The sequence below is a fragment of the Prionailurus viverrinus genome, chromosome D3, assembly GCF_022837055.1.
Source record: "Prionailurus viverrinus isolate Anna chromosome D3, UM_Priviv_1.0, whole genome shotgun sequence".
NCBI classification, from domain to species: Eukaryota; Metazoa; Chordata; class Mammalia; order Carnivora; family Felidae; genus Prionailurus; species Prionailurus viverrinus.
The window spans coordinates 641,751-712,025 of record NC_062572.1 but is presented as its reverse complement, the minus strand read 5'-3'; the positions used below and the strand labels follow the sequence as shown (position 1 = coordinate 712,025).

The window sequence follows — 70,275 nt, the reverse complement described above, 5'->3', positions numbered from 1 at the left end:
AAGACGCTGGGAAGTCACCTAATCACATGTTCTGGCCGATGAGCTAGGTTCCTGTACACCAGAAACCGAGTGCCCAGCGCTAGACAGGCACCCCCCGCCACAAAGAACCGTGGCCAGCCCAGCTTTCTCCCGGGAGCCCGGGACGCTGTGGAGAGCCCTTGGTGACATCACCAACTGCCAAGTGCAGCATCACCCAAAACCACGCCGTCTCTGGGCCAGAGAGTCACAGGAAGTTCTTTACGAGAATAGATCTTCTCGTTACCTGCAACCTGAGCATTCGAACTGGGGACATTTTAGCCCTCGTGGTCTGACAACCCCTATGCTGGAGGGGTGCCTGAGAGAATGCTGGGCGACCACGCCTGTGGGGAGTCCAAGCAGTAAGGTGTGTGTGTGGGTAGGTGTGTGTGTGGGTAGGTGTGTGTGTGGGTAGGTGTGTGTGTGTGTGTGTGTGTGTGTGTGTGTGTGTGTGTGTGTGTCCGTCCGGGACCCAGACAAACGGGCCGATGGCACACAGAAGCATGGTGTGGATGTGAGCCGCGGGCCGGCTCCTGCCTCTGTAGGCACCTCTCTGCCTGCAGCAGAGCTGCATGGGGGCAGCAGGGCCTGCCTGGCTGTGTGAGGATGAAACCTGGCCTACCTCATCCTCCAGCTCCAGCACCTTCTCCCGGTACTCCTCCAACTCCTGGCTGGTCAGTGAGATGATCTCCTGGAGCTCCTTCTCCAGCATCGTCTTGCTGTGGGCGACGGCCTGCAGCTCTGCCTCCAGAGCCTGGATTCTCTCCTAACAGCCAGGACAGGAAGGTGGATTTGCTCACGGGTTTCAACGTGGCGTGTGACAGGTGCCCCCCCTCGCTCCCCGCAGGAGAGGGACCTACGACCTGTGGCAGGGAAGCTGCACCAGGCAGAACGGAACTACCACCCGGTGCACTGCACACACTCGCCCTCGTCTCCACACGTGATGTGTGTTTCTTAGCCGTTATACTGAAGGACGGTCTACTGTCCATCTCGCTCCGGCCTCACCATACCGATAATCCACGGTGAGTAACCTGCCGAAGGTCCCGTCTGACAAGTATAAACACAGACGCTGCGCGTGGGGGACGGCAGGCTCCATGTGGCACTTTACGGCCTGCCCCCAACACGCGTAAGTCCCAAAATTAAAAATCAGGCAACGAAAGGTTTTCAACTTAAAGGAAAGTTGCAACTTAATACATTTCCCCCTCCCGTTTTAGAAAGTAAACAGGTAAAAGCGGCATGTGATATTCTCGGTTTGGTAAGAAAACAGCGTGCTGTGACACAGTGTCTCCCCGCTCAAATTCTTCCGTGGGGAGGAGACCGTAACAAACTTCATTTAAGAAGAAACAATCCCTAAGCAGATGTTGGATAGGAACAAACAGAGGCACGTCAACTAGTCAGGTAAAACTTCACACTGGCCGAAGCTGGCAGGGTGTGCGACACCCAAGACCGCGTCGGACTCACAGACACAGGGGACGCTCAGGGAACTCTGACAGCCTGCATCACAGGAATAAAAATGCCCCCCAAGGGGCGCCTACGTGGCTCAGTCGGTTAGGTGTCCGACTTCAGCTCAGGTCGTGATCTCACACTCTGTGAGTTTGAGCCCCACGTCGGGCTCTGTGCTGACAGCTCGGAGCCTGGAGCCTGTTTCGGATTCTGCGTCTCCCTCTCTCTCTGCCCCTCCCCCACTTGTGCTCTGTCTCTCTCTTAAAAATAAAATGTAAAAAAAACACAACAAATTGGGGCCCCTGGGTGGCTCAGTTGATTGGGCAGCTGACTTCGGCTCAGGTCATGATCTCGCGGTCCATGAGTTCGAGCCCCGCATCGGGCTCTGTGCTGAGCCTGGAGCCTATTTCAGATTCTGTGTCTCCCTCTCTCTGACCCTCCCCTGTTCATGCTCTGTCTCTCCCTGTCTCAAAAATAAATACAACGTTAAAAAAAAATTTTTTTTTTTTTAAATTAGAAAAAAATGCCCCACAAGCCCAGAGCCCCTGCCCTGCTGGCCCCATCCTCTGTCCTCCTCCAGGACAACCTCCATCCATTTACCCTAAAAAACCATCCGGAGCAAAAGGTTTTTGCCTTCCTTCCAGCAGAAAGAGCAGGCAGGTGCCCCTCCCCAGAGTCCCTCTTCTCCTGTCAGCAGAGCCACTCACAGCTGCCCGCAACCCGGACACCGGGGGCCGCCCCCTCACTAGCCCCTGGCCTGCGCCGTCGACACACGGCTCTCCCTCCCAAGGGAGCAACGTGCTTCAGTGGCCCCTCCTTCTGGCTGTTCCACAACCTTCGTCTGGACCTGTCATCTCTCAACTACTGCAGGACTCCACGCGGTCTCCCTGTTACAGCCTCGCCTGACCCCAGCTGTCCTCGACCACCGCCCGTCAATGCCCACCACAGAAGAGTGAGATCTCACCCTGCCTGAGTCGCCGGTCAGCCCTCCATCCCATGCCAGTCCCAGCTCAGAGCCAACGCCTGCCCACCTGCACACACCCACACCCCGGCAGCAGGACCCCTGCCCGACCCACTGCACCCCTTAGATGCACAGCACAGATCTTCCTGCACACCCTGCACAGGAACATTCCCCTGCAGAGATGCACCCCCATCTACTCTAATCCCTCCTGTTTATTCAAGACCAGTTCAAATATTACATCCTTCAAGAAGCTTCTCTGGACTCTCCAAATACTCCCTGACCCCCCTACACTGGCACTCAGGCTGCTCACAGCACTTTACCCGCCCAGGAAATTCCTCCACAGACGCTGAAGGGGTGCAGGAAAGGACAGGGGTGGGGAGACCGAGGGCCCGCACTGAGGGAGCAGGCAACGGCGTGCTCCTCGAAGGTCCGCCGGGGGCTGATCTGTGCAGTCACGCTGCTGGCATGCGACACTTCACAGAAATGCCGCCTACACGCTAGCTCCGCCCCGTCTCTCCAGACTCTTTCTCAAGGTGTTCCAACCAAACGTTTGTTAAGACATCAAGTCCCCAGAACCGAGTGCACGACCGGCTGACTGGCGGGAGCGGACGGGTTACCCACGTGCAGAGTGAGGTCGCTGCCGCTGCCAGCGCCCTGGGCTCTCAGCTGGCTCAGCTCCGCCTCTGCCGACTCCTTGGCCGCGAGGGCCTCCTGCAGGCGGCGGCTCAGGATGCCCACAGCGCTCTCATAAGCCTTGTGCTTGGTCTTCATCTCCTTCTGGGCGCTGCTCAGGTCTGAGCCCAGCCGCTTCATCCTCTGCTTCTGTTCCGTGATGGCCCTAGGGCGTGACGGGCGCACAGAGAAGGCAATCTGAACTCACTTCCCACGAGTCCTCCGAAGGACAGGCTCTAGCATCTCGCCCCCCCCCCAGCCCCGCCCCAGCCCCACCCCAGCTGGCTGCTGCACCTGCCAGGCCTGATCCTGTAGCGGGGGCCTGTGTTGGCTGCCCCCACAGAGACCACCAAAGTGCTCACGTCTGCCCTGCTCCCCTCCTGGAGGGGGTGCTCTTGTGAGGGCAGAGAACACTTCTGTCCTCCCAAACAAACTCTTCTCAAATAGCAGTAAACATCTTAACCTGCTTACAAGCAACCTCCAAGGGACGAAGGCAGAGCAGGGCAGGACACGGGATATGCCGCAGGGTTACAGGCCCCTGAAGGCTACCCGGCGTGCGTATACACGGCAAGAGGGATACACGCAAACGTTGGCCCTGCCTGGGGACCCGGCAGGGGGAAAGGCGTTGCCACACGCCGCTGGCATGTAATAGACACACAAGGGGAGTGCACGTTAACCGCGAAACTATGCAGCCACGGAACTGTGGTGCGATCTGCTCTCCAGCGGTAACTTTGGAGTCTGACTTCCTTGGCTGCCTGTGAGTAGGCCCCAGCAGAGCTCAAAGCTGCTCACGCCCACCCCTCCCGCCCGCACATGCCTCAAAGTCCACTCACTTGGTGGCTTCTTGTTGGAGCTCCTCAATTTGCTTCTTGAGCACATCGTTGGCCTCCGTAAGAGCTACCATCTGCTCTTTATCAAACTGCAAAGACTTCAGAAGAAGAGAGGAAAAGACGAAGTGAGGAGACCAAACCTTCCCTGGGCGGCCTGACTCCCGGGACCAGCCTCCTTGAGGGCAAATGGTGCCGTTTCAGGGCCACCCTCAGGTGGCCCTGACAGACAGGGCCTGACAGACAGGTTTGCCCTTCGTATAAACGACTGCTTTAGAAAGGTCCAGGGTGCTGGAGGGAGTGCCTGGGAAGGACCGAAGGCTGGGGTGGAACCCTCTGGGATGCAGCTCTCACCCACGGTCCTCAAGGACCACTGCTGCCCGAGCCCCCCAGGCTCCTCTAGGCCCCCCAGCACCCGCAGGACTGAACTACAGACGGATGATGGCCTCCAGCCTCACGGTGCCTCCCACCTCACTGGCTGCTCTTTCTCATTTCTTTCTGTGCGGTGAGAACCGCCTCCCAGGACAGCCTGGGTCCCCCACAGCCCCGAGCACCTCAAGGAACACGTGACCTGGGTGCTGCAGGTGTTACCCCCCAGGTCCCCGGCTCCTGGTGGCTCCTCTCGTGCCCCCTTCTCCCATCTGCACCTCCCAGGCCCAGCCTGCAGCCTCACCCAGTCTGCCCACCTGGGTCCCACCTGGCCATCCAGTGGGACCTGGGAGACATCCCACAGGACGGAGCCCTTGGTCTCCCCCGGCTGTTCTGTCACCCTCTCATCTCAGGAAACACTCATCTGCAGGACAGGAGTCTGGACCGGGGTCCTTTTGCCTCCACACTCACCTCCCGCGGACCACAGGGCCCCTCACATGTCACCAGCCCCCTCCCCCGAAAGCCTAGAGCTCACAGAGCTGCTGTGGCGTCACCAGCCAGCCCAGCGCCTCCTCCCACGTCGTGTCCCCCACACAGGGATCCCGGCTTCCTGCCCGCCTCAGACTCTCCCTCAGCTCTCCCAATGCCAGTTCCCAGAGGCCGGGCCTCGCCCGTCCCTTCTTCTGTCCATCTATCCCTCCAGGACAGGGGCTCCAGGCGGGACTGGTTCCAGGCTGTCCTGCCCTCTACCCGGACACAACACACCCCTGGGCACATCTGGCTGAATTTCCGGACCTGTAAGTGTGTCTCCATCTCGTCGCGCTCCCTCTGCACCACCTGCAGATGCCCCTCGAGGTCGGCCATCTGCTGACGGACGTGAGACACTTCCTTCTGCAGGCGCACATGCTCCACATCCACGGACTTCTTCTCCCCTTGAACTTTAATTAACTCTTGCCTCAGCTCCTTCAGCTCTGAGTCCAGCCTCTTCTTCGTGGCCTTGAGCTCACCAATGAGCTGGTCCTTGGAGGTGGCATCCCGCCGGTAGGCCTCCACCATCACCTGCCCGAGAAGACAGAAGCTGCAGCCGGGACAAGGCAGGGTCTTGGGGCTCACGCGGCTTCAACCAAAGTGCTCACCACTCGTCCACAGCATAACGCCTCTTGGACCACAGAGAACACATCCCACCAAGTCCAGGACACCATCAACTGAGGCACAGCATCGTGTCACGCGCCTAAACACATCTGGGTGATGTGCACAGCAGGTGTCGCCTGGCGGCTTCACCTTCCTCGGGCCCCAGGCTCCTGACGGGCCCTCCCCCCACCTGCATCTCGGCACAACATCCAGCACCACTTCTAACTGTCCCTCAGGTCACCCTTCCCCAAACCCTTGGTGTCAGCCACACTTCACACTCATCCTCCGACAGCCTCCATCAGCTTTGTGGACACAGAACATGCGTCCCCACCCTCTGCGCCAACCAGGGCTCCCTTCGGCGCCACATCAGGGCGGAACTTTCTCACAGACACGTTAACAGAAGAGTCCGTCTGTGCTGCAGCAAAGCACACGTCCTCTGACATGACGGCAGAGTGGGATCGTGTCACAGATGCCGACCCCACTCTGAAGCCACATCCCGACCTGAGACATTAAAATACAAGAGGTGAGGCTGTCGCTTGGAATCAGAGTCCTTAAACAGCATGGCAGGGGCCTAGGTGTCGCCTTCTTCTTGACCAGTCTTGTTCTACGCAAGTGATGGAACCACACGGGACCTTTCTCCACACTTACTGCACACGAAGAAAATCGACAACACGTTTTTACCTTTTGTTGAAGAAACTGCTCCTTGACTTTCTGCGTCTGCTTTCTCAGAGTGGCAGCTTCCTGCTGCAGGTGCCCCACCTACAAAGGACACGCGTGCCCACACGTTACACTGTGGGAGCTCCGTCCCCCGCGCTGGCTTGACTCTGGGTCCGTGTGTCAGGAGACCCACCTCCGAGGCTGGAGAGACAGCCTCCCGGGGGACGGGGAGGCCAGCCACCAACCCACCTCCCACCTCCCTGTTTTCAGGACAGTGTCTCTGTCCACAGGGTTGCCACCAGAGACCCCACAACAATACAGGCAAAGCTCAAATGGGATGCGGAGCGCCTCCGGGGTCCGCTGGCATCCCTCTTACCGAGCCAACAGTAAAACCACATTCAGACCCACCCAGAAGGTCCCTGACAAGTGAGCGGCCCAGGGTAGTGTTCGCAGGGGGAACACGGACCCCTTTCACTCTACTTCCCAGAGGAAAACCTCCACTAGTTTCCTCGCACCGGATGCCCGGGGGTGGTGGTCTGAAGGCAAACCGTTCCCGGACACTAGCTATTGCTTTACACCCCGCGGTCCTCCTGTTCCGCGTGCGACGTCTGCCTGGGTCGGGTCACGTCACAACGTCACGCTGTCAGCACAATGGCCCCCAAAGCGGCGAGCCGGCTCGTGTCCACACACGCCCCTCTGTCTCCCGCCCTCGCCCACTGACACACGACCGTCCCACCACGTGTCCAGCAGGCCCCACCGCAGGCATACAGCAGGGAAGATCCAAACGTTCCACATAACTTTTCCCGCGTCTGAGCTCTACGTCACCTGCAAACAGACGCTGGGGTTTCTTGGGAGCTTACTGTCCACACCCCACACGTGACTCGCTTTCCCAGCCCCGGGCATCTACGGTGCCCGTAGTCAACGGGATGGGAAGCACGTGACCTGCAGGCGTGGGTCCCTCCCCGGCAAGCGCTCTTCCGTGTTTCCACAACCGGGCGATCAAAGACGGGACGGGACAACTGCCCTGGTTCTCACACGTGTGGCCTCCGCTCCTAACGAAACGACAGCGAGCGCAGTACCTGGCTGGACTTGACGGCCAACTCCTGTCTCAGCTGCTCCAGAACCTGCGACGTCTCCTCGGCGCCCTCTGCCAGGCGCTGCGCTCCCCTGTCCAGCCCCTCCCCGCCGCTCCGGGCCGCCTGCAGGGCCACCTCCAAGACAATCTTCTCGTTCTGCAGGGAGCGGATCGCGTCGTCCCTGGAGGCGGCCTCCTCCTGCAGCTCCTCCAGCCGGGCCTGCAGCTCGTCGCAGCGCACCTGCACGTCCCCCAGGGCGCGCTCCCGGGCCTGCAGCGCCTCCTGCGCACAGGTCAGCTGCTTCAGCAGGTCGAGGTGCTCCTGCCGCAGGGCCTCAAGCTGCTGGTCTCGCTGCTGCAGCGCCAGCTTCACCTGGAAGACAGGAACCAGGGTCAGCGTCCTGCCCCGGAATGAGAACGCCACCCGGCCCCCTCCCCCCGCCGCCCAGCGCACGGACACAAAGTGCTGGTACGTGCGGGGGACACCCGGCCGGCACGGCGACGGCGGCCGCTCTGGTGTGACATCACAACGAGTCCAAAGGACACACCGCACAGACAGGCACCGCGAGGACGGCCGCACGAGGACGGCCGTGTGTGGCACCGGGGCGTCCCCACGAGGCCACGGAGGGCTTGCCTGCTCCAGCTGCTGCTCGAGGGATGCGGCCGCGGCCGCCACCTTCTGCAGCTGCTCCTTCTCGCCCTCGAACTCCTCCAGCCTCCGCTGCAGATCCTCCTCCACCATCGTCTTGGCCTCTTGAATCTGCGCAAAGGCAGCCTCCTGGTCCAACATGTCGGCCTGAGCACAGGAAACCGTGCTGTTTAAAGAGCAGGAAGACCCGCCACCCTGGGGAGAGGCCCTTGTCTGTCACCATCACGTCCCCAACCCGCAGGCAGAGGAGCCCGGGGCCAGAGGGGCCAAAGGCTGGTGACCTCCGGCCGTCCAGTCCACTCTGCTGACCCTTGGGACCGGCTGAGGGAGAAGCCAGCAGGCAACCCAGGTTTAAGAAATGGGACGAACCGGGGTGCCCGGCTGACTCTTGACCCCAGGGTTGTGTGTTTGAGCCCTGAGTTGGGTGTTGAGATGACTTAAAGCTTAAAAAAAAAAAAAAAGAAAAAGAAATGGGATAAAGTGCTGAACGACACCCCCATGGCTGCCTCTGCCGTGAAGACAGGCTGCAAGGTGTCCCTGCTTTGGGGATGTGCCACTGGGAACACTGTCACTGAGCTGGTAAAACCAGACCGAGGCTGGGGGACAAATACGGATGGAGTTCTTTACAATTTGCTTACGCAGATAAGATCCAACACCTACGTGTGTTTCCCGAGGAAAAATGTCAGCTTCTAACTTAAATGTTTCCAGGTCTTTGGCACCAGGCCCCTGCCATGACGCGATTCTCTTCTGTCACCCGCCTCACCCGTGAGGACACGGGGGCACGTGCGGAGAAGCAGGAGAGGGGCGAGCGCCAGTCACGGGACACTGACTTTCCGTATCCTCAGCACAGAACCGCCAGGCCACACGCTGCCCAGACCTTGTGTACCTTCCTTCCTTCTTCCCAACAAGCCTACTGAGCAGGTGTCACCGTCCTCGTCTCATAAATCGAGGTAACAAGGCTGGGAGAGGGTAAGAAATGGTACAGGGTCTCACAGCTAAGGAGAACAGGTCAGAGCTACTGCCCCCACTACCCTGGAAACAATCTGCAGGTCCAACCGGCCACATCCTAAGTCGCTCGTGTGCTTGCTGGGGGGCCAACAGAAACACAAGCTGAGTGCTCAGAGACAGGAAATGCTTACCACTGCGAGGCCGTCAGAGACACGGCATCTCAGAGACACACACACTACCCTCCTCCTGCCCACCTGCTAGCCAGCACCTTCCCAACCGCGGGGCCGAGTGCAGGGCTCCAGGCCCACACAGTGAGTGAAAGATAAGTCACCGCCGGCAACTCAGATCAGACAGACGGATGAGTTTCCAGTGACGTGAGGAACAGAACTGCCAAACCTGAATCACTGTCACTCGTCCAAAAGGTTAGTTTAATAGACATCTGAATGGATAGAGCATTAGTGTTTACGCACACACATCTGTAAGTTTTCTCAACCTTGACGAGTGCCGCAGCGTGGAAAGAGCAAGCCCCAGAGCTGCCTGGCCCTCACCTCGATGCCCTGGAGCTGGATGGCAATGCGCTCCTTCTCCTTGATGGATCTGTGCTGGGTTTCCGTCAGCTGGTGGGACAGGGACACGTTCTCAAGTTTCAGGTGCTCCAGCAGGCCTGCCTGGGTCATCTGTCCAACCTTCAGAGAAAAATTCCACAAGGTAGAAAGTGGCTAGATTCCAGACACAAGCACAGCCCGGCCCACCCCAGAGGCCATGAAAGTGAGGGTCCTGTCCTATCCAGTGACAACCGCAGGGGAAACTGCTCCCCAGGACCCTGCTACACAGGGCTCGCTGCCCACCCTCCCGTCACCCATCCTGACACTGGGGCTGTCTGTGTGTGCCGAAGAGGGGCAGGCTGGCAGCCCGGAGGCCAGTGGTCAATACCCCCAAGGCTACATACGCACTTGGTAGCAAAACCTACACAGAAGTTCCTGCTGAAGGTATTATCTGAGGACCCTCAAGGTGAGGGCTCTCACCTGGATGGCAGGGACAGCAGCGGCTGGAATTTGCCCCAAAAATGACCCGTCCAACTATGACCGGCCACATCTCACGCCTTGGTCTCTCAGTGCCTAACTGTCCGAGATACTCGCCAGGCTGACCCTGGCCATTCCCAGGAAGCAATCCAGCCTGGGGTCAGACTCTGGCTGTCACAGACTATTAGACCTCCTTTGACCCACCACCTCTTACAGAGAAGGTGCCCAGCTTTACAGAACAGCGCGCCAGCCCCAAGAGGGGGCTCGGTAAACAGAAGCCAGGGGACACGGCTCTGTGACTGGACCTTCCAGCACATTACTTCCAGATACAAGGTGAACACTCGTTGACACTGTGAGATGCCACATGTGACCACAAGTTGTGAATTCTGGGGTCTCAATGGAAGCTACCCAGAGCAGGAGAAGGTACCATTTGCTGGGACTGTGTTTTGTTTTGTTTTGTAAGTTTCCTTATTTCAAGGCATCCCTACACCACACGTGGGGCTCAACATATAAGTCCAAAATCAACAGTCGCGTGCACTTCCAGCCGAGCTGGTCAGGTGCCCCTGCTGGGACTTGTGTTTTAAGGCAACGACAGAATAAAAGCCACTCTGCTCTGTGCTGCCTCCTGAATGTGCCTGGCAATACTTCTGTGTTACCAGGGAAAGAGGGAGAAAACGTCCTCACCGAATCAGGAAGGCGGATCCCGGAATCTGGAGGTGCCTGAGAAAGTCAGGTACAGCTGACTCCTCTCCTCCCCGGAGCCCCTCCTCCACTCTGCCCTCCAACTTCATTTCTGACTCAGGGCAAGACACACAAATGTAGCTTCCTTAACTGTTTCGTGTCTCACGTAAAGGCACCATCACTGCAAGCTTGCGTTAACGTGCATGGTGATTTATTTCCAAGTATGTTGGAAGTAGAACAAATATGTACCTGCGGGGTCCTTTAGCTTGAAACATACGTAACAAATTTAAGAACATTTCAATCTCATATATTTGTAGACCATAGATTTTTTTTTTTAATGTTTATTCATTTTTGAAGGAGAGAGACAGAGTGGGGGGGGGGGGGGGCGGGCAGAGAGAGAGGGAGACACAGAATCCAAAGCAGGCTCCAGACTCCAAGCTGTCAGCACAAAGCCCAACGTGGGGCTCGAACCCACAAACCACGAGATCATGACCTAAGCCAAAGTTGGACGTTCAAATGACTGAGCCACCCAGGTGGCCCCTCGTAGATTTTTTAAGTTTATTTACTCATTTTGAGAAGGAGAGAGAGTGTGCAAGTTGGGGAGGGGCAGACAGAAAGAGAGAGAGAGACAGAAACAGAGACAGAGAGAGACAGAGAGACAGAGAGAGACAGAGAGACAGAGAGAGAGAGAATCCGAAGCAGGCTCTGCATGGTCAGGTCAGCGTGGAGGCTGATGCAGGGCTCAAACTAAAAGACCATGACATCATGACCAGAGCTGAAGTTGTACGCTCAACCACTGAGCCACCCAGGTGCCCCTAGATTTTGTTTTTTATGTTTATTTATTTATTTTGAGATAGCGAAGCAGGGGAGAGGCAGAGAGAGAGGAAGACACAGAATCCAAAGCAGGCTCCAGGCTCCGAGCTGTCAGCACAGAGCCTGACGCGGGGCTCAAACTCACAGACCGTGAGATCATGACCTGGGCCAAAGTCGGACGCTCAACCAACTGAACCACCCCAGCGCCCCTAGATTTTATTTTTTAAAAGAGCATTTAGTGGAGTTAGTATTTTATATCTTCTACCTGAGAATTAAAGTTTTAGTCTATAATATTTCATCCGAACAAAGAAAACCAAAGGGAGAGAGAGCAAAACCCATGTCTGCATTCAAGAAGAAGACAGAGGCTGACCAAAGCACCACTCAGCACCCTCCTAATCAACCTAATTAGTCCAAGGCCCCAAAACTTGGAGCAAAGTGCCTTTCAGCCACGTTCCTGTCATCCTGACCGCCTCTGGAGCACGATGAGCCCAGAGAAAGGGGCCTTGAGGGAAAGTCCAGAGACCAGCATTCCTCTGCAGCCTGGACGGACACCTGCCCTCCCCACCCCCCAGAATCCGAGGCTGACACGCCTGCACCCCAACAAAATGGAGGGCAGTGGGAGAGCTCACGCTGCGAAGACCTGGTGGTCAAGGAGCTGGAGCAGAGACCAGCTCCAACCAGGAAGGGGATGCACACTGTGCCCCTTGTGTGTCAGAAACCACGTCCCAGGAGGGCAGCGACCAGGGCCCAGAGCTGGTGCCAGAGTCCCCAGACCCGGGCAGACGTGGGTCTGAGAGCTGGGTTCAAACCACGACAGGCGCCCCCCGGGGGGGCTCGTCACAGAACGAAAAGTGATGCAGCAGAAGCTGTAAGACCCCTTGTGTCAGAAGGTCACGGACAGCAGCTGCTCCGCAGGCTGGAGAAGAAGCTAAATGAGCGGCGAGCAGACTTTCCCTAAAGGCAACCGTGAGGCCTGAAAACAGAAGGACTTAATTTAGGGAAAAGGCCAGGGTCCCACACGAGACACGTCCGGGGCCGTACCTGGATGTGGGCCATTTCGCCCTGCAGTCGGACCCGGGCCTCCTGCGCCAGGGCGAGCTGCTGCTGGTACCACTGCCGCACGTGCTGCAGAGACGCGATCTCGGCCTGGGACGCCTTCAACTTGCTGCTCAGCGTGGTCCGCTCCAGCTGCACCTGCTGCAGCTGGCTCTGCAGGCCCGTCATCTGCTGTCGCAGGTCGTGCACTGAAGGCAAGCACAGCAGCTCAGGGCACCCACTCCTCAGGAGCCCGCAGCTCCGCACCGACGCCCCACGCAGACTCGGTGTCTCCCCGCGGACGCCCCACACGGTGTCCGTCTCTCCCCACGGACACCCCACGCAGACTCAGTGTCTCTGCAGAGCTCACACTGCACTTGTGGATGCTGAACCGTGGCTCCCGGAGAAATACAGGAGTGAACGGATCAATATACAACCTTGTCTCGTGAGCTTGTGTACAAAGGCATTTTACTTAATCTGTACTTTTGGCCCATCAATACTGAGCTCACAGCCAACAGCACCGTAATTCATGCCCGAAGGAAGCTCACCGAACACACGGAACTTCCTCCGTGAGACACGTCACAGACGTCTCACACTTAAGAGCACAAGATAGTGCTTGGACTTCACTTTAAATACAAAACCTCCCTACAAAGCACAAAGACGCAGAGGCTCTGACACTAGACCGGACAAGGGCACCGGCTCACACAGGAGAGCAGAGCACCGCCTCATCCCCTCAGCGGGAAGCGTGAATGTCAAGCGGCACCAGTCGTGCTCAGCGCTGCACCTGCCTGCGAGGGACTGTCCTGCTTCAGGGTTAGCGACAGATCTGAGTGCGCCCGTGAACGCATAACTACAGACCTGTGGGTACCGAGGGCCAACTGCGTGCCCGCCAAGCCACTGTGGGCGCCCAGGCGGCACCTGGTATCGTGCTAATTGCACCAAAACCCGGTTCACTGACGTGGTCAACTCTTGCCACTGACGAGGGCAGAGTGGGAGGAAAGGGGGCAGGAAGTCACGGATGGCCTAAATCACAGGGCAAACCAAAGTGGCCAAATATTAAGAAAAACACCTCCCATTCTAAAGACAGTTCCCAAAAATTAAAAAACAAACAAAACACCACCTCAGTTTAAGAGGATCCACGACCTCTTGTCTGAAATTCTTGGGGCCTGATGTGTTTCAGAGTTCAGACTGCCAGCACCTCAGAAAGGCGACCCCAGCGAGAACCACAGGAGACATGCCGTCAGCTCCACGAGGGCGTCCACACCGCACTGCGGTCCTGTGTGAGTGCGGTCCGTGCTGCTGCCCGACGGGCTTTGGTCATCAGGCCTCGCAACCCAGACTTAACAATGACCTTGGTGCTCAGAACTTCCCGGATTTTATAATTTTCTTAAGGGCCTGCGTATCGGGAAATGCCCGAAGACTGAGAACAGTCTACGGCGTGTTTCTCAGCCGAGCAGTTTCTTCCTTCTGGTGCCAGAAAAGTCTCTGTCACAGCAGTCTGTCACTCTTTGTTTTTGTCATCACATCTGAAGCCCCGTCTCACGGCCTTGTGGCCCTCCAGAGCAGCCCCCCAAGCCACCCCTCTGTTCTGCGAGAGGAGCCCCGTCTGCCTGGCCCGCACCAGGGGCTGTGCGGTCTGGGCCACCCGTGGCTCTCCGCTGCCCCCTGCCCTGTCCCTCCTCCTCCCGTCAGCCAGCACGGAGGTGCTGCGAGCCCACGGGCGGTGCTGGGCACCCAGCGGGGTGTGAAGCACACGCCCCGGGATGAGAAGACGGCGCGAGGACAGGGCTGCAACAGGTTCTCTGTGCACAGCCTGCCGCCACGTCCCTCCGACACCAGCGTCCCACTTGTCTCTCCCTCCAGAGGGGACTCCCACAGGGATCCACCACCGCCAAAAGCTGCACTTAAAGTAGGAAATACAAAGGTTTACTCATCAACAGTGTCGGTTTTCAATCTTTTAAGCACAACCTGCCGTTCTGAGGAAAGAGCGAGCAGCGCCAGCCCCCGCACGACAGGCTTTGAAGGCAGAGCAAGGTAGTAACGTTACTACCAACTAGCAAGGGTCTGGAGTTCGTTTCCAAGACCTGAGTCCACTCCGCCCCCCACCTGCCGCGCTCACCTGTGTTGTCCTTGCTGAGGATGCTCCTCTGCATCTCTTCCACCTTGGCCACGAGTCGCTGGTACTGCTCCTCGGCCAGCTGCAGGTCGCTGTTGGACGATGCCAGGCTGGCGTTCTTGGCTTCCAGCATGTTCTGCAGGTCAGTCATTGCTCGCTCCAGGTCCCAGCAAGACTGCTTCAAGGTGTCCACCTCCGAACTGAGCGAGTCCTGCTTCTGCTGGCTGCTGTGGCTCTGCTCCACCTGCGCCTGCAGCCTCGTGCTCAGGGCGGCCAGCTGCGCCTGGAGCTCCGCCTTCTCTTTAAGTGCCTGGACAGACCCCCCAACCGGAAAGCGACTCTCAGACGAGTCACTGCCACCCGTGCATTAAGAGCGCCACCGAGAGGAGCCGGGGAGACTCAGAGGGAAGCACTGTGTCTCCCGGGCTCGCAGCTGCTCTCGCACCAACCGCTCTCCCGGGAGGAGGCAGGTCCTCCACACAGGCCCGAGGGGCAGGAGGGGTGACCAGAGCCGCTCACGCTCTGCGCAGCAGCGCCCGGGCTGTGCGAGCACCCGCTCACCCACGAGGACGTTGGAAAACACATTTGTTCAAAAAAGAAACGAGTGCAGCACTGCGCACACGCACACACCCCAAGAAAGAACACCAGGCGTGCTGAGGGAGCCCCACAACAAGTGCCGTCAGATTCAGATCTGGGACCGCGCCTCCTGGGAAAGGCCCCCTGCTACTGCGCACGACGGGCTCTGAGGGGCTCCAGCCGGAGCCCCTGGGCATGGGGCAGCCCGAGGCCCGGCCCGGCACTGGGTGGCGGCACCGCAGGGACACGGTCGGTAGGACCAAGGGGGAGTGAGCGGGAGGTGGGGCCTCCACGAGCAGAGGCCTTCGGGCAGCAGAGAACGTCTGAGAGACGGCGGGAAGGCACGTGCCCTGTCTGCCATCAGCATCTCCCGCCCACCCAAAAATCCATCTGTGTGGCGTGTGGACGGGAATCCCAAAGCGCAAAGACGGGCAGACAGATGCACATCAACACGCGTGAGGGGAAAACATGAGGAAGACGAACATCAAATTCAGCAAACGGGACGACAAATACCCCAAAAATCCAGTTAGGTGAGCAAACACAACGAGATTTTGCAGTAATAACAACTTGGATTTTAACAGGGAGGCCAGAAAGGATCACACCCGCCACAATCCACACAACTCAAGAGCAAGTCAGTATCCTAGGAGGAAAAGAAGGTAAAGTAAAATAAACACAAGCAAAGGTTCCTACATCACTCGTGGGCCGGAGGTGCAAATGAAGCAGAAATGCGCTGGATGAGGTTCTACAGGGACAGTGACAACCATGAGCCACCACAATTCACCTTGAAATCGCAGCAACCACCGCCAGGTTTACGTGCACAGAGGGGTCGGTCTGCGTCCCTGGACCACGTCATTCAACAAACCACACCAGGCTCGAGAGGAAGCTATTCCCGCCACGAGCCGCTGCCCCACACCCTGTGCTGGGACGCGCTCCTGAAGGACACCCATGCTGCTGCGACACTACCTCTGTGCCCGTGTATCCCCTGCTCCCCACACCAAATGGACACAGCTGAATTCAACTCAACAGATTGACCCCACTTGCCAAGGAAAACTGAAAATTAAGGGGCAGAAATGGTTTTCAGGAGTAGACTGAACAGATACGGCAAAGCTCACATCAGAAAAGGCAGAACCCGCAGCAGAAAGTGTTAAAGGGGCAAAGATGACACTTTTACCAGTGTCTTTTACGGTGAGACCCGCCAACGGGACCGTCGGGCCCGCATCCCAGAGTCAGGACCGACATACAGGGAGACACCGAGCCACGCAGGCGGACAAAGGGTGAGGACACAGAGGACTGAGCACCCAGCCCGCAGGCCGCGCACATGCGCCCCGAAGCCGTGGCGCCTTCCCGGCCTCCAGCGTCCGTTACCTGACTGGCCTCTAAAGACAACGCCTCCAGCTGACCCTCGAGTCTCATCTTGTCTTTCAGGGCCTGCAGCACCGCGTCGTGGGTCTCCGCAGCGGAGCTTTCCAGGGACACGCTGGGGGACAAAGGCACAGAGCATCAGGCGCCAGCTCTCCTCACGCATCCAGAGTCTCTGGGCTCCCCACACCGCCGCTCCAGTCCCCGCCACATTATAAATACAGTTAGAAGGTTTCAGTGGACCACTAACGCTCTTACAAACGCTCCCAAGAAACCCTCCGGGGAGCTGGTCAGCCCAGGGAAGTATCCGTGCAGCTTTAGACACGAGTCTACGTAAATACTGGAAACAGCATCCCTTAACACTGGACGCGGTTCCTGACCTGCTCCCACGTCTTACAGAACGACAGAGTTGTGTAGACAGAAACGTTACACACTCAGGACGTGACGAGGAGAAACCCAGCACCGCCGGTCGGCTCTGGCGGTGGAGGGAGCACCCACCTGCTGCAGATGCTGTCTGTCCGGCTCCGCGTCTCCCCGTTGACCTCCCGTCCCTGGTCCTGGTGCTCGGCCGCCGCAGCCTGGAGGACATCCGTGATGGAGGGGAACTGGCCCAGGGCAGCGGCGGCGATCTCCTGGCCGTTGACCACATAGGAAGCGTCGCGAGTGCCCACAGGGTCCACCAGAAGCCCGCGCGTCCCACGGGTAGACACGCTGCTGAGGGAGGAGCTGTCGCTCTCGTTCCCGTCAGCCTCAGACGTGTTGTCGCCTGTCAGGGACGCGTTCTCCAGGTGGTCCTCGGCCTCAGGACACGGGCTGACCTCGGACACTACTGACGTCACGCTGCTCCGGCTCTGCTTCAGGGCGCCCCCGGCAGCGTCTGCGGCCGGAGCGTTCCCACCACAGCTCCCGGCACTGGAGTCTTCAGTTTTGTAATCGGCCAGAGACCGGATTTTGCTCGGTTTGGAACTTCTTTTCCCCTTGGGATGCGCCAGGAGCCCCAGGCTGCCCACCTTCGGCCCTCGGGGGACACTGGTGCGCAGGAAGGAGTACTCCTTCGTCAGAGCCACCGGGCTGGCACGGGGCAGGGCCTCCGGGTTCAGCATGAGCTCCGGGTCGAGCGTGCTGGACAGTCGTGCTCTGGCCGCAGGCTGACTGCACTGGGGAGGAAACCAAAGTACAGAAATCACGTCTACGAGTGACAGCAGCGTTCAAACCTCGCGGCCCGAAAGGCTGCACCGGCCACCCTCCCTGTGCCAGCCCCGGGCACAGGCCCCACACGACCAGGACCGCGCAGCATCCCCACGTATCCGGCAGGCAGGGCCCTACAAAGCTGTCCCGTCAGCCCTGCGCACGCACTCTTCTCGACAGGCTCAACCACGTCCAGATCCAAAGCGGCCCTGCTGGGTCACAGCCACCTGAGATGTACGATCACTCAGGAGCTAAGGAGCCGTGCTCCCAGTTATGTACACCTGCTCACGCCGGACTGCTTGAGATTCCAAACCATTGCCATTTTAATGTAATTCTTAGATATTTTATCATGCTGTTGCCGTAAATATTCTCTTTTTCCACTAATTTTATAACTAGCCCTATTAGGCTAACTATTGATTTTTTATACTTGTATTTTAAACTGACGATCTTCTGAACCCTCATTATTTTAATAATTTAAAATACATTTTAAGGTTTATTTTATTTTTGAGAGGGGGGGAGAGAGGGAGAGAGGGAGAGAGGGAGAGGGAGGGAGGGAGGGAGAGGGAGAGAGAGAGAGAGAGAGAGAGAGAGAGAGAAAGCACGCACGCACAAGCAGGGGAGAGGCAGAGAGAGAGATGGGGAGGACAGAGGATCCGAAGGGGGCTTCACGCTGTCAGCACAGATCCCGACACGGGGCTCGAACTCACCAACTGTGAGATCATGACCTGAGCCGAAGTCAGATGCTCAACCTACTGAGCCACCCAGGTGCCCTTATTTTATAATATTTTAATATATTATAATTTTTTTCACTTGATTCTCTAGAGTTTTCCAAGGCATTATCAATACCTGCAAATAACATTTCTCCTCTTTTTCAATATTTATATCTCTTATTTCTTTTTCTTACATTATTACATCAGCTAGAACTTCCTAACGGCTTTAAATGAGACAATGGATGACAGAAGATAGTGTTCCTTGATGCTATTTCAAAATGACTTTCTCTTAGAGACATAGCCAATCCTAGGTTTACTCCACAAAGTCAGTGCTATCCCAACAGGGCAGGGGGTCAAGGAGGAGAAAGGGAACCATCTCAAAATGATCCTGGGATGTGACGAGAAGAATACCAACTAGTGAGCAAAAATAGCTAAAAAAAGACGGGGCGCCTGGCGGCTCAGTCGGTTAAGCATACAACCTCAGCTCAGGTCTTAATCTCACAGCTCATGGGCTTGAGCCCGTGTCGGGCTCTGTGCTGGCAATGTGGAGCCTGCTTGGGATTCTCTCTCACTCCTCTCTCTCTCTCTACCCCTCCCCCACCTATGCTTTCTCACTCTCTCAAAAATAAACTTTAAAAAAAAAAAAAAAAAGAACAAAGACTGACACAGACACGCAAACAACTAACACGTAAAAGATGCTCCCCGACAGGAGGTACTGTTGTTTTCACCTGTCGGAAGACAAAAGCTCAGTGTTTGTTGTTTTAACGTTGCCAAGGATGGCCAACACTCGCAGTCTCATCCCTGCTAATGGGGGTATAAACCAGTCCAGCCTATCCAGAGCACACTGAATATCCAACTAACAAATACATAAAGCCGTTTCCCAATAATGTGAAAGTCAACGATTTGCCCACAAGAATATACCAAGACGCAAAATGTTCACTGCGGCATTGTTTGCAATTTCAAAAATGTAGCAACAACCGGAATGCTGACCACGAGCTTGGTTAAGGAAATGCGGATAGACTACAGCATAGGGTGAGGCGGTCCCCACTCTGCACTCAGGACACAGGGAGGAAGGCAGCACGGAGAACTTCTCATCATCTACGCCATGTGAGGATGACGTCTGAACTACGTTCCTCACGTAAACGAAATATTCCTAAAGAAATACCCTGTTTCTCCTTCAGGGGTTTTTGTTCACTTGTTTTGCGTATTTTGACTTTTCACAAACACCTTTTCAGCAGCTACTGAGATGATCCTAGGCCCCTTCACGTGGACCTACCCCCATAACCCATGATGAGGTCTGGCAGATTCTCCCAGTCTGAACCAACCTCAAAACACCTCTCCTGCACTCATGGATACGCAGACAGGTGGTGCTGACTGGTCGTGAGCACGTCACACGCCGCACACACAGGCCTCTGCATGCACACAGGCAGCCGCGGACCCCAGTGCAGCCAGACATTCAGCTCCAAGCTTCGGTGACAGCCGTGCGGCGCCAGGCCGCGGGGACTGACTGAGACTCCGGTCCTCACACCGGACCGTGCCTCCCCAGGCTGCATTCTGCCCCAGCTGGCCCTGCCCCAGCATCTTGCAGCCACCCTGCCTTCCTCGCTTCTGAGCAAGCAGAGATCATAACTTGGTCAGACCAACATGTGACAGACACAATGCCTGTTTCCATCACTTTGAGAGCGGGTATGTTACTGAGGGCTAAGAAAGTATCCTTCCGTGTAAAGTTATTATTTATTTAAGTAATCTCTACACCCAACATGGGACTCAAACTCATGACCCTGAGATCAAGAATCACATGCTCTTCTGACTGAGCCAGCCAGAAGCCCCCAAAAGTATCCTTCCATTTAAAGCACCAGTTATGAGGCACCTGGGTGGCTCAGCCGGTTCAGCCATCTGATCCTTGGTTTCGGCTCAGGTCATGATCTCACAGTTTGTGGCTCAAACCACATGTTGGGCTCTGTGCTGACAGCTCAGAGCCTGGAGCCTGCTTGGGGGTCTCTCTCTCCCTCTCTGCCCTCCCCCTTCACTCGTGTGTGTGTGTGTGTGTGTGTGTGTGTGTGTGTGTGTGTCTCAAAAAAAAAAAAAACAAACTTTTAAACCACCCGTGTTATGTGTATATTATGTAATTTTTAAGTAATTTTAGTGATGCTAAATTTCACATTTAGAATCCTACACTGAACTCCTGACATATTAATCACCTAATGTTGCATGAAACCACACAGGCCTCTAGAAGATAGAGTGTGGACAGGACCTTGAGAAGGGGAGTGTGGATGGGCTCTGGGAGACAGTGTGGATGGGTCCTAGGAGGGAGAGTGTGGATGGGCCCCAGAAGACACTGTGGATGGTCCCAGGAGGGAGAGTGTGGCTGGGTCCCAGGAGAGAGAGTGCAGACAAGCCCAGGGAGACAGTGTGGAGGGGTCCTGGGAGGGAGAGTGTAGACGGGCCCGGGAGGCAAAGTGTGGACGGGCCCTGGCCCACAGATGTTGTCTGGTCTACACCCGGACTCTCCTCTTCACCACTGAGTGACCCCTGACCGGCTCCTTACTATCCAAGCCTCAGGCTCCTCTTCTGTAGGGAACAGTACACAGTGCCGGGCATGTAGTGATTATTAACCACTCTTACCGCTAACTTGTGGTGGGCCGTGTGGACGGACCTCTGGAAGCCCTTGACCAGGCAAAAGAGTCTGGTGCCGGCTCCTCTAACCCATTCACATTGGCTCTGGAGCAGTGACACCCACAAGGTCACAGTTCCCTCATGGGAAAACAGCCTGAGGGGGATGTGTCACCACTGAACCATCCACCTAAAGCATTTACAAAAGTTAGTTTCATTTTAATTTTGGATTCCTTTCATTTGAAACTCTCAAGTCCACAGAAAAGTTGGACAAAGTATGAAATGAACATTCAAACCCACCTGCCTGGAGTCACTTGAGAGGACTAAAAAGACTGCTTTCATTAGCACACCAACAAGTCTTACGTGTGAATAAACCGACCTTAGTGTACCATACGATGTACTTATCGAACATGCATGACATGGCACGTATTCTAACACCAAAGGTCAGCAGAAACTACGTCACTCATCAGATATACAGCTGAAACCTAGGACTGGCTGCTCAAGTAGAAAGAATAATTATACTTGAGTACTTGCGGTCTCTGCTTTTCAAATGGCAGATATAGTAATAAAATATGCTTGTTCCAAGGGAGGAAGGGCCATATGTGGCAGGAGCCACAGTCTCCCCAAAGGGTGGGAACTGCAGACAGAAATGATCTTTCCAGAGAAGCACAGAAGGCCATCCCAGCACAGAGAAATAAATGACAGATCCTAGAAACTACATCTAATTACTGTTTTTCACACATGAAGTTTTCCATGAGCTTGTTCAAGACAGGAAGACTTGGGGCACCTGGGTGGCTCAGTCAGTTGGGCATCCGACTCTGGATTTAAGCTCAGGTCATGATCCCAGGGTCGTGGGATAGAGCCCCGCGTCGGGCTCTGTGCTGGGCACAGAGCCTGCTTAGGATTCTCTGTCTCCCTCTGCTCCTCCCCCGCTCATGCTCTCTCTCTCTCTCTCTCTCTTTCTTTCTCTCTCTCTCTCACACACACACACACACACACACACACACACACACACACACACACAAAGAGACTCACTCTTTCCTGCTGGCGCTTCTCCCCTGCTCATGCTCTCTCTCTCTCTCTCTTTCTCTCTCTCTCTCTCTCTCTCTCTCTCTCTCTCACACACACACACACACACACACACACACACACACACACAAGGAGACTCACTCTTTCCTGCTGGCGCTTCACTCTGTACTGTTTGAGCTGTTCTTCGAGCCGTCTCCGAGCCTGAAGTCGGACCTGCTCCTCCTTCTCCAGGGGCAGGGAAGCCTCTGTTGAACCTGCCGTGGAGGAATGACCACTTAGTGACTCGTGACGCACGAGGGCACAGAGGACAAACCAGAACAGTGGCTTGGCTGTTCCCATTCAACTTCAACTACCAATTAACTATGATTTAGCTCCAAACAACACACAGCCGTCCAGTTTGAAAGAGCTATTTCCAGATGGAGACAATTGTGAGCTTCAGACACCGACCACAGACCAGACGTGCCCGGTCAAAGACTCACCGGTCGAGCACAGAGTCTGTGCTCACAGTTCCCTAGAGGCGTCCAGCTGGGAAAATGGACACAGGTCACCCGTGGACTTGTAGTAACAAGATAAGTAAATCTGAAGTCGGTGCCAGAGCCGATGTTCTGAGGTTCAGGGACCCTCAGCTCCCACTTGGCTCCAACCACGCTTGTGACTTCACATACGCGCACACAGAGAGCAGTGCCGATGGAGCGGGGCCCAGGGACGGGGGACGTGAGCCAACCTGGCATGTGGCCACGGTCACCAGACATGCCTTCTTCACATGGTTACATCTAGGGACACAATCTGACCCACAGCTTGTCTATCTACATCCCTACAGCGAGTCATGTTACAGTACAGTTTTGCAAAATCAGAAGGTTCTCACACGAGCAGCACTCAGAGGTTACTCACTAGGGAAAAGCACTGTCACAGGGACGCATTCGGGACTCACCTGAAAGTGAAGGCCACGCAGGTGTCCCCGCGAGGCCTGGGGCTGGTTACCTCAGTTTCCTGACAGAGGCGGCTCCAGGGCAGGGGCCATGCTCGAGGACAGAAGGGGAAATGACAACTTTTGGGGCCAACAGCAGATTTTAAAATATCTCAAAACCCCAATCTTTTATTTTGGGTAATAAAAGGGCTGAATAGCAAGCAAAAGGCACAATGGCCCCAGGGTTCTTTCACACACAGCAGACGTGTAGACGTGTACACAGCACGCTGCCACGCGCACAGGCAGGGTCGGCTGCTGCGCTGATGAGAGCAGGAAAGTGTCACAATTTAACCACTTTATAGACCGCGTCATCTTCAGATGCGAATCCTGAGGAGATCAGCAGCCGTTCTTACATAATCCCTCAGACCTGAGCACAGGCCAAGAACATCGCTAGGAACTCATCGAGTTACCACTAATGTGTGTGTTTATCACCAAAAAGATCTAGTAGTTTTCACAAGGCTCAGGGGTCCATGTGGGAAAACCCTAGGTGTCTATGGCCTCAAGCAGGGAGCCCCCAAGTCAGCAGACTGAGGGTCGGGTACACACTCACCAAGTGAGCACCTGGCATTAGGGCTCACAAATCCCTACAGTCAAGAATCCACACTTTTATATGGCATCTCAGGACTTTAGTGTTGACGGTTAAAATTTATTTTATTTTAAGTAAGCTCTATGCCCGACGTGGGGCTGGAACTCACAATCCCGAGATCAAGAGTTGCACACTTTGCAGACTGAGTCAGCCAGGCGCCTGCCCTAAATGTACAGAATTTTTATAAAGACGCTGCAGCCCTAGCAGAATAACGCCTGTGGAGAAAAGGGTAAACAATCCAAAAGAAAAATGGGCCAAACAAATCAGCAGACAATTCAGAGAAACGACCGAATGGCCAGCAGGTGAAGAGTGCCTGAGTGATCAGGGAAGCGTAAGGAGCACAGCGCCTCCGGGCACAGCCGCCCAGCCGGTGGCGAGAGTGACAGTAGGGCCTGTGCGTGCAGGGGGGGGCCACGTCATCTCACGGTCGTCAGCGGCCACGGGCCTCCGCATGACGGAGATAAAGACGCCCTCACCTCTGACCAGGAATTGCACTCCTGGGACAGAGCCTACAGAAACTAAAGCGGCGACACCGTGCCCACGGGCGCCAGGGCGCTCTCGCCAGCGCCGGGGGTTCCGGCCGACGAACAGAAGTGGAGACCCACCCGGCCACGCACGGGGCCCCGACCAGCCTCAAAAGCAAGAACATGGAGTTGCATCAGACAACCTGGGGCGACCTCCACATAGCACTGCGGAAAATACAGGATGCTACAATTGACTCCCTTTGTAAAAAAACGGTGACCGAAAACACCCGAAACCTGGCTGTTTAGAGGCCCGTGAAGGGTCATGTGAAAATGTGGCTTACTTGGAGGGGAGGGAACGAGGTACTGAAGGGGAAGGAGAGGAAAAACAGCGTGTGTGGTACGATCCCTTTATGTAAAATTATGTATGTCTGTGGAGGAAAAACGCGTTGGAAAGAGGCCTGGACGTTTCTAGGGTTCACAGTCTGCCAGTTTGTGACCTGTTTGCCCCTGGGTCCCCAGGGGTAAGCGCTCATTAAAATGATTCATAGAAGAAAGATTTTGAAGTTTAACTCCCCACTGACTGCCTGCTCACCGTCCAGCGTAAGACATGCCGCGCACAGTCCCTCGAGCCCAGACCCTGAGCCGCACCCTCAGCGTGACCACGAGGGAACGCCGCTTCTCTCCAAAATGGAGCTGCACGCAACACGCACAACCCACCACAGCGACAGACCGGTGGAGACAGAGGGACGAGCAGCGAGCGTGTCTGGAGGGTGGGGAGCGACGGGGGCGCCGCAGGAGGAAGGGGAGGGCAGGGAGGAGCCGGCGGGAACGGATGCTTACACAGTTGTGTTTCTTGCATAGGAAGACTGAGTCTGAGGGACTGCAAAGCTTCTTTTCTAACACTGCCCTCAGCACCAGTCCCCTGAGACTTCCTTAGGTTGTCATGGAAATCAGCCACACCTGCAGAGGCCTCGGGACCCAGTGGGCTCGGGGCAGGACCAAGAGGCGATGCAGGGTCTGGGAAGAGTGGCGTCGGCCCGTTCTGACAGGTGTCCCCCTTGCCAGGTCCATCCAGGCCTCGCCCTCCATCTGCAGCTCTATGGGCTTCGACACTGGCACCTGCAAGAGAGAGTGTGCTGAGCCATCACAGTGTCAACCATGAGAGGCAGCTGCATTTCAGACATGCGGAGAAGACAGGACAGGAGAGCCTCTAGACGTGCGAGCACGAGCCATCTCCAGTGTCCTAGGAGACCGTTCACTCTGGTGGCAGAGCAGGCCGGGCTCTCCTCACGTGGGTGTGGGGATCGGACAGCTGCTCGCCTGCCAGGGCCAGACACCCTCATCCGTGGACCACCCTCACCCTCCGCCCAGTGCTTGTGGAATTTAAGTAGTAATCTTCCTTCTCATTTAAACAACGAGGGACGCCTGGGGGGCTCAGTCGGTCAACCATCCGACTTTGGCTCAGGTTACGATCTCACGGTTTGTGGGTTTGAGCCCCATGTCGGGCTCTGTGCTGACAGCTCGGAGCCTGGAGCCTGCTTCGGATTCTGTGTCTCCCCCTCTTTCTCTGCCCCTCCCCTACCCACTCGTTCTCTCTCTCTCTCTCTCCAAATAAATAAATAAACTTGAAAAAAAATTTTTTAAACAAGACCAATGAGAAATCTTATGGGAGTCTGCTTTTAAAAAACAGCAAAGGAAAATAAATGCTGAAAACACAGCTGATAATGTTTCTAACAGACGCTGGTGACACAGGGCTGATCAGTCACGCCTCACATTTACAAAGGAATAATTCCAAAGTCATTTCAAAGCATAAGTGTATCCTCCAAAACGAGAAATCTAAGGTAAAGACGTAGATTAACTGATCAGAACACTTATGGCAAAGCTGAGCACAGAGTCAGAATCTGAGAACAAAGAGACTGTGCTACTGTTTGATCAACAGTTGTTAGATAAACACCCAAGTTTAACCAGTGATGACCATACACGCACATAGCAAGCTCAGTTTCACCGCTAACATTATTACATGTGGATTTGTCATACATTAACTAAAATCTATTTCCTTGTCAAAAGGAAAAAAAAAAAAAAGGTTTCTTACAATTAAATGATTTTTACCTTCCTTGCCCCCTCACCCTGGTGGGGGAGCCGGTCGGCAGTCAAGAACCAAGATGGCACCTGGAGGGAGGGAAGGAGGATCCAGGGGTCCCTGGGTGTGGTTCCAAAGGTACCTAAGTGGAGCAAGGCCTCAGCCTCCTATGGGGATCCACATCACTTGGATCCCACGATGTACCCAGTATGAATCCAGGGAACTCCCCTTTACCCAAGCAAATTCAAAATGGGTTTCTGATACTTGAAATGTGAGGCCCAACCAACACAGCTACTCACTGTCATGCCTCCCCAAGAGGAAAAACAGAATACAAATGGGGCACCACAGGCTCAAAGCAACAGTAAGGAGACCGGACCACAATCCTGACCTGACCTCAATTCTTACTCAAACAACCCTTTGGCTCCATGCTGGGTGAGGGGGAAGGGGAGCCTGCATTTCAGATACTAGATTATCATTCTGAGGGGCTTACAGACCTGGAAGAGTCTCTACATCTTCCTGTTTATATGACAAAGTAGTTTTTTAAGCATTATATTGCACTTTTATTTATTTATTTTTTTTATTTTTTTTAATGTTTATTTTTGAGAGAGAGAGACAGAGTGTGAGCAGGGGAGGGGCAGAGAGCAAGGGAGAGACAGAATCTGAAGCAGGCTCCAGGCTGTGAGCTGTCAGCACAGAACCCGACGCGGGGCTCGAACTCACGAACTGCGAGATCGTGACCGGAGATGCAGTCGGACACCTACCGACCGAGCCACCCAGGCGCCCCTATATTGCACTTTTAAAAAAATTCTAACAGACGGGCACCTGGAGGGTTCAGTCGGTTAAGCATCCGACTTCAGCTCAGGTCACGATCTTTTGGTTTGTGAGTTCAAGCCCTTTGTTGGGCTCTCTGCTGTCAGTGCAGAGCCCACTTTGGATCCTCCGTGCCCCCTCTCTGCCCCTCTCCCATGTTCTCTTTCTCTCTCTCAAAAATAAACAAACATTAAAAAAGAAAAATCTAAAAGGCCAAAAAAAGACCATTGTTCCCAAACACAAGCCAAACTGCAGATAGATAACAAAGATGATGAAACAATAACAAACAAGGGCCACTAGCACTTCCTACTGTGTCTGAGGACCTGTGTACCATTTCTTTCAGCCCTCGTGACCACCCAAGGGTGCAGGCACCAGTAATCTTCCACTTACACGAGAAGAAAGTGAAACGAGATCGAATAAGGCCCTGCTCGAGGGTTCACTGTCTCAGTGACGGATCTAAGAGCCGGCTCCCTGTCTGTCCCACCGTTGGATCCTTGGTCTTGGGCCCCTGCTGTTAGCAGCCTTGCCTGCTGTTGAAGGAGCGGGTGCCCGAACATCATTTTGCAAGAGGAAAATGCAATTTCTCCTAGAGAATGAGTACATCAATACCTACAACTTTGCACTGACACATTGCACTGACCCCCCTAAACAGGAAGGGGCCTCACAACCGAGTAAATTATTCACCCTGTACTTCTGATGAATGAAGAACCCATGAGCTAACCTGCCAATGTGATCCAATAACCTTGGATCACTCCCGGACCATTTGTGTATCCGAAAGGTAGATGCCAGGCAGGTAACACCACAGAACCCTTACGGAGACCGGTGCTGCCATGTCTGCCGGAGCAGAGAGCGGGGCAGCTATCGGTCTGACAAGCCCGGCACGTGATTTAAAGTTGGCATCAACTAAGAAAAAGCGCTCACAGGATTAGTAAAAACAAACTCTGAACGAAAAGTTCATTACGGTCTGAAGCACCACAGCCTTGTTCCAAAATGCAAGGTGATCCGCCGCCTCCCGTCTAAAGGCAAAGCGTCAGCAGCACAGAGTAACCAGCGACTTACACGGGGCGTCAGCCCACTGGTCAGGTGGCACCAGTGACCCTGGGGGCTCTGGGAGGGCCTCGGGGCGAGCTGGGGTGCCACTGCTGGATCCGGCCGGCACTCTGTCCATGGTCAGGACGGCACAGGCTGGACCGATACTCGGGGGCTGCAAGCGGGCTGCGGGCGGGTTCGGTCTCGGCCATTAGCAGCAGCCCGGAGCTCCTGGGAAGACCCGCACTAGGCCGTCCATTTTGGGAAGACGTCCAGTCTCATAAGTGGCTTGAAATCAAACCCAATAACATCATGATACCTGACAGGAGGGAAAAGAGAAAGAAGGTATCATGAAACCTCATTTGTCAGATTTGAAGTAACAATTGCAAGACTAACATTTGGCTCCCGATTCACATCCATATAACAAACAGGTTTATTCATTCAACAGATAACTCCTGAGTACCTGCAATATGCTAGGTTTGAGGGTAAAGTGCTGACCCACCACACCGGGGCCCGTTCCTGAAGGGAACCAGCTGGCTAACGCCGGCCCGCCAAGGCAGAGCCACTCTGTAACCGGACCTGAGCCCCACGTGTAGCCCCTCGCAGGGACAGGCCTTGGGAGGCTGAGGAATTAAGCTACTTGTTTAAATTTAAGAAATCTGAGTTAAATAGCCATGTGTGGCCAGTGACTTCTGCCCTGGACCCGTGGGCCCGAGCACTCACAGGGCAAGCTCCCCTCCCAGGCCTGGCATGGTGGCGAAGTTCACGGAACATGGCAACCCTACGCTGTGTCAGGGGAAGCACAGAGAGATGAGGATGTGGAATCGGGGTCCAGAGAAGGAATCTCGGGGCAGGTGATCAGTTTCGTCCTTCATTTCTGTCAGGATTAGCTTTTAGCCCAACCTGCTAGGCTAAGTTCAAGGGAGCAAAACTTTGCCCCAGGTTTGGCAACTGGTTACCATTTTTGAAGTGTACTGAGGATATTCATAACCTGTTCCTCGTCAGCAGGGAAGGTGTGAGCCACTATCCATTCTGCAGAGATGCTGGCATTTACTCCCTATATGGTAAGTTTCACGTCATCCTACATACTGTTCTGTGTCTCACAAGTTTCAGGACAAAAAGTTACATGACTTCCCTCTGCGGCTTACAAATCCCACACAGACATCTCAGACAAGAGCCTGAGCAGTGGCCCACACATGGAGGGGCTGGTGCTGACTCAACAGCAGAAGGCAGGTGTGCCTCTCCTGCCACAGTCCTCTCCTGCCGTCCCCCAGGAAGAAGCACCCACTGGTGGTCGACATAGCCTGGCACACCCAGGCATCGAGTGACTAGTGACGGCAGCATCCCCCGTGTAAACCCACGAGTGTCTGGCTAGTAGCTCTGAGAACGCACACGTTCCACTCTGCTGTCTGGCACCTATAGGCCAAAGATGCTATGGCTGAGTAATCGTGCGGTAAGAAGATGAAAAGGTCAGTCTAGCGCCACGTGTAGAACCAGCACGAGGGTTGTACTACAAAGGACCACTGATAGAACGTGTACCAACCAGCTAACTGAAAAGCGCTGGCTGCCAGTGTGGCTCCGTGGCTCGTTTGTGCACATATTTGAAGACTGAACCAAATTCCGGATCACAGAAATGAAGGGAGCTACTGAGGCTGGCCGATGATCCTGTCTGCAATGAGTTCTCTATGCTGTTTTTGTCTCTACAGTAATCAGTACCCTCTTTCATCCTCAAAGACTTCCCAGGGCGGGGAGATAGACACACGAGCTCTGGGAGGCTCCACACCTGTCCCTGCACATCCTACAGGCCCCTCCAAAAATCACTGTTCCACAGGGTCCTGGCTCCATGGCAAATACTGTCCACCAGGCCTTCCCCTGGCTACTGCAGACAGCTGATCCTTAGGTAAGACGCCCAACAAAGCAAGGCGAGGCACGTCAGAAAAAGGCCAGCCAGGCCGTCCCCTTCATCACAGGCTCGCCGCTTCAAGAATGGGTACCAACACATACAGTGGAACGTGGGATCAGAGGTCACTGCGCAGGGCACGCTGTATGTGCTGGCCCTCCTCACAAGTCCCTTAACAGAAGAAAACGTTTGCATTTTGCTTTGCGATGTCTTTGCCCCCGCCCCGTGGGGGCAGGGGCGATGGTGCCTGCAAGGGCAACATTGACAGGTGGGTGCTGCTCAGGCAGAAGCTGGTCCCTCTGCCGTGGGGGCCCCTTCCCCTTGACCACCAGGCAAATCCCCAAGGGCCCTTCCACATCCACCATTAGACATTGCTCCGAAGTCCTGCGGGGCCTCAGGTAAAGTGCCTGGCCCACTCCCTTCTGCCACCAAGACACCCCGTGTGCAAGCTCACTGCAGAAGGGTGTGTGTGCATCTCCTCCACGCAGAAAGAGGCCCGGAAGCAGAAACGACCGCTCCCAGTCGGCCCTTCCCCCTCGAACATCCCCCACTCCGAGTGACGCTCTGGACACAGGCTAGTAACTTCAATCTTTGGCCCTGCCAAGTGCCACCCCTTAGCAACCAAGCTAGTGGTTCCAGAACAATACAGTGTTTGCATCCTGAGCATCAACACTGCCTTTTCAAATACAGAACAACTCTGACTATTCCAACTAAAACCCCTCAGAAGCTACCGTTCCAATGAGACAAAGAATGCCCCTGGGAGAGCAGCAGGTAGTGGCCACACCCCAGATAAGCAATGTCCCCTGGGCAAGAACCCGAGCAGGCAGCTAGCTGGACTTCCCTCATCTGCTGGACACATAACACGGCCCGGCAGAGCAGGGAAGGCACAGGGGTAGCCAAGCAGCTGCTGAGGAGAATGGCCTGAGGCCGTGACGATGCCGGACCCAGGCAAGAGGAGGTCTGCTGAGATGCTCGTCCCACTGATGAAGCAAACACGGAGACGAACGCGCCAGGCTGTCTGAGCCCAGTGCCATCACGTACTCCACTCACTTAATGCCCTTTATGTGAATTTCTTGCTAAACAAAAAACCCTGCTGAGTCCCAAGAGGTCCTACGCCGCTCCAGAGGTGGACGACGCAGCCCTCCACAGCATGAGACCCTGGGACTGTGACACGTTCTGGCAACTCATAAACATGGCTCCCATGCACACGCAGCTCCTCCTGGAGCCGGACAACACAACTCACTGAAGGCCCAGAGCCGCCTCCGCTGAAGTGACATCTCCCTGTAGGTAATAAGCTGGCATTCTGTGTCTGTCCTCAGGCTCCAGTATACTTTACTTAGCAGGACTCAGTCGGTCAGGGTCTCACTACCTCAGTGCTCACAAAAACAGGGCAGAGAGAAGGGTCAGACTTCTAGGGGCACATCCCAAGGAAGCGGTTATTAGGAACATGAATTCCAACTCGTGATTTTTTTTTTTTAAGTAGGCTTCATGCCCAGCGTGGAGCCCAACATGGGGATCAAACGCATGATCTCAGGGTTAAGACCTAAGATGAGATCAGCAGTCGGATGCTACTTCAGCTCAGGTCATTATCTCAAGGGTGGTGACCTCGAGCTCCATGTCAGGCTCTGTGCCGACAGCTCGGAGCCTGGAGTCTGCTTTGGATTCTGTGTCTCCCTCTCTCTCTGCCCCTTCCCTGCTTGCTGTCTCCCTCTCAAAAATAAACAAACACTAAAAAATATATATAGGGGGGTGCCTGGGTGGCTCAGCTGGTTAAGCATCTGACTTAGGCTCAGGTCTAATCTCATGGTTTGCTGAGTTTGAGCCCCGCATCGGGCTCTGTGCTGACAGCTCAGAGCCTGGAGCCTGCTTCGGATTCTGTCTCCTTCTCTCTCTGCTCCTCCCCCCGCTCAGGCTCTGTCTCTCTCTCTCTCTCTCCTTCAAAAAATAAATTAAAAAGCATTAAAAAATAAACATTAAAATTTTTTTTCACATATATATACATACATACACATACATTTTAAGAGCTGGATGCTTAACTGACTGAGCCACCCAGGTGCCCCCCAATTCGTGATTAAAAAAAATTTTTTTTAATATCAGTTTTATCACATTACCATTTTTGACTACCTGCATTCTGCTGTGTTTCCTGGAGGGAAGAGACAGTTATCACAACTTCACAAAATGCTCATAACTCTCAATTCACGCCATCTGCATCAAAGGACTTTATGCCAAGAAAATCGTCTCAGGCACATATAGGACTTCAACTTCCCATGATTTCGATATACATGCGAACAGCTCCATCTACCCCACCTTATTTGTTTCTACTGGCAATTGGAAACAAACAGCAAGGCCAAAGATAAAACAGGATTTCCTTAAGAAGACAGCATCTAGTTGAGGCCACGCTAGTAACCACAAGTACACAAGTAAACAGGGACTGACACACAAAGTGAAAAGCCGGCAGGCCTCTGTCCCTGTACAGCAATGCCACGTAAAGTGCAGGCTCCAGCATCAGTCCTGACTCCTCCACCCCCGGCTGTAAGGTCATGGGCATGTTTCATAACCACTCTTAGCCAGTTTCCTCATCAGGAACATGATGAGAAACAGAATACAAAGTTTTGCCAGGATTAAATGCAACAAGGCACAGGGTCTGTCCCAGGCCCTCAATAAATGGTAGCTGTTATTATGTGTTATTTTCCCTTCAGTTGTTGCTCGTCAAAATTGATAGTAAAGTCAATTAGAAGATATTCTCACTTAGGAATGCACACTGCTAAAGGCAACTGGCCCCCCCCCCAAAAAAAAGAAAAAGAAAAGAAAAAAAAAAGCTACTTTTGAATCTGAGTGATATCAGATGAGTTTTCTTTTCTTTTCTTGCCATTCGAGGTATGTTAACTGAAAGCTACTTCTCCAGGAAAGGGTTATGCTGGCAATAGTAAAGGAACAATTAAAAAAAATTTAAATGCATGAGTCACCTGTACATGGTTTACTAGGTCTCAGTAGTTTTCAATCACACTGTCAAGAACCCAAACCTCTTACCATGAACTAGGAAGCCGCATACCATCTGGCTCCTCCCTACACTGCATCCTCCACCTCGCCACTTTCCTCCTTTTTCCTTACGCCCTTGACACACTACTTCTTTACCAAAGTCACTCGTCGTCCCTCAGGGTCATCACACTGCTGCTCACTCTGCCTGAAACACTCTCATCCCACAGTTTTCCATGACTGGCTGCTGGTCATAGAGGCCTTGGCCCAAAAGTCACCACTCCCCACGGGCCTTCCCACAGACCCACGCCAAGCAACACCCCCATACTACTTCTTCATTTACTGTCCCCATCGCTCCACTAGAATGTGAGTTCAGGGAGGGCAGGGATCCCGCACAACTCCACCCGCGTGCCCCAGGACCTACAATCAACAGTGCCTGTCACACGACTCACACTCAGCAACTATCTGTTGGATGAGGCCGAGCTGTTCACCTGCTCCACACTAGTGACCGTGCCTGGCCCGGCTCCTCTAGGAAATATCACTGCAAGGCTGAAGCCCCTCTAGGCACCCAGAAGCTAAATGGAATCGAGGCGGAAGGAGAGGCAAGCAGCTACGCGGTCTCTAAACCCAACTCCGCACGAATGTCCCGACCCCGTGTCACGTCTGTCATCCTGGCAGAACTTCTGCAAAAGGCCAGAGGCTGTCACTCTGGTGCAGCTGCTGGGCAGCTGTGGGTAGCTCCACTAGATCACGCCCCGTTACGCGCAGACAGCGCTTCCGAACGGCTTGCTGTGCGCCCATCTCCAAAGCCAGTACCGCTAACAGCTGCACAGGCCGGCTTCCAGGCCCCGAGGCTACCAACGGTGAGTTGCAGGACCAACGCGGGGCGGAGCCGCTCCAGGTGGAGCCGCGGCCACCCTCCGCGGCCGCCCAGGCCCCGTCACCCCTCGCCCGCCGCCTGGCCTCCGCCCGACCGTGCCGCGGCCCCCCGGCGCTCCTGCGCCCTTCCCGGGCCGGGCTCCCGGGCCGGGCGCCTCCCCGCGACCCTCACCCGGCGCTGCGGAAGCCTAGGCGGCCGCCGGCCGGGCTGCTCCGACGGAGACGTGGCCGCGCGAGGGGCGGGGCGCGGCGCAGCGACGGGCTAGGACCCTCCGGAAACAGCCTGTGCGCGCCGCCTCCGTTCCGGAAGACAGACCGTCCCGTACTTGCCAACAGCTGCCCTCGGGCCGGGCTGCCCCGACCGCAGTGTCGGACTCGAGCCCACTCACATCCGACGCGAGGCAGGTTTCAGAAAGTGAGTTTGGGGCTGTCTCCCTTGTGGAAACACATGTTCGGGATTTGCAAGACAACCTCCGACCGGAAGCTAGACAAACGAACTTCCGACGGAAGTGGCGTGGCCAAGACTCCGGTCCCCGCCCGGTCCCGCCCAATCTGTCAGGCTGCGGGCGTGGTCACCCTCACCCCGCCCCGGCCCCGCTGGGGGCGTGGCTAGGAGGCCCAAGGGGGCAAAGGGCCCAGCCGCCAGGTGGGGTGGGCGCTGAGGCTGCTCTCCGCAGAGCCCACGAAGGGCGAACCCCCACCTCCCACGCGCAAGTACTTATTTGTCTTTCGGGTGCCAATTCAAGTGACTCCTGCTTTGGAGCCATAGCAATGTCGTACCCGTTCAAAAAAAACATCGTTGGTGTATAAATGAAGGTTTTCTCCTCTTCATTCATTCATTCATTCATTTTGCCTCTGGGAAAATTGTTTCAGCACCGTTTATTGAAAAAAAAACCCAAAACTTTGTTTCAGCATCGTTTGTTGAAGGAAAAAAAAATCTCTCTCCTCCATTAACTTGCTTTTGCAGGGATGCCTGGGTGGCTCAGTCCGTTAAGTGTCAGGCTTCCGCTCAGGTCATGATCTCATGGTTCATGGGTTTGAGCCCTGCATCCAGTTCTGTGGGACAGCTTAGAGCCTGGAGCCTGTTTCAGATTCTGTGTCTCCCCCTCTCTCTGCCCCTCCACTGCTTGCACTCTCTCTCTCAAAAACAAATATTTTTTTAAAAACTTGCTTTTGCACACTTGTCAAAAATCAATTAGCTGCTTTTGTGGGTGTTTCTGGGTGCTCTGCTCTTTTCCGTTGATATCTGTTGATCCCTCTGCCTACATGACGGTCTCCACCACTAGTCTTACAGCAAGCCCTGATACTGGGTAGGGGAATCCTCCTGATTTGCTCTTTTTCATGGTTGTTCTAGGTATTTGGGAAATCATACCCTTCCACATAAATTTTAGTATAAACTTGTCTATGTCTATAAAAATCCATCTTGGGAGTTTGACAGGAAATGCATTGAAATTATAGATCAATTTGGGGAGAATTGACATCTTTGCTATGTTTCTTCTTTAAGTAGGCTTCACACCCAATGTGGGGCTTGAAATCACAACCCTGAGATTAAGAGTCACACACTCTACCCACTGAGCCAGCCAGGTTCCCCAGCTGTGGAACTATGTTGAGGCTTTCAATCCATGAACATGGTATATCTCTGTTTTTTTAGGTCTTTTCTGATATCTTCCATCAACATTTTGTAATTTTCAGCATACAGCTCCTGTATGTGTTTTGTTAAATTTATGCCAAAGTGCTTAATTTTCTTTGTAGTAATTGTAAATGGTATTGCTTTAAAGTTTAGTTTCGGGGCGCCTGGGTGGCTCAGTTGGTTGGGCGACCGACTTCAGCTCAGGTCACGATCTCGCAGTCCGTGAGTTCGAGCCCCGCGCGGGCTCTGTGCTGACAGCTCAGAGCCTGGAGCCTGTTTCAGATTCTGTGTCTCCCTCTCTCTCTGACCTTCCCCCATTCATGCTCTGTCTCTCTCTGTCTCTAAAATGAATAAACGTTAAAAAAAATTTTTTTTTAAAGTTTAGTTTCCACATGCACATTGTTAGTGTATAGAATGTGATTAAATTCTGTGTGTGTTGATCTTATATCCTGTGAACTTGCTGAACTCACTTTTTAGTTCTAGGAGGTTTGTTTTTTTTTCTATTAATTCCTCGGAATCTTCTACATAGACCATCATGTCATCTGCAAATGCAAAATTTAACTCAAAATGATCATGGACTTACGTGCAGAAATGTGTGAAACTATAAAACTTTTATAAGAAAACAGAAGAAAAACTTCAGGACTAAGGGCTTGGTGAAGAGTTCTTAGACATGATACCATGAAAGCACAATCCACAAAAGAACAAAAAGAATAAATTGAATTTCACCCAAATTAAAAACATTTGTTTTGAGAAAAATTCCACTAAAAGGATGAAAAAACAACTACAGATAATTAAAAATATTTGCAAACCATGTATTTGATAAAGGACTGGTACCTAGAATATATTAGAATTCCCAAAACTTAAAAAAAAAATGCAGTTAGAAGGTAGGCCAATATATGAAGTGGCATTTCACCAACAAGGATATATAGATGGTAAATAAACTTGTGAAAGATGTTCAACATCACTAGCCATTATAAAATGCAAATTAAGACCGCCTCAAGACTACACACATCTATCAAAGCAGCTAAAACAAATAGTAGCAGTACCAAATGCTGGCAATGATGTGGAGAAACTACACGCTATACACTATACACTATACATTGCTGGTGGGACTATAAAATGGTACACACTCTGTAATACAATTGCCAAGGTTTGGCAATTTTCCTTATAACTTAATTGTGTGACCCAGCAACTGCACTCCTGGATATTTAGCTCAGACAAAGGAAACTTAAGTCCACACAAAAACCTGGACACTATTGTTCACCACAGTTTTATTTGTAATCAAAGCTCAAAGTGGAAACAACCAAAATTCAACCAATCCTACAATGGATAAATGGTTAAACTGTGGTGCATCCAATCATGGGGCCTCTTCCTCAATAAAAAAGGACTACTGACTGATACATTGCAACCACTTAGATGAATCACCAAGGCATCATGCTGAGTGGAAAAAATCTCAAAAGAAGTATACTTTATTACATGCTTTCACATCCATAACATTTGTGAAATGATAATGATTATAGAGATGGAAAGCAGATTAGTGGTTGCCAAGGAATGGTGGGGGTGGGGGTGGCTAAAGCGAGGCAGGGGAGAGGTCTTTGTGGTGAGAGCAGTTCTGCATCTGAGGCGTACAAACTTTGGGCTAACATGTTTCCTGGTTTTGAGATTATACTACAGCTATGCAAGGTGCAGCCAATGGGGGAAACTGGAGAAACAAATCAGCAAGTAACATGTAACGACACAAAATGTAAATACAAATGAGCCTATATATAGCTGGCATATCTGCACAGGGGAAAAAAATGCTAATCTAAGTAAAAAAATTTTAAGTTTTATTAAGGTACTATTTACTTACAATATAACTTACCCATTTTATGTATACAATTCAATTTTTAAGTTTACAGTTACATTTACTAAATTTTATTTTATTTTAATGTTTATTTATTTTTGAGAGAGAGAGCACACAAGCAGGGGAGGAGCAGAGAGAGAGGGAGACACAGAATCTGAAACAGGCTCCAGGCTCTGAGCTGTCAGCACAGAGCCCAATGCAGGGCTCGAACTCACAAACCATGAGATCATGACCTGAGCCAAAGCTGCACGCTCAACCGACTGAGCCACCCCGGTGCCCCTATTAAATTTTAAATAAAACTGAATTTACTGCAATGCAGTTATAAAACATTTCCATAACCCCCAAAGGATCCCTCTAGTCCATATACATGCAGTCCCCTCCCCCCCCATCCTCCTTTCCCTGACAACCACTAACTACTTTCTGTCTCTATGGATTGGCCTATTCTGAGCATTTGATATAAAAAGAATCGCACAATATGTGACTTTTGTGACTGCCTTCTCTTTTACTTAGCATAAGGTTTTGAGGTTCATTCATGTTTCAGCATGTATCAGAGCTTTGCTCCTTTTTACGGATGAATACTATTGGACTGTCTGGGTATACCATATTTTGTTATCCAGCCGCCGATGGATACAGTCTAGTGCCTTGAGTGTGCTGGTCAATGTTCTAAGTGTAGGGGTTAGCTGGGGAGGAGAGACAGGATCCCTGCTCCGGCCCAGCTTTATTTGTGTGGGGAGGACCAGCCCTTCAGAGCATAATTCCTGTGAAGGAAACGGTGTGTGTCAGTGGGAGGGGCTGCCATTTAATCACGTCATTCATTCATTCACTTAATAAGTGGCCTACTGTATTCCAAGCGCTATTCTAGACACTGTACATAATCCCCGCTCTCACGGGCACTTACGTCCTATCAGAGAACCGGACAACAGAAATACAAGACAGAAAGTGAGGAGTTCAGAAAAGGGCGAGGTGAAGGAACAGTGTGGAGGCATGCTATTTCTAGACGGATGGTTTAGGAAGGCCCCCAGATGAGTTTGAGCAAACACATGAAGTAAGGAGACACGCAGGTCACTGTGGGAAGTATTTCAGGTGAGGGAACAGGAAGGAGAGCCGCATGTTCCAAGGTTTCTTTGAGGAAGTCATAGTTGAGCTGAACTTGCATGACAAGGACGCAGGCATGGAAGGGTCTGGAGAAGAGCTTTCCCCGGAGAGGAATCAGCGCATCCAGAGTGGGAGGGGGTCTGTGATGAGGCTGAGGGAGCAAGCTGCATAGGGTCTGCCAGAGAAGTGGGAAGACACTGGTGGGTTTCAAGCTCACCGTCTTCAGAAGAAGACAAACACATGAGGAAAAATGAGAAGTGCACACACAAGGCTTAACAGAGAGACAGTGAGGAGCGTCCCCCGTGCCTCAGGGAAGATGCCCAGTAAAGTGACGTCTTTGTCTTTGTCCGTGCACTCAACCACCAGTCTACCAGGCAGCCGGCAACCATGAGATGCTTGCCCACGTCACATGTTTTGGCCAAGTATACAACAGTGAAAAAGACGGGAAGATCCCTGCCCTGGACTCTCGGAGGGGGAGACAGACAGTAAGCAAATGTTTACTTTTCGGTAATGCAGGCACCAGGAAGGACACCCAGCAGGCTAACACCAGAACGGCCGGCCAGAGGGATCCGTGCGGTGGGGTGTCCAGGGAGCACCCTCCGAGAAGTGCATCTGAACTGAGGGAGGGTAAGAGGTCATCGTCTGTGCTCTGCAGCCAGGGTCCCTCTTAGAGGGTCCGGGTATGGGAAGGCCCTGTAGGTGGGGTGGGCAGAAGGGGAGATTTTCTGGGGGTGGGGCGGGGCCACCCAGTGCCAGGCCTTCCTGGGCCACGAGATTGTTATTCTTTGCTGTGTAACAAGCCACCCCAAAACATAGTGGCTTTAAACAACTATTAGTTCTCACAGTTATACTGGTTGGGTGCAGCGGTGTGCTGGTGTTCTAACAAAAATGACATGACCTTGATTTGTAGCATTGACCAGTTTCCACGGTGTGAATCCTCTCCCAACAGGGCAAATTTCCAGCTACCAACGTGAGGTCCACAAACGGGCAGGCGGGCAGGGATGTGCACCATTGCAGAGAACCTATGCCATGCAGATACACCGATGCAAACACCCACAAGAGACACGATGGTCAGGCAGAGGAAATCCACTGGGAAGCGGGGAGTCCTGAGTGCTCATTACCTTTGTTTCTAACATACCTTATGAATTCCAAACTTGTATGATTTTTAAATGGCTGTGTTTAGGTTACTAGCTCACGACATTGCTGAGGCCAGAACGATTATCTCCTGGGAGCTGGCGAGGCAGCTCTTCTGTAGGTCACTGCGGCTCGTGGTGTGGCTGGCCGCCCTTCAGAATGGAGTCCCCCTCATGCTCCGCTCAATAGCTGGGACAGTGGCTGACAGCAGGAAGGGAATGCACATGGCTTAGCTGTGCTGTGCTTTTGCTAATGCCCTGAGAGGACAGAGCGACACAGGCCCGACTGGGCTAGACTCTAGTGCATCAGGGACCTTGGAATTAATTCTGTAGGGAGCCGTGAATATCAGCACGAGTGTGCCTGGGCTCCTCCATGTGCCCCCCACCCCCCAACAAGCTGGCATCTCCAGGGGGAGTAACTGAGACCCACCCAGCCCGATTCCCATTAGGGACAGGCCTGGGCAGGCTGAGGTCTGGCCTGCTGGGTCTAAGCCCCAGAGCTGCTGTCCAGCATCCAGTCCTTCCTGGTGACAAGCCTCGATGCTCTCCTTCCTCTTGCCTGAGGCCACCCCACCTGCCTGTGGAGTACTGACTGCCAGGTGGGCAAGAGGCTCTGGTCTGGCCCACAGTGATCAGGTCAGGGGTGGGTTTCCATTTGAACCAGTGGGGAAGTTCACCGGCTTCTGCTTGCTGGAGGCTGAGGTCTGAGCTGCTGCCATAAACAGAGGGAGACGAGGGTTCCCGCGTGGCGTTCTGTTTCCTGCATCCAGCCACATTGAAGCCAGATCTATGCTGGGCTTTCTAAATCCGGTCAGCCCCCAATTCATTTTCTCCCTCCAGCCTGGAGGCTGGCTTCCTGCTGCTGGTGTCCCTCACGGCCGTCTGGGTTCAGAGCTGGGCTTCTCGGGGCCTCCTCTCTGCGGGCTGCATGCCAACCTTCTCCACCTCCTCTTTGGTTTGGTCGCTTCCCGGGGTGCAATCTGCCAACATCCCTCTGCTGCTCTCACATCTGGGCCCGTGACTCTGACCCCGTCAGCTCTGCTGGATTCTTGGCTGCACCCAGTAAGGCCTCCACAGGACCAACTCCTCCCCTCACAACTCCGACCTGCGGGCCAGGACAGGCTGCCCCTTGGAGGGTGCACCACAGATGGGGATATGGGCAGAGCTGGCCCCTCTTCTGACGGGGGCACCAGGGCACCAGAGGGACGCAAGTCTGGGGATGGGCTGAGTGAGGCTGTGGGAGGAGGAGGGGGCAGGCAGCAGAGACCCAGCTGGGCCTGCTCCAGGCCGGGGCCAGAGTACCTGGAGACAAGCACATGGGAGTCCCCAGCTGGCCACTCACCCCAAGCAGACTGTGCCAGGACACCCGCAGCCGGGCTCCGGCCCAACTGTGAGCCTGCTGTTGGGCGGGTGGGAAGGTGTGGACGAACAAGAGTCATAAAGACATCATAAATACACAGCCACCCAGGTCTGTAAAACATCCCATAGAGTAACTGCCCTGGTCCCAACCCGCCCCTCCCCCGACGAGTCAGAGCAGGCCAGCTCTGTGCCGACCTCCTGTACTCGCTAGGAAGGAGGAGCCCAAGCTCCGGCAGAGCCACCCTGCACTGTGGACCCAGCAGCCCAATGTGACAGGTCCCCTCCCCTTCACAAGGAGCCACTATAGACCAAGTGAAGTCACAGCCTCTGCTTAAACCTAGGCTTACAGAGCTGGAATATCCCTAAGGAGCCACATCTTTGTTCTAACTTTGCAGGAGAGAAGGGAGTGATGAGACGTCGCCCTCTGATGTGGAGGGCAGGCCGCGGTCCCGTGCAGGCTGGGCCCAGGACTTAGACACGAAGCCACAGCTTCAACGTGTGACCAGAAGGGTGTCACTTGGGGCTGGTGGATCCAAGAGATCCTACGCCTCTCCCCTTTTCCCAAGTACTCAGACCTGGGCCCCGACCCCAGGTCCCCCACGCCTGCAGGCCTTGTTCCAGCCACCTGGCTCATGTGAGTGAGGCTGCAGGTGCAACTCTCATGAGCGGGGAGTCAGTAACCAGCGGCGCCGGCAGGCTGTCCCCCATGATGGGAAGGAGCACATCGCAGCCAACACACGGACGAGCGCGTAGGGAGAGAAACAGACACGGCTTGTTTATTAGAATGCGGGAAGGAGGCCTTTTCCACAAACAGCGCTGCTTCTCAGAGTCTGTATCAAGAGCAAGACAACGGTTGAAAATCCTATTCCTGAGAAGAAGCGAAAAGTTACAATTTTGCAAACGAAAATAACAGGTGATTTCAACAAACGATAAAAAACTTTTTTTTTTTTAACAAAGAACAAAATTTCAAGTATTATTCCAGATGACATGGCAAACCCAATGACGGAGACGAGGTCTCACCGGCAAAGGTCCCTGGCGCTCTCGGGGCAGGGGCCGCTCCAGATGGGCTGGGGCACCTCAGGGCTGAACCGGCCCAGCAGGGAACAGAGAAAGACCATGGGGCGGCTCAGCAGGGCCTGTGGCTGTGCCCACGGAGTGGGAAGCGGGCACCAGGGCTCTGCTCCACGGCAGGCTGAGGGTGGAAACAACCCACCTTACGCCCTCCTGGGACAGGGCCACGCACCTAACACTGGGGATCTAGGGTTAGCAGTTCCGGACATCTGATTTTTTCCTTTTCGTCATAAACAGAAACACATGTTTATTCCTTCAAACACCCTACTATCCCAATTTTAGTCAATCTGTAAATTATATATTACTTGTGCTACAGTTTGTGATAAATCTTACTAAAAGATCAGCACCAAACCTCTTCCAAATAGAAGCACCCACGAGTCGTGGCTGTCCCCGAAGCAGGGCTGTGGCTGTGCCCGCTGGCTGTGAGCCTTTGCCCCCTTTCCCTCAACAACAGGACGTTTCTGACAGACTTTCCTTTCCCTCCCATGAGAGCTTTCTTGAAGAGAGACGTCTGTCTTAGCCACAGTTTTGGGAAAGGTCCAAAGAGCAAACCTGAACGTCATTGTCTGAGCGCGAGGGGGCGGCTGACAGTGGTTCTTCTGGCTGACGTGCTCTGGTGGCCCCAAGGCCAGAGGAGGGGCTGTTCATGCCACCCCAGGCCTCCCAGGCCACTGGGGTAGGGGGCTCTCGGCAAGAGGGTCTCACGCCACGGAAGAAAAAGCCACGCTACAGTGCCGGACGTAGAGACCCCCAGCCTCCCCCATCCCCGCCGGGGGGCTGTAAAATGCCCTGAAAATGTTTGTATCCGGTATTTTCTGAAACACGCTGTCGCTGACTTCCACTACCCCCACGCCACCTTGGTGCCTCCTAGATACTCAGTTCTTGAACCTTGTCTGTTCACAGATATGATTGAATTTCCTGCAGGGACAAAAAGTCGAATTACACAAGCCAGCATCAAGAAGCATTCCGATAAGCGACTCTGGAGATCACACGCTGGAGAAGCCTGATGAGAAACTGATCGCACATGTGGGGTGGCTCACAGCAGCAGGGTCTGATCCATCAAAGATATTAACCCCTAGACAGCCTTCTTGTCCTTCTTAAGGTTTAGAAGTCAGACATTTGATTTTTACTTTTTAAAATTCAAGCACCTTAGGTAACTTTCTTAGGGAAGAGACTCAGAGTTGTGCCTCCTCAGAATCCCCCAGTCACCGAGGGCCACCCCGCAGGGCAGAACCAATAGACTCGCCCAGTGGGTGCCAGAGCCACCACCTCCCTCTTTGTGACGAGCAGGTCACCCCCAGAGTAGGACGCACGTGCCCTAGCTATCCTTATCCCTGTCTTTATTAAGAAAGACTGGCTAATTACTAGCCAAATCTCTTTCTCTAAAAGGAAACGGTCTCCTGGACTCTGTCTATGCTCAAATACAAAGCCAGGTTTTTATTCCACGGGATCAGTCCTCCAGGGAGCCTTCACTTGGAGCCTTGTCCCCTGCAAGAAGGGCATCCTCTCAGTAACTGTGATTTGAACCACAAGTGACTGGGGATCACAGTAGCCTCAAGAAGCATCAATCCATGAGGTTGATTTATAGGACACCTCACTTACGGTTTGAAAATGCAGACAAACTTATGTCCGCAGACGAACCCATGTGGCAAAGCGGACGTCACTGGGAGCAGGAAATGCCCAGTGAGAGCCGCCAAGTTAGAGCTATCACAGACATGTGCTCGCGGTACCAAACACAGACCCAGGGCAGCAGCACATGCCGAGGCCAGTGGTTCATGAAGTTCTCAGTGACCACGGCCACGGATTCACAAAGTACTAAGCCTCCAGTGTGTCAGCGGGAACGACAGCTGTGTTCCACAGACACAGAGGTAAACATCTGCATGCAAACGCTTCACGAAATGAGAACAGAAGAGCAGGGTTTTGAAACAACACTAGGGCTGTATACAAACAGAACTAAATAACTATATTTACGAGTAAGCAGTTAACTGGTTCGTACAGATCTCTAAAAGCCGTGGCGTCAACTTGGCCAAAACACTTAAAAGAAAAAACTCGCCTTCCTGTTAGGAAAAAGAGGGTCTGCTTTCTGCAGGAGGCCCATTCTGGCGCCCTCCCCAGCCCTGGGTGCCTGTGCCCCACCCACAGTGTCTCACTCACATTGCGTGGTGGGCCTTCACCTGAGTGCGGCAGTTGCGGCCCCAATAGCAGTCAGGACGGGATGTTACAGCCACTGGGGAGAGAAAAAGTCACGCGTACGTAGTAACACCCGACACTCACAAACTCAGCTAAGCCAACTTAAGTAAAGACCCAAAGAAAGAAACTACAGCTGTAGCATTTTGTCACGCTTTATAACTAGTTTCCTTGCCTGTTCCAAGCTTCCAAGGGGGAAAAAAGTTTAACTAAAAACCCACCTTAGGAAATAAAGACTACTACAGTTGCTACAGGTTGTTTTTGCGAATCCTGTTTTAGAAACGTGTGTCGTGGCCCGCGGGCCCAGAGCCTGAGCCAACTTGGGGTCGAGGACGGCCTGGGAATAAGCATGGCCGCCAGGCAGCCCATCTGCCCAGCCTTCTCCCTGCTGGTGCAGACACCCACTGAGAACGTAGACGCCCATCTAGACTAGACAGAACTGAGGCAGGGGGTGAGGGGCTTCCTTACCTGGCAACTCGGAAGCAGGAATGTTCTGCCGATACTGGTAGGTCAGCTCTCGGAAGCTTCTCAGGCCACAGCAGTAACAGAGCACAGTGTTCCCTGTGATTCTGTAATCTGGAAGGACACAGCCTCATGTGGGCATGCCAGTCATCAGGCAGCATCATGTTTCCAGAACAGCAGAATAGCTGTGGCCTTGTAAACTAGTGGGAAACCAGTGCACTGATCCGTAAATGGGGTAGAGACAATGGGCCAGACTTTCAGAAAACAAGAACAAAACCAATCTCGATACCAACTTATTTCCTCACAGCAAAATAATTCCACTTGGATAAAAAATTCAAACACTTTAAAAATCCAAAAAAGTAGGGTGCCTGGGTGGCTCGGTCAGTTAAGTGTCCAACTCTGGATTTTGGCTCAGGTCATGTCATGAATTCAAGCCCCACATGGGGCTCTGTGATGGCAGTGTGGAGCCTGCGTGGGATTCTCTCCACCCCTTTCCCCGCTCAAGCATGCGTTCCCATTCTCTAAGTAAATATATAAGCTTAAAAAAATAGAGCATTTAAAAAAAAATTTTTTTTATGTTTATTTTTGAGAGAAAGAGAGAGACAGAATGAGAGCAGGGGAGGTGCAGAGAGAGACGGAGACAGAATCTGAAGCAGGCTTCAGGCTCTGAGCTGTCAACACAGAGCCGGACATGGGGCACAAACTCACAGACTGCGAGATCATGACCTGAGCCAAACTCGGACGCTTGACCAACTGAGCTACCCACGAGCCCCCAAAATAGAGCATTTCTAAAAAAATAGTAACACTAAAAATAAAAACCCAAAAAAGTACTGAGAGGAATGAGTATTATTTTTCTCTTGAGCTATTTATGTCATAAAAACCAAATAGCATACAGGAAAGGATCTGTAAATCTGACTACCTACAATGTAAACACCACAATGGAAACACATACAACAAAAGTGAGATACTAATAAAATAGTGGAAAACACATTTGCCACACAAGCAACCATATGTTGCACCTTTAAATGACAAAGATATCCTACCAACCCATGCCCCCAAATCCAAAGAGACTAACATAGGTATGGGCCAAGGTCACAGACAAGCCAATGAACCATAAAGCAAAAAGATCTTCAATTCTGCTAATACCCCAACACAGGCAGATAAACCAATGATACATCCCAGTTGCCTTGTCTGTTATTTACAGGCAAAGGCAGGGCAGATGGGCTCAGGAAGATGCTGAGGCACGTTCTTCTGGGAGGGACAGCGAATATGGCAAAGTCTCAACTGTTTGTTCATACCACCGTCCAACAATTTACTTATTTACTGTTTACTTATTTACTCACGTATTTATTTCCTTAATTTATCTTGATGGAACAACTTTTCTAGCCTACCATCCTGCAGGCTCAGAGGCTGCAGTGCTTCTTCAGACAGTGAAACGTGGAGAATAACCTAAATATCCTATATTAATGATTTGGTTAAATAAACCACGACACAAAATACTATAAAACAAAAATCAAGGTAGGGGCGCCTGGGTGGCTCAGTCGATTGAGCGTCTGACTCTCAATTGCAGCTCAGGTCATGATCCCGTGGTTTTATGAGCTCAAGCCCCGAGCTGGGATTCTTGGGATTCTCATTCTCCCTCTCTCTCTCTCTGCCCCTCCCCAACCTGCGCTGTCTCTGTCTCTCTCAAAATAAAGAAACTTGAAAAACAATCCAGGTAAAGAACTTCGCTGACATAGAAAGGGTCTGGGGAATACCACCGAGTGAAGAGCACATGTGGTAGGGTTTCATCTATGAGGACTCTGACCGTGCCCATGTGTGGCGGGTGCACAGGCCATATGGCATCATCACTGGGTCCTTGGGGGTGGGATTCCCTGTGATTTTCGCTTTACCCACCATGCTTCACTCACACGTCTTTCTGGGCCATGCCACCATGGCAGTCCCACCAAGAAGCTAAAGAGAGCTCAGGCCCGCATGTCAGACCGGGCGCCCCAGGGTTGAGGCCGCACAGAACCCGAGACACTCGTGAGCACGTATCCGCTCAGAAGGATTCCCAGAAGCCTCTGAAGTCTTTCACAATAATTTATGTCTTAGGAAAAAAAGTCATTTGTTGATTTTTCTGCACCCTCCCCGAGTGACTAAAACCACATTTCACAATGTCCCGGGTGCCCCTGGGAGACGGGCCAAGCCTGCACCAACACATCAGTGAAAGGCCTACGAGGACCCTGAGGGCTTGAGAAGCACCGGACCCAGGACCCGAAAGATGCCAAGAGGTGGGGTCACGGTCTCTTCAGCTGTGTCCCTTCCTCCCCCACGGCAGAAAAGAGCCTAGAATGTGTCACGTGGGCTCAAATCCTGAAGTACTGGCGCCTGTCTGCCACCCACCGCCAGGGTGGGTGGAGGGTGAGGGCGTACACGCGGGAAGGCAGCCCGGAGGCTCTCCTCCATAGTGGAGGCAGAGGGGCCACCGCAAACACACCGCCGCACCAGAGAGAGGAAGGCAGGTGCGATGGCGCTTACCAGACAGCAGGAACACTCCCCTCTGCAGAGCCACGAGACTTTCAGTCAACATGTTTTTCCACGTCAAACCCCTGGTTGCCAGGTAATTCTGGGATGGGGAAAGAAGGGAAATCTTAGAAATACTAGCTTGGAGAACAGAAGACTAAAATGACAAGAAAGCAAACATTTCATGAAAGGCCCTTGAACGCGGGCAAGGCCACGGCACAGGCAGGCTAACCACGGCAGGAATTTGCATCAGGCAGTTGTGAGGCCTTCCAGGACCGCAACACACGAGGACCAGGATGCCCGGGACCCGGCAACATTCTCACAAGCTGGTCTGCAAGGGCTCTCTTCCCACATGGCTTTGTCAGAGCCTCAGAAGGAAAGCTAGCTTCCGAAACCTGAACACACGAGCTACCGCATTCTCTCCAAAATCCTGCAGACGCTCCGAGCACAGGAGCGGGGCGACACCCGACCTTGGCCGGGGCGGCTCTAGTGTGACAACAGCCGCACGACCACACGGTAAGGAAGCCAAGGCTTTGCATCTACACCCTGGCCTCAGCTCTCTTGTGTGGACGTACACGAGAGCAGCACGCGGACATCTAACCAGAGCACGCGGTGCCAAGGGGCCTGCCATACAGGTCCGACGTGTGCAACGCTGCATACATGGGAGAGAGGCACAACTCTCGCCAAGAGAATGATGTGCATGTTAAACACTGAAATTCTAACAGCCACGTCAGCTTCAGCTTCCTAAGACGCGAGAAGGACAAAGTCAGAAAAGAGGAAGCCAGAGAGAGGCCCGGGTTCCAGCAAAGGGCCGCCCCGGCCCCCACCCAGACCCCAAAGCTCTGCGTGGGGCACACAGGCACCGGAGCCGACACCTGTGGACTCGTGGCGTGATGGGCATGAAGGAAATAACCTCTTGGAAGACAGGAACACATGGGAAAACACCAATGTGGTGAGCTCGGCGGCAGGACTAGTCAGAGCCACTGGGAGAGCTGAAAGCCTCCCGGGGGCCTCTTCTAGGCCTGAGCCCCCACCCGCGCCTGTACGTGAAGTCCCCTACCTTCAGGATGTCCGACTCATAGTGATTATTGCTGAGAACCCCGTCCAGACACCTGTCACCCAGGTCCAGCTCTGGCAAATGGAAGGAAGCAAAGTCACCGTCTTACAATCTATGAAAGTATCGTTCACCAAAAGCTAAGATAACCAAATTTCCTTTCTTACAGTCCAGAAAGAATAAAAGCTTCCATTGAAAAATATGGTTTTAAAAAGAGAACAAGTGGGGCGCCTGGGTGGGGCAGTCGGTTAAGCGTCCGACTTCAGCCAGGTCACGATCTCACGGTCCGTGAGTTCGAGCCCCGCGTCAGGCTCTGGGCTGATGGCCCGGAGCCTGGAGCCTGTTTCTGATTCTGTGTCTCCCTCTCTCTCTGCCCCTCCCCCGTTCATGCTCTGTCTCTCTCTGTCCCAAAAATAAATAAACGTTGAAAAAAAAAATTTAAAAAGAGAACAAGTAAAATGACTTCTGACAGCTTTCTCTGTCCCCCGGGCACCTGGTCTGGCACCGTGAGGTCTGAATGCCGCAGCCAGGCGGCGTTTTTGTTGGTGGTGTTCCTCGCACATAAGTAAACCCTCCTGACTGAGCTCAGTATCCCCATAGTTGTTACTGCCTGGTTTTGAGCTAGCAGAGGGACACTTCTAAATGTCAAACACAGGGGGCTCCTGGGTGGCTCAGTCTTGGCTCAGGCCAAGATCTCAAGGTTCATGGGATCAAGCCCCATGCTGGGCTCCGCCCTGCGGGGCAGAGCCTAGCTGGGATTCTCTCTCTCCCTTCCTCTCTCTGCCCTTTCCCTGCTCTTGTATACGCAGTAAGTAAATAAATAAACATTTAAAAGAATGTCAAACGTGTGTGAGAAGCAGGTCATCGACGGTGGCCCCTCTCAAGTCGGGCCACGCTAGCCCACCAGCACCCTCAAATGCAGCAAGAGGATAGGCAGAGAGCTGAAGTGCCGGCATTACCACAGAACGGGGCCAGGCAGCCGAGACAGCCGGCCCGGGCGCAGCCCCAGTACAGGTGGCAGAAAGGCTGCAGGCAAACGGCACCTGTGGACACAGCACAAGCACCAGTCAGGCCATTTCGGCGAGGGGTAAATTCACATAACCATTAAATAAACGGCAAAGTCCATGTTAACAGCAATCCCAGAGTTGCAAATCACAGCACTGTATTTCATCTATTACATTCAAGAGTGACACATTATGAAAATATGATGCTCCTGATGCGGCAACGAAGGTCAGAGGCAGCCTCCAGAAGGAGAACCACCCGTACATGGAAACTCGGTGAACGAAGGGGTGGGTCATCAACTGACAGGAAAAGATGGTCATTCGATGTGGCTGCACACACAGCTGAGTAGTACGCAGACGAGGAAACAGACCCACACCTTCACAGCCCACCACACACACAGTCAGCAACGCTCTGAAACCTGACCCTAGAAGGACGCGGGAGAGGCTCTGCGGTGGGGAGGCCGCTCAGGCAGGCAGTGTCCGTGCACACCCTTACTCACACTGCTGGGGGGCGATGCGGGGGTCCTGCTCACGTTCTGCCCTCCGGTCGGGCATGGGCTGGAAGCAGCAAGTGCAGATGGCATGGCTTCCTTGCAGGGCACACACATAATCCTGGGCTGAGGAACAGACAGGATATTCAGGCCACGCACATTAGGACACAGGCAGAAATAGGAGATTCGATGCACGCCTAGGGACGTGGCTGGAAGGTCCACAAGGAGACAGATCCACAGGAAAACCCAGGGAGAACTCACACCCGTTTTCTGAAACTATGAAACGGTAGTCTGCCATTTTTTTTTTTTTAACGTTTATTTTTGAGACAGAGAGAGACAAAGCATGAATGGGGGAGGGTCAGAGAGAGGGAGACACAGAATCTGAAACAGGCTCCAGGGTCTGAACTGTCAGCACAGAGCCCGACGCGGGGCTTGAACTCACGGACTGCGAGATCATGACCTGAGCCGAAGTCGGCCGCTTAACCGACTGAGCCACCCAGGCGCCCCGGTAGTCTGCCATTTAAACGACACATTTTAAATAGAATGAAAAATAAACAAACGTGATACTTCAGTTCAGCAGTTATAGCAAGATTTCAAAGATCACTTGAAGGTTTTCTACCATTTCCTTGGGCCATAAAGCACACGCCATAAAACAATAGAGCAAGTTCTATATTTAATCTCTGTCTCTTCCAAATAAACAGGTGGCAGGCCTGGGGGCCATGACTGGCTGACCTCCACCCCTCCAACAGCTGTGTCCACACAGCTCAGCCGCGGCCACTCAATGACCACACGGGAAGCTCTGTCTATGCACGCACACCTGCCATAGGCCCATCCCACTGGGGACTTCCAGTCTGAAAATGACACCGCACCTGCAGAATGGCAGAGTCGGGAGGCAACCAGGCCCCGCCCTGCCCATCTGTCCACGGGCCACCCATGGAGAGAGCTGCAGCACCGCGTCAGGGTGGATGGCTCTGAACACGGCTTTGGGTCACGATCCTGAGTCAGTGGCCTCATGACAGGCTCAGGCCCACATCAGCTAAGAAACTGGGCCCTACTGAAGAATGGCCAGGGCCAAAAACATGGATTCCACATGTTCTCTCTCCCTTTCTCGATGGCACCTGAGGACCCACCAGCGGGCAGAGCTCAGGGTGGCTCTGATGACACAACAGCCTGCTGTCGAAAAGAAGCCAGGCTCTCATTGAGGGGCCCATGTAGGGGTCATTTCAGCTTTAGCAAGCAGCCCTGGGGATGCCAAAGCCCAAAGCAGTGGGCTGGGAGTCCCACGTGTCAGAATGAGGAATGAACCCCCCGGGAGGGTCCAGGAGCAGAGATCCACGAGAGATCAACTGAACTCTCTCTGGTTTCTGAACCCACAACAGAGTACAAGCAGCAACAAGGTAGGAGAGGGTAGGACAAGGGAGGCAGTGACCGGAGCGGGGTGGGAGCGGGGGAGGAGCCAGAAGGAAAAATAAAAATACGGCAGCGCCCTGGGTGGTCACAGCAGGACAACAGCACGGAAGGCGCGGCGTCTCACCTGTCGTGACGCTGGTGGACGTGGACGGTGCATCCCCAGGAGCCTGTGCTGCCCCCGGCTCACTGCCAGGCCCCGGGCAGGGGAGGGGCTGGCCCGCCTGCCTCCGGTACTCAGGGCACTGTCTGCACACAATGTACGGCTGGCTGCAAGGAAGCACACGGGCACACGGGGTGCGGAGAAGCAGTGAGCTCTGCCCTGGCACACGTAGGGGGCGGCACCAACGCCCCCAGCCCCGATGACCAGAGGAGACGCAGATCCCCAGCCTGGAGGCATCTGTCCGCCCGCAGACCTCATCCCTCCTTCACGCCTCAGCTCTGCGTCTGCTGCCACCCAGCGTGCGTGAAGGGGACAGATGGCACGTCCCCACTGGACACCCGGTCAGTGCTCACGCCAGAGCAGCAGCAGGGAGGGCCCCATTCCCTGCTACCTGCTGGCTCCCCTTTGCTGTAAGGTTTCCAGAGACCCCCCCCGCCCCCCGCCCTCCCTCCGCGGCACCTACGGTTCGGAGACACATTGTGCCCACCCCGGTTTCCAGCACAGTGTCCCCCGGAGTGTGGCCACTCAGTCCCCACGTTGGGCACGACCCACTCTCACAGGTTTGATGCTGGGAGAGCTGTGAACTACGTCCAGGGGCACACTCAGGCCCATCACCCTAGGCACCTATGAAACGGTGTTAAAGTCTGAACAAAATGTGCCACAGCTGAATGCTGCTGTCGTCCGGGGACTTCCCGGCGGGCCACCCAGCTGTGTGCACTTTAGCTGCACTTTCCAAACAATGCAGATAGTTAACAAAAAACGAACCCACAGGAAACACACCCACAGACCCTCCCCTCCTCTCAGAGAACGCTGCCCTGAGCCTGTCTCCAACGGCAGGAGCCAACGAGGGAAGAACGGGGAAGACGTGACCAGAAAACAACTAGTGAGAAGCCGCTTGACCTCATTTCGGAACCAGATGACCTTCGTCTCAGGCCACACCAACTGTCAACAGGGTTTCCCGACATCCCTCCACAAACCTCAGGGGCCACCACCAGGACCCCTCTGACAGGCATACGATGACACAGGTGCCAGGCCCAGCAAGGCGCCTTCCCGGTGAGGCTCTCTGAGCTGAAGCACCCTCGCGAGCTAACTGGATGTGCGCTCAGAGCTGTGACTGTAGGGTCTGTCCCGCAGCACTGCCTCTCCAGTCAGAATTCGGGAAACAGCACAGAACCGTATGTGCAGCAGGATCCCGTCTTTATGAGGATATTTAAAGTATATCGCCTTTTACTTTGTTAACAAAGGAAATACGAGTGACTACGTATAGGAGTTGCCAGAAGGATACATAATAAAATGTTCATACTACGGCGCTTTTATTATTTTCTGCTTCACCACTATTTCTAAATTTTACAAAAAGAAACAAAAAGTAATTAATTAGGGGATTTGATTTTTGTCTCTTCAAATGTCATGACCCACCCAAAACACGCACTGTGGACTTCTGAGTCCGCAGACAGCAGCATTCTACAGCAAATAAAACAAGGTCTGCTAGAATCGCATCCTCTTGGCCAGGTGACCGTGGCTTTCCTGCAATAATATCCTCACAAATGACGACACTGCAACTCACACCGTGGGACTCCGGTCACCAGCTGAGCTAGAGGAAGCGTGCCCACAGTAGACAAAGAACACATTAAATCCTGCACCCTGTCGTAGCCGATGCATCGAGGCACCTGAGGAGGTGTCGGCAGATAACAAGGGACGGGTTACGGCAGTCATTTTCTAACAGACGTCAGTCTAACCACTACCCCGCACACCCTGAACTCACACAGGGCTGTACATCTCACTAACGTGGGGAGGAAGAAGATAAGCAAAAGAGAATAAATGTCGCGTGTATGCCTGAGAAGGGAAGGGGTACTGGAGAAGGCTGGTGGCAAATCCCCCCACCATCAGCAAACTGAGCGGCCGTCCTCAGCGGGCGCCCGCCCCGTCCTCACCATGCCCGAGGCGGGCGCTGTCACTGGCTGACGTCACACATCAGAACACAGACCACTCACGAGCTGGGCCGCTCAGGACAGAGCCGGGACTCGGGCCCCGTGCTGCCTCCAGCTCCCCGCTCCGCTCAGAGCCAGGCACAAGCTCACCTGATGTCCGAGGACTCGCTGTCCGCGTCTGACAGCTCCAGCAGGTCCTCCGAACTGCCCTCCTCATCAGAGAAAGACCTTCTGACTTTGGGCTGCAGCATGTCTTGAGTGATCTTGTTCCTGGCAGCCATGCTCCGCACGTCTTCCTCGCTGCGACTCTTGTCTGGAATTCAAAGGACATGGCTCTGCTGGCCGAGGGGCCCCTGGAGAGACACCCCGCCGTCTCCTGGAGCTGGGCGGGCTCCCCACTTGCCTGGGTGCTGGAGAAGGTACGCCTCCACCAGATTGTTCAGGATGTGGTTTTTACAGATCCTCTCCACCGGACAGCGGCAGGTGGGGCAGAAGGCGGAGCGCTCCATCCAGCCTGAGTAGCAGGCGGCACAGAAGGTGTGCATGCAGGGCTGCAGGCTGAGGGCACAAGGACAGGTCTTCAGACGCCCCCCACGGAGCACTTGCAGGTGGAGCCTCTGTCTGCCAAGCCGCGGCAGCCCCCCGGATGCCAGGGCACACGGGGCATGGCCTGCCTGGAGCCTGAGAGGCAGGGGCCCTAGTTCATGCTGCGTCTTTCCCAGAGGAGGACGTGGCCTCACTCGGGCTGAGGGTCGGTTACAAATTAGCCACCCACCAAGCTCACTTGATCCAGCAGAGACTAGAACCCATGCTTCTTGGTGTGGATGGTGGGCAGGGGGGGGGGGGGGGAACACCCGCCCTGCGTACAGTGCTCACTGGTGGCAGCATCTGCACGCTCCGCTGACTGGGAGTGTCGCCTGCCTTCCATAAGCCAGGTGAGAAACAGTTCCCGTGCAAGAACAGCTTTCACCCTAAACTACTTTAATTTGGTCCTTGTTAATTAAAAGGAACCAGAAGTGACCATCCGTATTCCGAGGGACGGTCAAGCAGGCTGTGACTCCAGGAATATGAGGAACCGGGACACCAAACGCCAAAAAGGCCTGCATTTAAGTGGAGGCTTGGACAGGCTCTCATTCTTAAGTCCCCACAGAAAAGCCGTGAGAGGGCTGTCCCCAAGCCGCTCCTGGGGGCCTCATCTGGGGTCACTCCCTCCGTGCCGACGACGCCCCCTCAAAGCTCAGCACGGTTCTCCCGCTCTGCGTCCGAGGGGCGCCAGGCCTCTTGGGTCGGTCGTGACGGGTGCGGACCGAGGCAACTGTCACCTCGCCTCGCAGGCTCTTCTACAGCCGTAGTTACCACGGCCAGGTGCTCGGCGTGGTGGCCACACGAGCGGCACGACGGCAGCGCCCCGAGCCGAGCCGCACCGGATGCGGCCCGGAGGCCTGCTTGCCGGGGGCCGCTCCCCATCCCCGCCGCCACCCCACGACACCCCCGCGAGCCCCCCATGGCGAGCGCACCTCACGCAGTCGTGCAGCAAGTCCTGGCAGATGATGCACGTGAGTGTCTCCTCCATCTTGTCCGGCTTCACGGCCTCGGGTCTGACGCCCCCGAGGGCGGTGTGGGCGTCGCTACACTGGTCCGCAACCAGCAACTGCAGGGTCAGCTCGGCCTCCCCCTCTGCGAGAAAGGGGCACATGCCCACCATCAACCAAGGAAGAAACAGACACCGGGTCTTTTTTGTTTTAGGAACATCTTAACCTGTGGACAGAAGACACAGCCCTCACTGCTGTGTGTAGTTTATTTATTTTTTTAAGTTTATTTATTTTGAGAGAGAGCATGTGGCTGGCGGAGGGGCAGAAAGACAGGGAGAATCCCAAGAGGGGGGGAGGGAGAGGGAGGGAGGGAGGGAGGGAGGGAGAGAGAGAGAGAGAGAGAGAGAGAGAGAGAGAGAGAGGAGAGGGAGAAGGAGAGCGAGCGAGAGAGGGGAGAGAGAGCCCCCCCACCGCTCTCGTTCTCCCCGCCCCCCAAGCAAGCTCTGTGCTCAGAGTGTGGAACCCGACATGGGACTCAAGCCGAAGAGTGGTGAGATCATGACCTGAGCCGAAGTTGGACGCAGAACGGACTGAACCACCCAGGCACCCCTGTTTATTTTAAAGAAGGCCTAAAGTAAGTCCCAAGTTCCAGTACCCTTAAGTTTTGGTTTAGAAGAACAATGGCATAAAAAGAAGCATTCGGGATACATGCTTAAAAGATTAAGGTGGCTTGTCACACGATATTTGTGTATAATCATCGTTTTTGTTTAAACAAAAAACATGACTTGTGTATGTCCTGGAAAATATAGACTCTCCGACGTTACCAAGAGCTTTTAACTTTTTTTTTTTTCCTTTTCTTCTGCTGGTGTTCTATAGTGCTCATAGATCAATTTTTATTTTTAATGAAAGAAATACTTGCACACAATTTACAAAATCAAATATTAAGAGGGCACCAGCCCTCTGCCCTGGCCTGTCCTCACCTCCAACCTCCCTCCTCTGAGGAAACTACTTTCATGTTTTTGGGTGTTTCTCCTGGCGTGGACCTCCAGGTTTCTGAACTGTAATGCTCTGTTGAGGCTGAGTGACTTTAGACACCGTCCATCTCCCGACATCTATTCAGATAGAGAAGGATTCTGCCCCCTGGCCCCACTCACTATATTATCGTCACACAATTGTTAGTTTGGTATATTGTATTTGTTAGTTCCGTGCATCGTATTTACGTTACTATGCTTAGGTAAATATTCACTGCTGAGCCAAACAGTACACCAAAATTAAGTTTTCTTCCTTCTACAATTTTTCATTTTTGCTAGAGTAAAAAAATGGCCTCATTTGTATACTTACTTTTTTACGTACTGTTGATTTTTTCTCGACACCCTCCTCAAGCCAGTCGCTTCAATTTTCCACTCAACACATCCAATATCCTCGTCTCCTTCCCCGAGGCCTGCCCTCCCTCCCAGAGCCCCCCGGCCTCACTGCTCCAACCGCAGGCTGCTCTCAGGCCTACAGCACAGCCACTGTCCCATTACATGTTCCCAAGTACCTTTTTTTTTTTTTTTTTTTTTTTTTCCGAGCGCGAACGCAGTCCCCCACTACCACAAATTATGCAGTCGAGTTTCCCACATTTGGGGAAATCGCAGGGGTCAGCACGCCCGCAGTGCAATGGGCAAGCCTCGCCCTGGGAAAACCACCTTCCTGATCATGGTGTCTCCCCTGCCAGGTAAGTATCCAAGTATCTTTTACAATCCTTTTAACTTTGGCTTTTTAAGGGCAGATTTTTCTCTAAGTCACCTTTCTTTTTTCAAATCATTATTACTTTGAGAGAGAGCACACATGCACAAGCAGGGGCAGGGCCGGGGGACGGAGGACCCAAAGTGGGCTCTGTGCTACCAGCAGGGAGCCCCATGCGGTGCTCAAACCCACCAACCATGAGATCATGACCTGAGCCACAGTTGGACACCTAACCGACTAGGCCACCCAGGTGCATATTCTTAAAAACCGATAGTCGTATCAAGACAGAACTGCAGGGGCGCCTGGGTGGCGCAGTCGGTTAAGCGTCCGACTTCAGCCAGGTCACGATCTCGCGGTCCGTGAGTTCGAGCCCCGCGTCAGGCTCTGGGCTGATGGCTCAGAGCCTGGAGCCTGTTTCCGATTCTGTGTCTCCCTCTCTTTCTGCCCCTCCCCCATTCATGCTCTGTCTCTCTCTGTCCCAAAAATAAATAAAAAACGTTGAAAAAAAAAATTTTTTTTAAATAAATAAATTAAAAAAAAGACAGAACTGCAACTCAGAATGCACTACTTCCATACCATCAGCATAACCAGATAATAAATAGGGTTCAACCCCGATGCTGTCAAAAGGAAAAAAAGGCTCACATTGCCACTTTGAAAATGCTGAGGCATCTGCTTCCACAGAAGGAGAGGCCCCGTCAGGAGCAGCTCAACAGCTCTCAAGGGCCAGAGATACACAAAACAGTGAGACTCTGACCTGCTTTCATTCTCTTCGTGACAGGCTCCAAATCCTCTTGGTCCCGGGACCCTGGCAGAGAGAAGGGTGCTCCTTCTCTGTCTGGGAGAGCCGAAGGGAAGGTGGGGATTTCATCATTTGCCACAGACGGACCACATTCCTTTGGGGAGACGCCTGCATCTCTGAAGTCTGCGAGAGGGACAAACAAGACAGGTTTATTTTTTCATTTGAGAGAGAGAGAGAGAGAGAGAAAGAGGGAGAGAGAGAGAGAGAGAGAACGTCAGCGGGGGAGAGTGGCAGAAGGAGAGACAAAGAATCTCAAGCAGGCTCCATGCTCAGCCCAACACAGGGCTTGATCCCACAACCCTGGGATCTTGACCTGAGTCGAAATCAAGAGTTGGATGCCTAACAGCTGAGCCACGCAGGCGCCCCAACAAGAAAAGTTCTGATTCGTGCAGCCTGGAAGCAGAGGGTACGGCAGGTAAACCACCACAGATTCAAACCAGGCCTAGGTGTTCCAAGATGCCATATTCTCAGTAATACACGCTTACAGAAACACTCGGCTCACACTTCTGAAGTGCACACGCGCCCACTACTGGGCTCGGGGGAGCTGGGCCAGCAGCACACCCACTGGGAAAGAAACGCAGAGGTGTCTGTGACCGGGGTGGCGGTGCTGGGGTCAGCTGTGGGACATTTGGTCTAAGACAGGGCCAATCCGTGCGCTAGCAGCCCCATAACATTCCCTGTGCTCTGAGCAGCACTGGCAGAGGGACACACAGGCCTCTCAGGAGAGGGACGCAGCAGGCTTCAGATTACAAGGAGATGGAAGCCAGACAGGGATGCTGCGTGTGAACTATTTCCCAAGGAGTCACGAATTTAAACGAGCCTGGCAGAAAGGTTAAGGAGACTTTCTAATAACCTTTATCTTAATCAAGACCTAGTGTGTAACACCATACTACAGTACATATCCGGTCTATAATACTCAAGTGTTGTTACTTTGAAAAAGAAACTGCCCTACAGCAGCCAAACAAAAGAAGTTAGTAAAATTGTTTGGGGAGCAAATCAGCTCGTACAGCAAAGGGAGAAAAGAGAGAGCTTCCTGGGCTGGCTGCTGGCTCTGGTTCTCACTCCCACCATGGTCTCAAGGACTTTCTATGCTCAGTCGAGCTTCTCACTCCAGAATGAAGATGATGATGATGGTACTCTCTGACAGACAAAAGGTGAGGATTCATCTGAAACTTATGAAATAAGTTGGCACCAAACCTCACATTTAGGAGGCTGGTTATTTTGTTAGTATGTACACACTGAGGCATGCAGATAGAAAAATTTCCCCAACATTACACAATGGGAGGGAAGCTTTCCATCGGATTTGCTTACAGCAAGATTTTGTTTAAGCTTTTATTTGTTAATTGCACAATATATAAACACACTGCCCTTTCACGGTGGAATCAACAATTGGATGCATACACAGACACAAGTCACATCTTCTTTATCCATCCATCCATCGAGGGACATTTAGGTTGTTTCCAAGTCTTTGGCCTTTGTGAATAGTCTGCAATGAACATGGGGTGCAGACATCTCTTGGAGACAGTGATTTCAATGCCTCTGGATATATATCCAGGAGTAAGGTTACTGGACCAAATGGTCATTCTATTTTTAAAATCTTTTTTTGTTTTGTTTTGTTTTGAGAGAGAGCATGCACGAGTAGGGGAGGGGCAAAGAGGGGGTGAGAGAATTTTTGTTTTAATTTTTTTTAATGTTTATTTATTTTTGAGAAAAAGAAAATCAGAGTGCAAGCAGGGGAGAGGAAAAGAGAGAGGGAGACACAGAATCTGAAGCAGATTCTAGGCTCTGAGCTGTCAGCACAGAGCCTGATGTGGGGTTTGAACCACGAACTGTGAGATCACAACCTGAGCCAAAGTCAGACACTTAACTAAGCCACACAGGCACTCCTGAATTTTTTTAATGGTTGGATTTATTGACTTATTTTTTTTAATTTTTCTTTTACATTTATTTATTTTTGAGAGACAGAGAGAAACAGAGAATGAGCAGGGGAGGGGCAGAGAGAAAGGGAGACACAGAATCAGGAGCAGAGCCCGACATGGGGCTCGAGCCCACAAACCACGAGATCGTGACCTGAGCTGAAGTCGGACGCTTAACCGACTGAGCCACCCAGGTGCCCCCAATTGACTTATTTTTAATTATTTTTTAAATGTTTATTTTTGGGGTGCCTGGGTGGCTCAGTCGGTTGGGCACCCGACTTCGGCTCAGGTCATGATCTCACAGTTTGTGGGTTCGAGCCCCGTGTGGGGCTCTGTGCTGACAGCTTGGAGCCTGGAGACTGCTTTGGGTTCTGTGTCTCCCTCTCTCTCTGCTCTTCCCCTGCTCACGTGCTCTTTAGATGTTTATTTTTGAGACAGAGAGAGCGGAGGAGGGGCAGAGAGAGCGGACAGAGGATCGGAAGCAGGCTCCATGCTCACAGCATGGATATGGGGCTCGAACCCACGAACCGAGAGATTATGACCCTTAACCGACTGAGACATCCAGGCGCCCCCATTGACTGTTTTTTTTAAATTGTGGTTTTTGCCTTTGTATCACGTATAAAGAAAAATTCCCCCAAATTATATAATCACCTTTGTTTTCATCAGGCACTATTGTGGTTTACATTCAAACCCATCTTGAAGTAGTTTGTTGTAATGGATGAGGGACAAAACTACCTTTCTTTTCTTTCAAATGTTAATCACTTCTGCTCATTAAACAACCCAGTTTTGCTCGTGGCTTTGAACTGCCATATTCATTGCTAAATTCTTACACGCTTGGACCGTTATACTTCATTTATCTGCATATTTTTTCTGTGGCCAGTGTCAAATGTTTTTTTAGTCCTTTAATTTTATAACAACATGTTAATGTTACATGGACTTGTTCACATTCATTATTTTGTATTTCTAAAAGTGTCGACGGGTGCCTGGGTGGTTCAGTTGCTTAACTGTCTGACTCTTGATTAGGGCTCAGGTTATGATCTCACAGTTTGTGGGTTCGAACCCCGCATTGAGCTCTGTGCACTGACAGTGGGGAGCCTGCTTGGTACTCTCTGTCTCCCTCTCTCTCTGCCACTCCCTGCTCGTGCTCTATCAAAATAAATAAATAAACATGAAAAAAATTTTAATTATAGGTTATTCTAGATGAGTCTTGAAAACATGATGCTCAGTGAAAACAGAAGACACAAAAGGCCACAGAGTATAGGATTCCAATTCTTACTACTTAAAAAAAAAAATTTTTTTTTTTCAACGTTTATTTATTTTTGGGACAGAGAGAGACAGAGCATGAATGGGCGAGGGGCAGAGACAGAGGGAGACACAGAATCTGAAGCAGGCTCCAGGCTCTGAGCTGCCAGCACAGAGCCCGACATGGGGCTCCAACTCACAAACCGTGAGATCATGGCCTGAGCTAAGTCGGATGCTTAACCGACTTGAGCCACCTAGGCGCCCCATGATTCCGATTCTATGAAATGTCCAGAACAGGCAAAACCACAGAGACAGAATGCAGATCAGTGGTTGCCGAGGGAGAGCAGTGACTGTTTATGATATGATATGTTCTGGAGTTATGATATGTTCTGGAATCACACAGCAGTATGAATATAGTAAAAACCCCTGAAGTGTACACTTCGCCCGGGTAATTTTTATGGCAGGTGAGTTATATCCCAATAAAACTATAAAAATCCCAGGAAATCTCTGACCTTCAGCATTTCTATCGGGGGTGGAAGAAAACAATATTTACTAGTACAGAAATCCTGCTGAGAGCCCGATGCCTGATGTCACCTCTGACTTCCTTAATGGCTTATGTGACAACACAAGTCAGAGTCAGTGACTGAAGCGCAACGCAGCTACCACTCTGAGACCCCCATCTCACCAGGGCTGAAGGGAGGCGCTTGCCCCGCAGAGGTGGGCTCCGTGGAAGAGGTAGAGGCCGTGGGGAAGAGGTCCGAGGTCGACGTCGATGGCTGTGGTTCCTCAAAGCACGCCTGAGCGGTGGGCGATGACGGCAGGACCTGGGGATCGTCACCTTGCCCTGCACCTGAGGTATCTTTGGTCACGTGGAACACATTCTCTTTATTAGCTTCTGTGAGCACAACAGGAGCAGAAGGAGTGTAGAGTCAGGGCTCAGGAGGAGCACCACTACGTCAGGCAGGACTTTCCAGCAGATGAAAAGGCTTTGCCAGTAAGAATCAGCAGCCCTTACCACGCACCCACTCCTCTGTCACAGTCTCACTTACCAAAGGGGTCTTGTGTGATGCCTTGCTTTTCATGCAGAGACTCGTAGAGGTATGCCACGTCTGAAATGAAACCGAGCAGATCAGAACAGTGTCCTCACGTACCAGCAGGGCTCCTTCCCTCTTCTCCTTTCTGTCACTTCAGTCCCTTCGTCGTTGTTGACTATGTTGACTTACCAGCTACTGACAACACTACCCAGTTTAAGGAATTTCAAAATAAGCGAACCAAAGCATCTTCACCAACTTTAAAACAAATAAGCCTCCGGGAAAAAACGTCCTGAGCCAGAAGGCAGACGCAAGGAAGAGAAAACGATGAGTAGATAATGAATCTGTGCTTTGCCGGTCGTTTCAAACCACCGGAAGGAGAAGACACAAGGCCCTGCCACGGGGCCAGGGGCTGGCCTTGACAATGCTACAGACAGCCTGAGCGTATCTGCCTCCTCCTGCCAGTTTGGGGGTAACCTTCCAAAAACTCTCCCAACTCTCCTTGTCCTGTTTCGTTCTTCTTCCCCAAACATAGACACTCAGATCTGGAAAAGCCTGAAGGGGATCGTCAGGCCTCTGTTGTCTCCTGGAAGGTCTCCAAAAGCAGTCATGAGCAGCCTTCAGCCCCTTATTCTAGGTCTTCCTCCCCACAACTCAGATTATCTTCTGCTATGTAACCCAGCCCATCCCTGTTCACTTCTCCTTGCCATTTTGAAATGCAAGACTCATGAGCATTGTGGTATTTGTGAAGAATGGCCGGGGCTCACAGTGCAAGGTCAACACTCCCACTCTTCAACAGGACTCACACCAACAATCTACATAAAGGGGAGCCCGGGTGGCTCAGGCAGCTGAGCGTCCGACTTCAGCTCAGGTCATGATCTCACGGTTCATGGGTTCGAGCCCCACGTCGGGTTCTGTGCTGACAGCTCAGAGCCTGGAGCCTGCTTCACATCCTGTGCCTCCCTCTCTCTCTGCCCCTTCCCTGCTTGTCCTCTCTCTCAAAAATAAATAAACCTTAAAAAAAAAAAGAGTCTCCATAAAGAACAAAGAAAATGTAGCTAACACTAACAGTCTGAAGGGAAATACCTGCTTCAGGAGACTCACTTTCACGAAGATTTCCAGCTGTGACCAGACTTCCCCACCATACACCACCCGAGGCCCACCCTGTACATTCCCTCTCTTACTGTATTCTGGCTCATTCTTCCTATACACCAAGTAGATGACATCCCCAGTCTGCAAAGGACAAGTCTGCTTCTTAACAACCTTCAGCTTGTTAATTACTGTTCCATTGGTGCTGCAGAGACAACAAAAATGCAATTTATCCTACTTACAATAACTTGAGAGTTAAAATTTTCTTTTTCTACCACCACTTAGAAAGAAGTTCAATATTACGCCTTCGAAAATGTAAAATACTCCCAAGAATGACGTAAACAGGTAACGAGGCACATGCGCAAGTGCCACCCTACAGTTCTCCTGAGAGAAAGCTTGCCTGCTGCCCCCTTACTGACAGCCTGCCCGTGCTTCAACATTTCTGCTTGTCCAACAGCACATCGTCTGTCCTCCGCCGGCCTCTGGAGGACCCTGGACTTCTACCAGCAGCTCCGATTTCCAGCTTCCCCCCGCTTCTGCACTTAGCTCTGTCCACTCATCTACTCTTCCCTCCCAGCAGGCCAGCTCATCCCTCAGATGGGCACTGACACCCTTAAAAGATGGGTTCTGAGCAGAAGCAAATGAATTCGAGGCTCTGGGCTGGAAGATGGTGTGGTCCCTCGGTCGGGAGGTCACTCCAGTCCGTCAGGGACCACACCACCAGGTGGAAGAGGCGGGGGCTGCAGAGAGCACAGGCGGGAGCCTAAGTCAGACGGGACTGGAAGGGCTTCCCTGAGGAGAAACCCGAGTAGAGACCCAACAGAAAATCACAAGTGGACGAACAGTGTACGAGACAAGAACAAAAGTCAGCAATTAAACAAACTGACCCAGCTTCAGGCGTTTGAACCACCCATGTCTTAACTCTATGGTTTCACACCTAAGGCCTCCGGTGGTGAAGAGGCTTTATTTTTACATCTGAGCAGACTTCTACTCCTTCAGTGTTCTGGAAAGGGCCAGAAAGTAAGCAGTTCAGGCTGTACGGTCACACGGTCTCTGTCCCAACTCCTGGGCTCTGCCGCTGACACACGAGAGCAGCCGCACACAGGATGTAGTCAAGAGAGTGGCCGTGTCCCAGCGAAACCTCACGTACAAACACTGGTGGTGCCGCCACAGCCAGCCAGAGCCTGTGCTGCCAGGGCCCTCCACACTCCACTCTCGTGCTCTTTCTAACCACAGGAGCCCGACTTTGCTCTTCTGCTCAAACCCCCGATGACCTGTCACTGCTCTCGGGCTAAAGTCCAGGCTCCCTAGTGTGAACACCAGGGCCTTCCCGCTCCGGTCTAACTTCCCTGCCTTCCCACTCACTGCTCCTCGGCACACAGGGCCTGCTCGCGCCTCGGGGCCTCTGCACCTGCAGTTCCTGCTGCCCGTGTGAAGAATGGACACCCTCTCCCCTCCAGGCACCTCAGCCAAGGAACGCAGGAGCCTCTAGAAGCTGGAAAAGCCGGGGAACGGATTCTCCCCTAGAGCCTCCAGAAGGAGCCGGCCCTGCTGACACCTTGATTTGGTTAATCCAATGAGACCTGAGTGAGACTTTGTACATTCAGCACTAGAAGGTCGTAGCTTTGCGTGCTTTGAAGCCACTGAGTTTGTGGTAATTTGTTACAAGAGCCCCAAGAAGCCAATATAGTCATACAGCCAGCATTGGAAAGCCAGGATCTGCTGCCTGAGGACAACTCTAGAACCAGTGCTACGTTATCCTACATTGGGCTGGGAAATAAGGAACTTGATCTGCTACGTACCAGAATAGGAAAGGAGCATCAGTTCATCCTCATAAACCTAATTTCTAGTCTTTCATCCCTAACATTGTAGTTACCAAACAATCTCGTAGCACTTGACCTTCACAAAAACAAAAATTCATCTGGTTGGGAAAGGCATATTCTCAACGTACTGCTGGAAGGCCATCTGCTACTTGTCCTGGGTTTAAAATAGGCACATTCTGACACAGCGTTCCTTCCTATGAATTTATCCCAAGAAAATAATCAGACATGAATGCAAAGCGTTTTGGAAGAGAAGAGTCGCAGCGTTGTTTATAATAAGAAGAAGTCAAAATAATAAATCCCCACCAATAAATGAACTGACAGGTAAGTTATTATAAAATAACAATGAAATAGACAAGATAAATCTAGATGTACCAAATGTAAGCTCGCCATAAATAAAAGTGAAAAAAAAAAGGATACAACGTACATAGTAAAACCTCCTTAATACAAAATAAACACGTACGAATTTCTAGTGGGCTAGTAGGATTTGGCAAAGCTTTTCACTTTTACCTACTCCTTATGTTGTGTAACAATTTTTTAAAAAGAAAAGATTTTTTTGATTTGGAGGAAAAAAGTCTAATTCGAATAGGTTTGCAACTAGAAGGTTATCACTGCCTTTTAAGTCCTTTTTCAGAGATATTTTTGCTTTAATTTGAATATATTCAAGAAGCATCGTAGACATGAAAGAGTTACTGGAAACCAGAAAATATATTTCCTAATAACCTGGAAACTAGCGAACTACTGTGTTAACAGAAAATAATCCCTTGTTTCTTCTCTGTAGCCACCGGCTTCAAGACAAGAAAGAGATTACCTGGTATCTTCCAGCGACACCTGACCAGATTTTTCATCCACAATAATTTTACAGTGATCTCCAGAGACCAGTTTATTGCCAGGGAATGAAAGATCACAACCTAAAACAGAGAGGGATACATTGGATGTGACCGTGGGGACTGTGCACAAAAGTGCCCTTTGCTTAATCAAAGCACGTGGTTGAAAATCAGGACCCATGGTATATGCACGGTGGGAGACAACCTAATCAAGTAAGATAGGAAGCAATTTTTTAAAAAGCATTTATGTATTAATCCAAAGTAAAGAGACAGGGACTGTCTTGAACCTTCCTGACTCCCCATTACCTAGAGGATACCCCCATCAACACCTCTGGCTTCGTGGTGACACTTTTACAACATGCACATATGTGCAGCTACCCTGATAAAAGCAGAAGTTTAAAAAAACTAAGGGGCTTAGTTAAGTAATTCTTCATCTTAAGTCAGTCCTTAATTTCTTTTCCGTGTAATCTAAGGTTCCATAAATCATCACAAAATTGAAGCGAGGACCAAGACTCACAGAAAACATGACTGAGCAAATTACAGAGACATGAACACGCTTGAGAAAATTTAAAACAGAAGGTGGATGCATCTACACACAATGATCTGAATACAGTCATTATATCCTCATTAAATGCAAGGGGGAAATCCTTAAATACTGTGTTCTCTCCTTAAACCAGAGGAATAAAAGTTTTCAGGAGTTTTTACTATCTAATCGTGAATTTGTTTATAAGACATTTATACTATAGCTACTAAGGTTTATAGCTTTATTTTTAATAAGTAAAAACGGGAAGCAATATAAGTAAGTGTCCATCAACTGGTGGTGAATTAAAAAACAAACTGTGGGGAAAAAAACAAACTGTGGTACATCCAAACAGTGGACTACTACACAGCATCAAACAGAAATACATTACTGAAACACAAAACAGCCTAAAATGAATCTCAAAAGGATTATGTCAGAGAAAAGAAGCCATACACAGACTATGGCGGAATATTGTGTGATTCCACTTAGGAGACATTCTGGAAAGGCAGAATGACAGGGATAGAAATTAGACAGATGGCTGCCAGAGCTAGGGGTGAGAGGAGGGGGCTGATCCAAAGGACCACCAGGGAACTTTCTGGGGTGATGGAAATGTGCTGCACCGGACTGCAGTAGTGATTCCATTTCTCAACACTCACTCAACACCTATAACGGGATGAATTTTACCATATGTGAACTACACCTCCCTAAACCTCAAGTAGTAGAAATCTTATTTGCACCTTTTATATTATGGGAAGTGCTTTGGTACGTTTACCCAGGGTCAATTTCCCCTATGCTCAGGATCTTCCCAGCATACTGGGCACAAGAAGCAGGACAGTTTCTTTGCAGCCCCAGACCTAGCCCTAGTGACCGTGCCACTGGGATGGGATTTTAACAAGCTTCGCCACACCAAGAACATGAGCTTTCTAATTTGGATCCAAGATACTCGTGCTAAGTTCTATTCTTGGCATCTGCCCTGTATGTAATTCACTTGGTTAAATCTGTCACATGGCTGGTGCACACTGCTCCCACTCCCCGAGGATGGGAAGCTCCCTGGGAAACACAGGTCAACTCAGCTCTGCCTTTATCCTCGGAATAATGCCTCATATATAGCAGGCACACTACTGTTTTAAAATAAGTATAACCACGTTCTACAACTCTTAAGGAATGTTTGTGTCTCCTCCAAATTCCCACGTTAAAGGCCTGAACCCCAATATGACTGTAGGGACAGGGCCTGTAAGGAGGAATAAAGGTTAAATGAAATCACTAGGACTGATGCCCTTATAAGAGAAGGAAGTGGAAGAGACACCAACGTTGTGTGTGGCCTGTGAGGATGAGGAAGTCTACAATCCAGGACAAAGACTCAGCAAGAAACAAATTGACTAGCACCTTAATCTTGGACTTCTTGCACTTAACGACTGTGAAAAATAAATTTCTGTTCCTTAAGCTTCCTGGTCTGTAGTGTTTTGTTATAGCAGCCTGAGCAGACCCACAGGGCAACTTCTATTTCCCCGGAGAGCTCAATACATTCACCAAAAGGTCTTCTTTTTAAGATTAATTCAACAACCCCTTTTTGCTCCTCGTATTAACATGCAAAATGATATATAATACTGTGTTGTAATAACAATGGTTAATGTTATTTGCTAACTCTAAGCCAGGCTCCTTTAAGCATTTCCCACATTTGATCTCAATTATCCTTCAGGAACTCTAGGAAGGACGTACAAAGGAGGTACAAAGTCCTTAGTCCAGACCAAAAAAGCTCTTCACCAAATTTCCTATTACCTCAATTAAAAGCAATTAGGGGCGCCTGGGTGGCTCAGGTCATGATCTCACAGTTCGTGAGTTCGAGCCCCACATCGGGCTCTGTGCTGACAGCTGGGAGCCTGGAGCCTACTTCAGATTCTGTGTCTCCCTCTCTCTCTAGCTCTTCCTCTCTCTCTCTCTCGCAAAAATAAATAAACATTTAAAAAAAATTTTTTAAAAAGCAATTAATGCATTTCCCAAAACTTTCCAAGGACATGTAAATACATTCAAAATTGTAAACAAAACAAAAAAAAACACTCTAACTTGATATTGGGATTTAAGACTACCAAAACAACAACAACAAAACCAGGTGCAGGTACATCATCAGGGGTAAAATAAAACCAAAACATAATTGCTTTTATTTTATTCTATTATCCTCATCTTATTTTTTTATCATAGTATTTAGCCTTTTTTTAGTATACGTGCTGCCGAAGCGAGCACTACTTAGCCTTTTTTTAATTCCAGTAGTTAACCGAGAAAAAAATACTTGCTTTTCAACAAACTTTCACATTCTCCCTTTTTTACAATATAAAGTCAGAAACAAAAAATAGACTCTTAACCACTGCTGGTCACCAGAGGGACAGTGGGTGGGGGCTGGGGGAACTAGGTGATGGGGATCGAGGAACCCACTTCCGGTGATGAGCACTGAGTAACGTACAAAATCGTTGGATCACTATATTTTACACCTGAAACTAAACATCCTATGCCAACTGCACTGGAATTAAAAAAAAAATTAAAAATATACAAAATCATAGAGATGATTTCTTAACTTTCAGACAAAATACATTTTGTTGACTGGACCAGTGCACTTCTGTCCCTGTAGGAAAGCTGAAAGGGATGGCCACTTAGCAATTTAGAGGCAGTTAAGAGTGGAGGGTGACCACCCTTTTCCCACCTGGCTGCCAGACTTTGTCCGTCCCAGCGTCCCAGGCTCATTCAATCAACGAATATTTGAGCAGCTCTGTTCTATAAACTGGGACTTGAGGTGTTTTTCAATGTAGCCACCTACGGGCTATAAATTTCCCCCTGAGCACTGCTTCGGCCGCATCCTGTAAATTTTGGCAGATTACACTTTCATTTTCATTCATTTCAAGGTATTTTCTAATTTCCCTTGTGATTTCTTTTTGGGCCCACTGGTTGTTTACGTGCGTTGTTTAATTTCCACGCTGAATTTTGAATGTTCTGTTACTGACTTCAATCTCATCCCATGGAGGTCGGAGAAGATGCTTCCTGCAGTCATGAACTTGAGAAGACTGCATTCTAATACCCGGGGCAGCTTAAGTCAATGCACCTACTTCATAAAGTTGTAATGAGAATTAAATAATCTGCAGTTAGCACGGAGAAGTGACCTGGCGGAACGATAAGTGAATAAACTGCAGCTCTCACAGGAAAAACTAGAAAGCACAGTGGGCCCCGCCCAGGGGCCTCCCACCGCCTGGGGAACAGTCTCGCCCGGCTCCCGGCCCCCGGCCCTGGTTCTCCCCCCCACCCCCGGTCCGCACCTCTTCTGCGCCCGATGGTCCACTCGGGTTTCCTCAGGAGCACGTGCGGCTCGCCCTCGCCGGCGCCCAAGCGGAGGAGTCTCCCCCACGGCTGCTGCTGCGGCGGCTGCGGGCCTTCCCCCGGCTGCTCCATCGGATTCACATCTGACGAGACCCGGAAGCGCGGGTGAGGCTCTCGGACCGCGAAAGCAGGGGCTGCGGCCCCGCCGCTCCGCCCCGCGGCCCTCCCGGCCTCGGCGCCCACGCCACGCCGCCGCCGCGGGCCGGACCCCCGCCTCCCCCGGCCGCGGCCGCGTTCCGCCCGCCGACCCGCCACAGCCCCGCGCGGTCCGCTTACCCCCCAACGCGCGCCGAACCCGGAACCGGCCGCGCCGCCGCCGCCGCTGTCAACAGACATCGCGGATCCCTCAGCTGATCCGCCGGGCGGGGCCGGCGGCGTCCGTGCCCTGCGATTGGCTGGCGGTGGCGCCCACCGAGCGCGGCGGCTAGAGCGGAAGCGGGAGCGGCCACCGAGAGTGGGCGTGTGGGGGCCAGCGGAGCGTGCGCAGACGGGAGACTGCGGGCCCGAGCGCCTTGTTTGGTGATGGCCGGGACGTCTTCGTCTGCGGAGATCTGGGAAGTAACTGCGGTCGGCGCCATGTTAAGTCGGGGCAGAAGGGACGGCGTCACTTGGGGGTTGGGCGCCCGAAGCAAATTCTCGAAGCCGCGTGGGACGTGCGGGCGGCGTTTAAGTGCTCGCAGCGACACTCCGCCTGGCTGACGGGAGATGAGTGATGAGATAAATGGGAACTTTCGGATGCCGGCTTCCGCCCGTGGGGGAGCGAAGACCGGGAAGTCGGGCAGTGCGCCGGGAGAGCGCGGCCGAGTGACAGCGCCTCCGTGGTTGGGCGGCCGGGGCGCGAGGGGCGGTGCCACCTCCCCGGAGGTGGCGGCCGGCGGCATTCCCGGGCCCCCGAGGTCGGCTCCCGCCTCGGGAAGGGAACACACGTCAGTACTACCGTCAACAGAAATCCGGAAGGCCGGGCATCGGCGGCGGGCGCCCCGGGAAGGGAGCCTGTAAGTTAAGGGAGTGGCGGAGAAATAGTTCACGGTATTCCCCTCTCTGTCATTTAAATCTTACATAATTTGTAATGTTTCCTTTTTTTTTTTTTTTAATCTACTACCGTTTCTCTTAAGTAAAAAAGGTCAATATTCTCTCTGAGGTATTTTGTGGGCGCTGAGGTCTCTGCTTGCTCTCTGCCGAGCCCCTGGCACTGAGACCGCTTTCGGGGTCCCCAGCCGCGTGCCCCAGGCAGACCCTTAGCGGAACTGGGTGGACGCTGAGCCAAGTGAATAGTTCCCAAACTTCTGGGGTGACGGGTTCCAGGACTATGGAGACAGAAGAGGTCGGGACGAAGGTACCTGTCCCCTTAGGCTTAGTAAAGTGCGCCTGCCCTGCTGGTCTCAGATTCCGGACAAAGGAAAGGCCAGAATTTAAAATTCTTAAGAAATCTGGTTTGGGGGCGCCTGGGTGGCTCCGTCGCTGGAGTGTGGGACTCTTGATTTCAGTTCAGGTCATGA

At 52.6% G+C, this 70,275-nt stretch overlaps 2 protein-coding genes and 1 non-coding gene across 8 annotated transcripts in view; all 3 read right to left on the bottom strand.

Moving 5' to 3' along the window:
- Window positions 1–34,019, bottom strand: part of GOLGA3 (golgin A3) — a 43,810-nt gene extending 9,791 nt beyond the window's left edge. Inside the window, exons 1-16 of one of the 5 annotated variants that reach the window (XM_047827727.1) lie at window positions 33,907–34,019; window positions 27,856–28,144; window positions 24,747–25,025; window positions 22,031–22,143; window positions 16,848–17,506; window positions 16,356–16,467; window positions 14,418–14,724; window positions 12,305–12,507; window positions 9,296–9,433; window positions 7,785–7,946; window positions 7,155–7,523; window positions 6,100–6,177; window positions 5,083–5,346; window positions 3,925–4,019; window positions 3,041–3,257; window positions 638–781 (exon numbers count right to left, since the gene is read on the bottom strand). In XM_047827727.1, coding sequence (XP_047683683.1) covers window positions 638–781; window positions 3,041–3,257; window positions 3,925–4,019; window positions 5,083–5,346; window positions 6,100–6,177; window positions 7,155–7,523; window positions 7,785–7,946; window positions 9,296–9,433; window positions 12,305–12,507; window positions 14,418–14,724; window positions 16,356–16,467; window positions 16,848–17,506; window positions 22,031–22,143; window positions 24,747–25,025; window positions 27,856–27,964 — 3,249 coding nt within the window. In that variant the 5' untranslated portion in view covers window positions 27,965–28,144; window positions 33,907–34,019. The other 4 variants (XM_047827726.1, XM_047827729.1, XM_047827728.1 and 1 more) reach the window with 4 other exon arrangements.
- Window positions 34,020–41,390: 7,371 nt separating this feature from the next.
- Window positions 41,391–69,469, bottom strand: CHFR (checkpoint with forkhead and ring finger domains). Of its 2 annotated transcripts, XM_047828074.1 has the most exons (18): window positions 69,053–69,193; window positions 68,716–68,859; window positions 64,878–64,977; window positions 62,342–62,451; window positions 61,176–61,235; window positions 60,812–61,021; window positions 56,924–57,091; window positions 54,427–54,586; window positions 53,313–53,467; window positions 53,060–53,222; window positions 50,946–51,088; window positions 49,421–49,537; window positions 48,879–48,962; window positions 47,926–47,996; window positions 46,881–46,968; window positions 44,367–44,474; window positions 43,866–43,938; window positions 41,391–42,629 (listed from the first exon to the last, which is right to left on the bottom strand). In XM_047828074.1, the coding sequence occupies exons 2-18, from the start codon at window positions 68,846–68,848 to the stop codon at window positions 42,587–42,589; spliced, it is 1,986 nt and encodes a 661-aa protein (XP_047684030.1). In that variant the 5' UTR covers window positions 68,849–68,859; window positions 69,053–69,193; the 3' UTR covers window positions 41,391–42,586. The 2 variants fall into 2 exon arrangements, with proteins under 2 accessions (XP_047684030.1, XP_047684029.1); XM_047828073.1 differs by lacking the exon at window positions 64,878–64,977 and having other exon boundaries at window positions 69,053–69,469.
- On the bottom strand, window positions 56,007–56,166 carry LOC125149754 (U1 spliceosomal RNA). The gene has a single exon (XR_007146050.1). It is a non-coding gene; the product is annotated as a U1 spliceosomal RNA (small nuclear RNA).
- Window positions 69,470–70,275: the final 806 nt, after the last annotated feature.

Bases quoted from the DNA above. Each gene is read 5' to 3' on its own strand.
- CHFR (XM_047828073.1), bottom strand. From the start codon at position 69,354: ATGGCGCCGACCGCAGTTACTTCCCAGATCTCCGCAGACGAAGACGTC. The intron at 62,452-68,715 runs GTGCGGACCGGG...TTGTCTCTGCAG, and splicing joins GACCATCGGGCGCAGAAGAG to CACCAATGGAACAGTAATTA. The intron at 48,963-49,420 runs GTGAGTAAGGGT...CTGTGTCCACAG, and splicing joins CCGCATCGCCCCCCAGCAGT to GTGCCGTTTGCCTGCAGCCT.